Genomic DNA, 72,089 nt, shown 5'->3' with positions numbered 1-72,089 from the left:
TAGGGTGTGGTTTCGGGATGTGACAAGCTTGGTATCAGATAATATGTTATGGAAGTAGTCCTAGGAAATAGATGATCTCATCAAGTCACGTCTAGTAGAGTCTTGACCATCGGCGTGAGTCGCGACACATCTATAGGCGAGAGGCTATATGACGATAGAGTTCCCTTCTATTTTACTCCTATGTCATGCTGTAGAGTTAAAGTTATGAGTACTCTTTTCTTATGGTTTTCCTTGTGTTTCTAGGAAGATGAATATGAGGAGGACACCGTCTAGGAGGGTTGAGGAGAAAGATGTGCAAGAGGAGATTCTTCTTCAAGTTGAGCAAGTTCCTCAACGTGATCAATTCCCTATTGTGGAAGGAGGTAATGATGGTCTAGTGGTTCGCCAGAGTTGAGTAATAGTGATATTAGAGAGGCTTTGCTTGCTTTAGCCCGAGCCTTGACTACTCAAGCGAATTTGAGTATGGTGCCTAAACTTAATATTGTGGAGAGCGCTATGACATCTAGGTTAGGAGGCCTTTTGAGGATTTCTCTAAGGTGGGAGAGGATCCCCAAGATTTTCTAGATGGTGTGTAAAAGATGTTGAGTGTGATGGGGGTTACATATAGGGAGAAGGAGGAGTTAGCTTTATATCAATTGAGTGTTGTTTCCCAAGTGTGGTACACTCAATGGAAGAATAACAGGCCGGTGGAGTAGGTTCCTATTGAGTGGGAAGAATTTAAGGAAGCTTTTCTTGGAAAGTACTTTCCTTATGAGAGGAGGGACGTTAAGGTAGAGAATTTTAGCAATCTTAGCAAGGCAATATGAGTGTTGAGGAATACTATTTGAAATTCTTAATGTTCTCTAGATATGCCCCATCCCTTGTGTCTAATCCAAGGGATGAGATGAGTATATTTGTGACTGGGGTCGCCAATCTAGTGAGGGAGGAATGTCGTACGACAATTTAACATAATGATATGACCCTAGCTAGACTTATGGTGTATGCCCAATAAATTGAAGAGTCCAAACTTAAGAGAGTATCTATAAACTTGAAAAGGAGTGGTTATAGTGACCAATAGTAAACTAGGTTCAAAAAGAGGGCTCAAACTCAACAAGAACTTAGGCATGCTAAGGTGAAAATGGAGAAAGGAGGCTATTCTCAAAATGTAAAACCTACGTGTGTCACTTGTTGAAAGAGGCACTATGGGGAATACCTAAAGGGTACCGGGAGTTGCTTTGGTTGTGGTAAAGAAGGACACAAGGTGAGAGATTGTCCTACCATAGCTTTTATATAAAGAACAGATAAGCAAGTTGCTCCTAACGTTCCAAAGGATGACATTCCATATAAGAGGCATTTCTATGCACTCCGGACTAGAGGAGCAAAGTCGGATGATAATGATGATGGTAAGTCCTTATATCTCTTTACTGTTACGAGTTCCTCTAAGTGGGGTAGTACGGTGAGTTTTCATCGATTATTTTATCTTTTAATTTAACTTAAGCTTGAGAGTAGAAAGTCATAGAAGTATGTTGCATGTGCATTGTGTTTAGGGGTCTTGTTGAAATTGAATTTCATTGATTCCTTGCATTGTGCATTTTATGATTTTATGAATATGTTTTTAGATGTGTTTATGTGGTTTTATATTGCATAGTAGCATGTTTCTATCATGAATTCCTAAAAGTTGCGTTGTTGAAGAATGTTAAAAAATTCTCTGTAATGCATACCTGCTCAGTCTAAAAATTTTGGGAAAATGACTAATTCATTCTTTTGTCTAAAATTGTTGTAATGTGGTTATAACTGATGTATATGAGCATGAAATTGAATATAAAATTAGTTTATTCTATTTAGAATGAAGCATGTGAGTTTTATAGCGTGATTAGTTTTATGATTTATTATAGTTTCTTGTTACATTGTGAGTTTCTTGATAATGTGAAATTGATGTTCTCTTAGATGTTTGTATTTTATGAGATTTTATATGGTATGTTCATGAGTTGCAAATTGAATCTCTATTCTTGAAAGTGCTTTGAGAGTGGCAAGTGTCATTCGAAGACGAATGTTGTCCAAGTGGGGAGATTGTTATACCTCAAAATTGACTTAGGTGAAGCTAGAGCATAACATATATGTCATGATGGTATAAGGTCCTAAAATGGTCTATAATGTTGTATTGAGGCAGTGTCTAGAGTTTTATGTGAATCAGAAGTGAAACTTCTAGGGACGACTAAGACGTTCGACGACTAAGTCACCTATGTGCATTATATGTGATTTTATGTTTTTATATGTGATTGATGAGGCTATAACGCCACTATATGAGTTATTATAGTGTATATATAGAGTGTGTCAAGTTTCGTGAATTTTGGAGGTCAAACGTCAAAGAATGTTCATGACGTTCGAAAAGTTTGCATTGAAACAACCTTTTGTTTCTATGCGTTTTTTGTTGAGTTTTACGTATTTCTTTGTGATGAAATTAATGTGGCAGGTCTCAAACTCGCATACAAACATATTTGGGTTGAAAACGTTTGGTCAAACATCCCCAAGGACCATCCAAGGGTCTTTGAGGAAGGACCCATGTTGGTAGCAAAAACTGCCTATGACAGTCCCACCTACGGATGGCAAACGATTGCCGGCGGCCTGGTCGACGTCTCGTAGGTGGAGTTCATTGTTTGGTACTTATACTAGGGATATAATCTCCTATTTTCAAGCCTCTAAACCCATCGATGGAGGATAGGATGGTTCGTGGGTGGACAGACGTCCTGTCGATGGGCAACCGTGGACTGGGTCTGTGTTCAGCGCACCTTACTGTTAAGTTCAAGGGGTGAAGTTGTAAATTTACCGTACGTCCAAATAAGTGAAAGGGAGGTTAATTAGGTGTCTTTTGAGTATTTTAAACATGTTTACAAGCCTAAAACACTCAGAAGATTTCATTATTCCAAATCAAAACCCAAATTCCCTTAGAAATTCTGTAGAACTCCATTGGAGCCAAAACTCAAGGAAGGGCTTGGATTGGAGAATTGAGCTGGATATTCTTCATCAAATTGGAGTATTATATTTATTAAGGTATGGTTTTTTATCCTTGAAACTCTATTCATCAAGGAGCCCATCTTTCAAAGAAGTTTTCTAAAATTTTATAAGATAAATTGACCAATTTCATGATCCATCCATGGGTTCTTGCAAGAAAGGTTTTAAAACATTGTATATTTATTGAATTGTTGTTAATTAGATGATTTTAACTCAATTAACCTATGAACCCATGAAATTGATAAATCCTAGTTTTTGACTACTTTATGGGGTAAGCGATTTGGACTTAGTGATTATGAATTCTAGTGTAATTTTCTATGGGCTATTGATTGATGTAATAATTGTATTAAATTTATATCTAGGTTGTCTTAGATTTATGAATCTATATTGAATTGAACTATTTTAATTGAATATCATAGTTTTTTTTATTTAATTGATGTTCTTGACCATGGGTAAGGGGCATATGGTATTGAATTGGTTGATTTAGCATTACATTGAAGTTTTGAGGACAGAGTGGTGGTACGCTGCCCTAATTCTCTTTATTTTATATTCATTAGACTTAAATTATCTTGTTATTGTTATGGTCAACTTATGGTGGCGGTGTTATGTGCTTTATTTGAAATTGATGAGGCCTTGTCGACGTTACATTATGTAATATGATGATCATGGCCTTGGTGGCACTACTTGAAGTATTTTGATGATTTGGGTAGTTTATTATGTAAAGTTGGATAATATCTATATACATAATATATAGTGTGTAAGTATATGTGTTCTTTATTGATGCTATTTAGGTGGTTATGTTAGACTATGACTATGTCTTTATGTGTATAGTCTTAGGGTCGATTCATGTTTATTCCTACTTGAATTTATGAGTATATGATGGTCATATTGATGATGATATGTTTGTGCATAGGATGACTCAAAGATTATAATGCTTATTTTAATGTACTTCTAGAATTACATGTAATGTATGTTAAAGTCAAGTATGTTATGTGTTGTCTTGGTTGATTTGTGTGCCTTACTTCATGCATGTTCGAATGTGAATATAAGATGTCTTGACTTAGGATGCTAAATCGTCTTAGTCTTTTATGTATGAATGACATAAAACCTTAAATAATGTTAAGAGGGTCCTTATTGTGAAACCTTAAACCTAGTGGTAAGGTTTTGAATGTTGGAGTGCAAAGCGGTAATGGTATCGTTTAAGTAAAGGAATTAAGGACTTAAGGTTGGTTGGATGGAACAAAATCATATCAATCCTTAGGAAAGTCATTATGATCTTCTTGTCGCCATTGTAAGGTAGCCCTAGTGGACCTCTTCGGTAGGGTGAATATGATTGGGTTATGAACTTGATATGGAACCCTTTTATATAAACTTTTGATGAAAGTTACTCTATGAGAACAAAGGCTAGCACCGAGTGAGTATGTTAAGGGAAGTATCTCTAGTTAAAGGATGAGACAGAGGACAAAGCACACTCTTCTTATTCCTTAACCATGTGCCTACATGGGATGTATCCTACTTCTACCAATGGCTAGTAGAACACCTTCATCAGAGAAGGTTAGAACTCCGAATTCCATGTCTATCTAACATGGTCTATGTCGGTTATTGTCAATTATCATCATATAGGATACGTATTAACATTAGAGAAGTTCTATAAAGTTTAGGTGGTGGTATGGGACACTATCTAGACATGACACAATAGGCTTTGAAGGTGTTAGTTAGAGACCCTACGTCTTGTCCAAGACCATTACTTGAATGTATTTATTTGATGAAAGAGTCTTAAACGAACTAATGAATGTAAAGATTCAAGTTAAGAAAGTATTAAATGAATAAGTACTTACCTAGAGTAGTTAAGGTGTGAAGGGGGCATATGAATGGTCACTTCGTATCTTACCTAGATAATTCTTAAGAATGACTCTAGTTATAGAATATGTTTATTATCTGGTCATGATCTAAGCCTTAGGTAGTATTAAGGATTATTTAGGTAGTCTTGAAGAGGTCAATTATGGACGTTATCTTCTTCATTTACTTAAGTAAGTCTTTTGATAGCCTTTGGAAGGAGAATGTCATATTATCTATATGTTGATGTATTAAGTGAGAATGATTCTATCTTAGGTAGTCTATAGTATCTCTTAAGTGTGTGTGTAAGGGATTGTATGGTGCTCGCTTCATAACTCACTCAAGTGAGACTTAGAATCACCTTTGGTAGAAGGATCTCATGTTCAAGTGTATGATGTCTCGTAAGTGTGTGTTGGTCTCATTATAGGTGATATTAAGGATCATTTCGGTGTGCCTAGAGAGATTGTATGGGCGGTATCTCTTTGTCTTACTTACGTGAATCTTAGGATAACTTTTAGTGAGGGAACTACATGCTAGGAAGTGTCTAAATTAAAGGTAAGACACTTCACTGTAATAGTATAGTGACCTTAAAAATGTGTTAAATTGCTTAAATGTTAAACTTCAATGTGCCTATTTCTAATAAATGTTCGTTTTCATGATTTTATGTATTATGTCATACTTAGTACATGTGTTTTTACTAATTCAATGGATTTATCTATCTCTATAGTGGTATGTAGGTGAGGAGAATTTGAGAAGCAAGACTTGGATTGTAGCATCATGTAAGTGAAATTGAAATATGTCCTCATTGACTCGAGGGCATAAGGTGCCTTTTATTTTCTTTATCGAAGTATTGTAATAGACTAAGTATTTCTATATTTTGAAGTATAGGTCGTGTCCCACGTATTCTTATGTCTATGTTTTGATGAGATTGATACTTAGTATTTCCTATGATTTCTAATGAAAGATGTTATTAAAGATATTCTAATGTTTTGTGAAAAGGTTTAATTCCATACTACTTTTCATTATGTATATGCGATGAAAAATACGGAAAGGGCTTGTACAAGACCTCCGAGTGGTCAAGTATGCCAATTGCGATCCGAGATTGGCCCTATCTTCTAGGGTGTGATTTCGGGATGTGACACAATCCTAGTGTATAAACACATGAGACAATTCATCCTTATCAAAGGGATTAAGAACTCATCCTTTATGAAGGGATTAGCAATTCATCTTTCACCGGAGGGATCAATAATTCATTCTTCATCGAAGAGATCAACAATTTATCCTTCATCGAATGGATCAACACTTCCTCCTTTATTGAAGGGATCAATAATTCGTCCTTTATCGAAGGGATCAATAATTTTTCCTTCATCGAAGGGATCAATAATTTGTCCTTCATCGAAGGGATCAATAATTCTTCCTTCATCGAAGGGATCAATAATTCATCCTTTATTGAAGGGATCAATAATCCGTCCTTCGTATCAAAGGGATTAGCTGACAATTCATACTTTATTAAAGGGATGTTCGCTAAAAATTTTCTTAGCCATTTAGCCTCAGACCATATAGCTCAAGAGCTACAAACTCTGTCTCCACAATTGATCTAGCAATGATTGTATGTTTAACTAATTTTCAAGATATTGCACCACCACATAAGGTGAACACATGTCCACTAGTAGATTTTGTCTCATCTGAATCAGAGATCCATACTGCATGACAATACCCTTCTAAAGTATAAGGAAATCCACTATACACAATACCATAATTCATGGTTCAACTCAAATATTTCTTCATGATATTCAACACAAATCAATGCTCATATTGAGATCATGAGTATATTTACTCAATCTGCAAACAATATAGGCAATATCAAGCCTAGTAAAATTTATCAAAGACAATAGACTTTCAATAATTTGAGCATATTTAGATAGAGCATCTAGGTCAACATAAATTTAGAGTTAGCATCATAAGGAGTGACTACATGTGTCACCAACCATTAAAAAAAATGTTTCCACATAATGTTCTTATCACAACATTATATCTTCTTTATTCTTTATTACCTTAACTCCCAAAATTATATTTACTTCACCCAGATTTTCATCAAAGTTAGTAGACAAAAATAATTTGGTACTATTAACAATATTTAGACTTGTACCAAATATAAGTATGTCATCAACATATAAACATGTTATCACATAATTATTGTCTACCATTTTAGTATGCAAATTTAACCACTTCAAGAAAGGTAAAATTATCTTTTAATGAGACTTGATCTAATTTTTCATGCCACTATTTAGGAGCTTGTTTAGGCCATAAAGAGATTTGATTAATTTATAGACTTTATTTTCTTGTTAGGAATAACACATCCTTCATGTTGAACCATATAAATTTCTTCTTTAAAATCACACTTTTAGAATGCTGCTTTTACATCCATTTGATGAATAAAAAACCTGTAAATTTATGTTAAGGCAATTAACATTCAAATAGAAGAAATTTAAAACTACTGGTGCAAATGTATCAAAATAATAAATATTTCAATTTTGAGAAAATCCTTTAGCAACTAATCTAGCTTTATATTTATCTATAGATCTATCAGGATTAATTTCTTTTTGAAAATCCACTTACAACAAATAGATTTTGCACCAGGAGGTAAGTCAGTCAAAATTCATCTTTATTTTACATAATAGAGTCAATTTCAATTTTTATTTCCTCTTTTCAAAAGTTAGCATCTGAAAAAGATATAGCTTCAGAATAATTTAATGGTTCATTATCAGCAAGAAAAGTTTGAAAATTATTTTCTAAGAAAAATAATATTTTCTTGGCCTTTTACTCCTTCACAGTTCCTTAATATAAAAGGTATTTCCATTAATTCTTTAACAAGTGCATGAGAAGTTTGATCGCAAAGTGAAAAATTATGTTAAAAAGAATTCAACATTCTTTGTCTCAATAATAGTATTGCAACCAACATCATCATTTTTTAAAACAAGAAATCTACATGCAACACTATGTTCAGCATATCGAATAAGCAAGAAATTAATCAACAGTTTTAAGACCTATTTGATTGCATGCTTTAGAATAATTTTTATTCACTTACGAGATTCAGGCAAAAGAACTCTAGCAAGTGATACGCTCAATCAAATAAGAAGTAAATCTCAAATAAGAAGTAAAGAGGTCGTATTAAGTAAAGAACCCAACTAATGAGGTTGGGATCGTTCCCACGAGGAAAATAGTTCAAACTTAACTTTATTCTATTGTTACTATTATTTAGACAATTATTTCCTTAAAAAATAAGAGACTGTAAAGGGGGGATTTCTATTTCTAAATCAATGAAAATAATTAACTAGATTAAAGCAAACAACTAACAAATTGAAATCTTGGAGTTTAATCAATTAATAAAAGTAACTAGGGCTTAGTGTTCCCCACAGGTTCCTAACTTGATAATCCTAACTATAACAATTCTTCTTTCCTAGTATCTTGCATGTAAAGTGATAAGTTATGTATCTCTAAATCCTTGGTCCGGCATCTAGAAAATTTCAACCGCACCTTGGTCCGGCTACGTGTGTTGCTATACTAACTCTTACCTTTACCTCATATTAAGTATTGTATTCGATATTTGACTAAATTATTACCTCGTACCAATTAACACTAGACTGTAAGATAGTATACACCAAATGTATGTTGATAATTCTTTTCCTATTATATACCTCCTTGGTCCGGCAAGTAGCATTAAGGCGAGTTTTAATGTTGGCCATCCGTTAAAAAGACTTTACACGAAAGAATTATCAATACATGCAAGACACTATTCTAGAATTGCTATTTTAGTTAGATTTTACCTCATTATTTACCCATGATTCCTACAACCGTAGTTATGGAGTTTAGTTACCCATAGTCATAATCACAATATTCATATATGTAATATAAGAATTCATGCACTTACATTAATGAGAAAGAATAAAATCTAGAAATTAACTTGATTAATCAACAAACGCACCGACAATCAATTCGACAAAAAGTGTATCAATTACTGAAATTAATCCTTCAATACTTGAACAAGAGAACTAAAGATTCTCCAAATGTCTAACAATAAAAAAGTCTAATATCAAAGAGTCTAACATAAAAAATCTAACATAAAAGAGTCTAACATAAAATATTCTAACTTAAAAGAGTCTAACCCCGAAAACGAGATTTTTCGAACTATTTATAAAAAAATAAAAACCTAATAAAAGAAGGACTCTAATTACTAAAAATCTGTAAAAATGCGGCTGGGTCGACGGACCTTGTGACGGACCTTCATGGTTATGACGGGCCTCATGGCCTCCGTCGTCCCCTACTTCACAAATTCTTCTGCTGCTCTCTTCATTACCCTCGACGAAAAGGAATGACGGACCGTTTCAAGCACGACGGTCCGTCGAGGGTCTCCATTCCATAAGACTCAAACTTCATGGAATTTGGGTACTGGGACTACTCTCTGATCATCACGACGAACCAGTAGGACAGACCGTCGTGGCTAGGACAGTCCATCATGGACTTCCGTAATCCCACACTTGGGTCAGACTTCCCCATCTTCCTTCAGCAGCTTCACTATGATGCCACCTACGGACCGTCACTATCTCGATGGAACATCATAATATCTGTAGGTGGTCTCTTCTGCATTTATCGCTCAAAAACTTCCGCGTTCGTCTTTGGATAGATTTCCTACAAATAAAGAGAAACTTACATAAAAATCAATACAAAATGGCTTTTGGACACACACTAAACTTAAGTAAAAAGCATTAAAAATACCGTGAAACCACGGTATATCAACACCCTCAACTTAAATTTGTTTTTTGTCCTCAAGCGACGCACTATGACTCACTACAAAATCTTTGTATAATAGTATCCATATTTTAGCTTTTGCAATCATTTGGCTATCAATCCCGATCTGTCTCATCATATTTATGCATGTTATCACTATCAAGCTTGAATTATGTGGAGTCAGACCATGACACAGACTCACCACGCACTGACACCTATCCTCTTCAATTTCTCACTGATGTGCTAATATTTTCGGTATTGCAATTAGTGTTCTCACTTCAAAACAACATCCTCATTTTTCACACAATGATTTCAGTTTGAGTAGAAGAATTACTTTTCAACACGCAGTCTCAGAATAAATTCACAACTCATTCATACATAATGCCATATCTTTCCTTCTTTTCACTACTTTAAGTTTGCCATAAAAATCTTAGGATCACGATAGAACTTTCTTAGCTTGTAACATAGGATCAGGGTTAGGTAGGGTATATATAAGTATACTTTAGTGACTTTTTTCCCTCCTTGACCTATCTGCTAAACACACCACTTTTTATCATTTTATTTCGCCCAACTTCTCATATTACTTCAACTTGCTATTTTCCCTTCTTTCTTCATTTGTGTAAGTGACTCTCTTGTTTTCTTGCTTGTATATAGTACATTTTTTTATTTCACTTTTCTTTCAACTGGTTCTTGAGTCACTTTACTTTTGTTCTTTCTCTCTCTTTGTTCTTTCAATCCCACTTTCCAGAGTATCCCTCATAATAGTTACCCTCAACTCATGGCTTTGCCATGAGTCAAAGTACACAATACCCAAAGTTGGGTCAGGGCCACGAAACAGTTTTTTACTGCATTAGACACCCTCAACTTATGCTTTTGGCATAAGCTGAGGTGCAGATGTCCAAGGAGGGACCAGGGCCAACACATTATTCACAGAAAAGATTAGTTGGGGTGAAAAAGAAAGGTCTATTTTAAGCTCAAATCATTTGGATCGAACAGGGATTAATTTCATTCATTTTTTTATTTAGGATAAAAATTGGTTATATTGAACAAGGGCCTATGATCCTTTCCTAATTGTCTATTACAACTTAATTTTAGCAGGACTAACCAGAATAGTTCTAGCTCAGTACAAATAGTGGACTATTAAAATCTTCCTCACACTCACTTGACATCCCATTAGTCTACCAGATTATCAGACACCTAGTTCGAATTTTAGACTTAGGGTCATGCAGTGGTGTATCTCTATGTCATGCTTAGAGCCACACATTTATCAATTACTATGCCTAGTCATGCATCATTTTCATCACATCATATCATTTTTGTTTTAGCCATCATGCTTCAGAGTTATACTATGTACACAACATATAGACATGTTGGTTCAACAATAAAAATAATCAGTCTCTTGGGGAAAAAGAACACAGGCAAGAAAACCCAAAAGAGGATCATCAATTGAGCTACTCAGACTTCACCCTAGGACTCACTTTCCATTTACCCCACCCTAACAAAAAGATATGCAATTTTCCCCAACACATAAAAAAATTGAAATACAAGAGTGGTAGGTGAAGCAAACCTGGGGCGCAAATCGTCGGTAATCAACAAGCGGTGGGTCTGGTTTCGCGGAACCCACTGCCTATGTAGTCTGGACACACTCAGTAGTGTCCGCATCAACAACAACACTATCAGTAGTGCCTCCCGCTGTCTCCACATCTCTGGAGCTAGGTGCCCCAACATCTGACTCTACAACCCTGATCCGTCGCGCCTCCTCATCAGCAAGCGAGGCTCTCCTTGCAGCCTGCATCTCACGATGCTCCTTCTTCCGTGCTCTAGCCTCATCCTAATCTCAACCCTTGTGCCTCATAGCATGCTCTCGAGGGGGAGGTGGTGGAATCTCAGAAGTGGCGAATAAGGCAGCCATCACTGTGTCCTCAGCAAGCTCTGTAGAAGGGGCCTCAGACTTAAGCACCCTAGCCTCTAGGATTATATCAATATCGGCTCGCAGACTCTCAACCGCACCCTGAAGGGTCGACACATCCACCTAAAGGGATGGTCGGGCTAGCACCCGCAGCTCGAAAGCATCTAAGTGTTGATGAACCTCAGCGATCTTTCGTCCTGTGTGCTGGGCTATCTTACACTCCAAGCGCTCCTCCACCTCAGCAATAGACCTCTGCATCCAATGCTAGATGTGATTCAGAAGTGTGGCCATCTGAGCCTATAGTTTCTAGACCCTAGAAAGCGGGATCAGAGCAGGGAAAGAGGCTGAGCGAGAGGAGCTAGGGGCAGTGCTACTACCCGGGATAGACTTGACCGGGGTAGTGTCGATGGTTTCGGAAGCAGCCTGCGTAGCTGTTCGAGCATGTGCTATCGTATCAACTAGATTTTCACCAAGTAGAGGCACCTCTGGACGGGGCCCTCTGCGTGGAGCCAACTCATTGGCTTCATCCCTGATGAGCCCGATATCAACAGTGCCCAGCAGAGTCTTGAGTTGATCAATGTGCTAGATGGGCACACCTGCGGACCTGAATAAGTAAAATATCACGCATGGAAAAGGGTAAGTAGTTGTGTCCTTGAAAGCCCTCTCATGCATGACCGCCTGTAGCAGCCAAGCGAAGTCCACCTCAAACCCGACTATCATCGCCGCCATCAGAACTGCGCGATCCCATGTGAATATATTATTAGCAGTCGTGGGGAAAAGGCAGTGGCGGACAATCAACCATAAGAACTTAGCCGTGAAGGTCAACTTAGCCTTCTTGATGGCTCTTTTCGACTTCGTTACCCAGTCGGCACCCTCTCCATAAATAGACAAGTGCAGGGCCATCCACCTCTTGGTGGTCTCTCTCAGCGATGGCTCACGCAATAATTGTCCATCTCTTACAATTTTCCACCGGTAGTCAAACTAGGCGATGAGAGGGGTCCTGTTAGCATCAACATCCTGGCCATATAGATACATCCAGATGGCGGGCAGGGAGATGTCGACCTGTATGCCGCATACTCGGACATGCTCAAGAGGGGTATGTTTGGCGGGGACAGCCCGCCTATCTATTTGTGATCGGAGAGTAGCCACACAAGAGGCGTAAAACTCTCGGACCAACGCCTCACTGTAGCCGCCTAAAAAATGAGTTGTCCACTCTAGCCGGTGTCTTGTGAAAAGATTATGGATATCTTGCATGGTGGGAGAATTCCCGTAAGAACTCGCCTCTCCAATGTAAGGGTCCGTGTCATGACTCCTTTATCATTTAGAAACATGGCATCTGAATACACTTGGTATTGCCCGTTGACACACCACCAGTTTGGCTGATCAGCAACCGGGTACGAGTACCAGACGGTGATCCTGGAGTGGAATCAGGATTGTCAGCTTTATCAGAGGAGGCAGACTGTGCAGCTGTGGCGGGTGTAGGGACTTCTGTAGAACTGGAGGCTTCTCCGACCACGAAACTCCTAAGGAACCATGCTCTCCTTCTTAATGTGTAGCTGACCCAAAAGGTGTGCTGCTCAGTATGCGCTCCTCATCAGACTGGGAGGCAATGACTACGCTGGATGCCACCTTTTTGGGCGTAGCTCTTGTTGCATGTGCAGCTCATGATGGAGTGGTAGTTCCCGGGGGCACGTACTCGGGATCTTGATCATCATCATAGCCTATAACCATCAGGCAGACGGGGCTACAGACTTTGAACGCCCACGTGCATAAACTCGATCTTGTTTTGGTTCCATTATAGTTAGTACCTGTAAAGAATCAATATTAGCACTAGAAGGAGCAAACAAGACAAGAAAAAACGACACAAAATAAATATAAGAGCAAAGCTACAATGACATTTCTGTAGTAGCAGTGAAACACGATGGGCTAGGTGATGGCTCGTTGTGAGTATGATGGACCGTCATAGGGTCCGTCATGTCTTACTTCAACTATGTTTATGTAGTGACCCTTGAAGGAAAGTCTCTGACAGTTATGATGGATCAGCAGGACGGACCGTTATGATGATGACGGTTGTGTAGGACAGACCGTCGAGGGAATGACTATCCGTCGTAGATGTCTATCATAGGACACTTGGAAAAAAAATGGAGACCCTTAGGACAAGGGTCTCTGACAACCATGATGGTTGTGTAGGACAGACCGTCATGTTAATGACGATCCATCTTAGATGTCCATCAGAGGACACTTAGAAAAAGTTAGAGATCCTTAGGAATAGGGTCTCTTACAACCAAAACGGTTGTGCAGGATGGACCGTCAAGGTTATGACAGTCTGTCGTAGATGTCCGTCAGAGGACACTTTGAAAAATTTTGAGACCCTTCGGAATAGGGTCTTTGACAACCAGAACGGTTGTGCAGGTCGAACCATCGTGGGAACGACAGTCTGTCGCATGTGTTTGTTGGTGGAAACTTAGAGAAAATAAATAGTAGGGTGTTGTAACAGACCCTATGACGGTCCATCGTGGGTATGATTGTCCGTGGGTACGATGGTCCATCATCAGGGTCTCCATCTGTCATTCAGTGATAGAACTGAGGATGTCACAATCATCCCCTATGACTCATATGGAATACTTAGTTTTAACCTACATGTTTCTAACCCAAATACCTAGCAAACTAGCAATGCTAAATCACTAATTTCTCATGTTTTAACAAGGCAATTCGAGGATTCTCAACCTAGGTCAGACAAAATTGGATCAAAGAAGGAAGACCCACCAAGAAGAAATAGGCTAATACTAATTGAAAAACAAAAATGCAATGTAGATGGGTAAAGATCATAGACACATACTTGAGAAGAGAAGAAAAACAAGCAAATGAGACACTTGGTTATAAAGAGCAGAACCACAACAATTGACTACGACCTGCAGAAAGGAGATTTCTGGAATTGGGGATTTGGGGAAGTAATCAGTTGATAGAGAAGAGAGGTAGGATGTTGGAAGTTGGAAAGGGAGGGAAATGGAATTAAGAGGGAAGGAAATGGTTGAAATGAAGGGGTGGGGTTTTTTAAATGTTAATAATTTTTAAAATACCCCAGCCGGGTCGGGTCGGGTGTGCTGGTTAATAACGCAACGAGTCCCCGACGATGGTCCATCGCAGATACGACGATCAGTCATGGGTTCCGTTGCGTGTGCCCTAATTTTTAAAATAAATGAAAGACGTACCTGGCACGACGAATTCATGCGATGGTCCATCGCATGCATGACGGTCCGTCGATGTATCCGTCAATGAATGCTGTAGAGGGAATTTTTGCAGAATTTTCTGGTGATGTGCCTTCAAATTTAAAACCCATTAGTAGAAAATTCTAATATTACTAGAAAGAAAACTATAAGTATTGGGTTGCCTCCCAACCAGCATGTAATTTAACGTCGCGGCAAGACTGAAGACACTTGATTACTCAGACTTCATCAAGATGGTATGCCTCGATCACTCCACTCGCCGATTCAGCATGCTCGAAGTAGATTTTTATTCGTTGTCCATTCACCTTAAACCACACACCCTCCTTGGTTTCCAACTCAACTGTTCCATGAGGGAATAGTTGGGTAATCAAGTAAGGTTCAGTCCATTTGGACTTGAGCTTGCCCGCAAACAAACTCAACCTAGAATTGTATAAATTCACCAAATCTCCAACCATAAATTCTCTTCTTTCAATCTTTAGGTCATGGTGATTCTTCATATTTTCTTTGTAGGATATAGCAGATACCGATTGGAACTCACCACTCTACCTCATGGACCTACAAATGTTGAAGGTCACTTCTTCATTGTTCAGCCAAAATTTCATCTGCCCCTTTTCCATATCGACTAAGGCTCTACCCGTAGCTAGGAATGACCTTCCAAGAATAATAGGCACTTCAAAATCGACTTCACAATCAAGAATAACAAAATCTGCTGGAAATATGAACGACTCCACTTTTACTAGCACATCGTGCAGTATCCCTATAGGCCTTTTTACTGTTCGATCGACCATCAGTAGCCGCATCGCAGTGGGCTTTGGATCACCCAAACCCAACTTCTTGTAAATCGAGATGGGCATGAGATTTATGCTTGCCCCCAGATCACATAATGCTCTCACAAAATGTAATGACCCGACTGTACAAGGAATAGTGAACGCACCCGAATCTTCTTTCTTTTGTACTAGAGATCTTGTAGCAATAGCACTACAATGTTGTATTCTATCATCTTCGAAAGTGATCGATCTTTTCTTTGTAACCAGATCTTTCATAAACTTGGCATAACCGGGCATTTGTTCTAGAGCTTCTATCAAAGGGACATTGATAGAAAGTTGCTTCAACATTATTATAAAATGCCGATATTTACCATCCTCGGTCTTTTTCACCAATATTTGAGGAAAGGGGGGGGGGGGTCTAGGAATGAGAGTTACCTTTGTAGGCACTTCAACATTTTTTCCCTTGTTATCTTCTACTTCACCACTAATCACTACCACCTTATCATTATCTTTTTTCACCTTTTCCTCATTAGACGACATAGGTGGGTCAATGATTTGCTTACCACCCCGAGTAGTGATTTCCATACAGTGTCCATCATTTTTTAGATTTTGGACAGTATTTCTTGGAAGAGTGCCCGGTTGCCGTGTGTTCACAGTCGCAGATATTTGGACCATTTGCAACTCAATCTGCTTAATCGATATTGCATGTGTATCGAATTTCTGCCCAATACCCGCTAAATCAGTACTTAACTCTTTAATATGATCATCACTAGCATCGAACCTCCTCATCATTTTGTGCAACATATCCTCAACTCGCGCCATACTATCTCCACCATCCCTAGGAGTAACTTCACGATTTTGAGGAGGGACATAGGGCTCATTCCTATCATTTCTGTTACCATAGTTACCCCTGTTGAAGTTGTTGTCGCGGTTTTAGTTTCCATATCGGATATAATGACCCTCACGGTTATAGTTACCATAGATCGGCCTTGGTTTCCTAGACCTTGGAGCCATTTCTCCTGATTTGAGCCTTGGGCACTCGGTCAGAAACCCGCCCGTCTGCTAATTTACCGCATAGGAATTCTCCTCAGAATAGCATTCATCATTTGATTGTGGTGGTTTAGACAAGTAGTTAACTGTATTTATCTTTTCTACACCCCCAGTAACATGTTTTAATACCAACCCAAGCTCAGTTCTCATCTGATCCATCACTTCACAAATCTCATCTGTGGCTGGGTTGTGAGTGGATAGCACTACGAAGGTATTTCTCCCAGTATCTGACTTCTTAGTACTCCAAGCTTTATTATTTCAGGAGATTTTCTCTATCTTTTTGGCAATCTCGGCATAAGGACACTCCCCATAAGAAACACCCGCTATAGTATCCAATACCGCCTTATTATTATCATCGTGTCCCTGATAGAAGTATTCCTTCACTAATTTATCATCTATGCGGTGATTGGGGAAGCTTCTAAAAAATAAGGTGAATCTAGCCCAAGAACTACTAAATGACTCTCCTAGTAGTGCCACAAAGTTGTGCACTCTGTCTTTGTGGGTTAGTTTCTTGGAGACCGGTAGTAACGTGCTAAGAAAACGTCCCTTAGTTGATTCCAAGTGAAAATTGAGTTATAAGGGAGCTTAGTGAACCAAATAGAAGCCTCTCCCATCAGTGAGAGAGGAAATACTCTTAGCCCTATTACATCTAAATCCAAATCAGGCCTCCCTACACAACTTTTACACACTGCCCTTACCTTAGCTATATGGGCATGTGGGTCCTAAGAAGGTAGCCCTGAAAAAAAACCTTTAACAGTGAGCATTTGCATCAGACTACTATTTACCACAAAGGTGTGACCTTGTGGTAGAGGGGGCAAGACAAGTGGTCCATCAGAGTTTGCAATATTATCATAACCTCTGTAGTATTCTTAAGGGTGTGGAGCGGGATTTTGTCCCCTTTGTTGATTTTTACCCGGATCATTGGGTAATAACTGAACATGAACATGAATAGGAGCTGGGATGTTCTGGTTTGGATCATCATCGTTAATACCCAAGTTTCGATTCATATTGCATAGTGTACGCTCTAATTCATGATAGTAGGGAAACAAGGGTTGTCTTCCTCTCCGTGTATTTGGCATACAAGCAAGATAGTTCTAGAAGAATAAAAAACAGTAGAAAAGTAAATTCAAGAAAATATTGACTAAACTTTAATAATAAGTTTAAGTTAATCTAAAAGCTACTTTCCCCGGCAGCGACGCCAAAATTTGATACGCTCAAACTTACTTATTTAATAAGAAGTAAAGCGGTCGTATCAAGTAAAGAACCCAACTAATGAGGTTGGGATCGTTCCCACGAGGAAAATAGTTCAGACATAACTTTATTCTATTATTACTATTATTTAGTCAATTATTTCATTATAAAACAAAAGACAGTAAAGGGGGGATTTTTATATCTAAATTAATGAAAATAATTGACTAGATTAAAGTAAACAACTAATAGATTCAAATCTTGGAGTTTAATCAGTTGATAAAAATAACTAGGGCTTAAGTGTTCCCCACAGGTTCCTAACTTGAGAATCCTAGCTATAACAATTCTTTCCTAGTATCTTGCATGTAAAGTGATAAGTTATGTATCTCTAAATCCTAGGTCCGGCATCTAGAAAATTTCAATCCGCACCTTGGTCTGGCTACGTGTGTTGCTATACTTACCCATACCTTTACCTCATATTAAGCATTGTATTCGATATTTGACTAAGTTATTACCTCGTACCAATCGACACCAGCCTATTAGATAGTATACTCTAAATCTATGTTGATAATTCTTTTCCTATTATCTACATCCTTGGTCCGGCAAGTAGCATTGAGGCGAGTTTTAACGTTAGTCATCCTTTAAAAAGACTTCTAAACGAAAGAATTATCAAAACATGCAAGACACTATTCTAGAATTGGTATTTTAGTTAGATTTTACCTCATAATTCACCCATGGTTCCCACAACCCTAGTTATGGAGTTTACTTACCCATACTCATAATCACAATATTCATATATGTAATAAAAGAATTCATGCACTTACTTTAATGAGAAAGAATAAAATAGAGAATTTCACTTAATTAATCAACAAAAGCACCAACAATCAATTCCAGAAAAAGTGTATCAATTACTGAAATTAATCCTTCAATACATGAACAAGAGAACTAAAGATTCTCCAAAATTCTAACAATCAAAAATTCTGATATCAAAGAGTTTAACATAAAAAAATCTTATATAAAAGAGTCCAACATAAAATAGTCTAACCTAAAAGAGTATAACCCAAAAAATGAGGTTTTTGAACTATTTATAAAAAACAAAAACCTAAAAAAAAGAAGGACTCTAATTACTGAAAATCTGTCAAAACGCGGCTGGATCGACGGACCTCGTGATGGACCGTCGTGGTTATGACGGGCCGTCATGGCCTTCGTCGTCCCATACTTCACAAATTCTTCTGCGGCTCTCTTCATTACCCTCGACGAATAGGTATGACGAACCGTTCCAAGCACGACGGTCCGTCGAAGGTCTATGTTCCATAATACTTAAATTTCTTGGAATTTGGGTACTGGACTACTCTCTAATCATCACGACGAACCAGCAGGACGGATCGTCGTGACTATGACGGTCCGTTATGGATTTCCGTAATCTAACACTTGGGTCAGACTTTCCCATCTTCCTTCAGCAGCTTTACTACGATGCCACCTACGGACCGTCACAAGCTCGACGGACCGTCATAAGCTCCGTAGGTGGTCTCTTCTGCATTTCTCGCTCAAAAACTTTCACGTTTGTCTTTGGACAGATTTCCTGCAAATAAAGAGAAACTTACAAAAAAATCAATACAAAAAGGCTTTTGGACACACACTAAACTTAAGAAAAAATATTAAAAATACTGTTAAACCACGACATATCAGCAAGACACCCCTACGTTTTTCAATATTTCAAATTAGGTATATAACCTTTCCACAATTTCTAAGGAGTTTTGCTAGCTCTTTTATGAGAAATTCTATTTTGTAAGTGACATGCTAATAATACAGACTCACATCAATAATTATCAGAGCATTAGAACCAATTAACATAGAATTCGTCATTTCTTTTAAAGTTATATTTTTTCTTTCATCTACTCTATCAGACTCAGTTGAATAAGGCGAGGTGACTACATGAATAATGTCTTCTTTTTCACACAAAACATTTAGAGATACATATTCTCCAACTCTATCAGATCAATTTTTTTTTGATTTTTTGCCAAGTTTATTTTCAACTTCAGACTCAAATTCATCATCTTTATTTCTGAGCAAATGTAATTTAGTAAATCTTGAAAAATCATCAAGAAAAGTCACATAATATCTTTTACCACCTCTATTCATGGTATATTTCAAATCATCCAAATCAATGTGGATCAAAGACAATAATTCAGTTTCTCTACTTACTGAAAAATATGAATTTTTAATAATTTTAGCTTCAACACATATTTCACGTTTATCAAAATTAATATCTAAATTAAGTATTAAACCAAGAGACTGCAGGTTCTAAATAGATGAGACATTAACATGTTATAATGTAGTTTGTTATAAAGAAACATGAAAAAATAAATACAACTTTTATGTAATCATCAAAATTATATAAATTTAAATCATGTAGTAAATCGTGAGATCACATATTTTAATATATGACACATTAATGTATTCTAATCTGGTATGCCATAATGAAATAAACTCAATCGTGTAAGCAGTAAAATTATCACAAATATTAAGCATAAATAAACCATACTTACAAAATTCATTGCCCACAAAAATATCATTTTTAATCAATATGACTTCATTATTTTCAAAGAAATCTTCATTCCACATTTTTCTAATAATTTCACAGAAATCAAATTAATTTGAATTTTAGGAACATACAATACATCACTCTAGGCCAAAGTTTTATTAGATGTGAGCATGAGAACTTTTTCTTTTCGAAGAACTTTAGTTGTCTTGAGTCACAAAAATAAATAATATCTTCTCTTTTCTCAACATGGGTGTTGAGAAAAAATCATTTTTGTGTATACGCTAGTAGCACGAAGATCTATTACCCAATTTCTCACATTGGCCACAACATTTATTTCTAAAATGATCGCAATAATCAGATCATCCATTTCAACCAAAATTATTTTTAGCTTAGCGGGATTGTTATTTCTTTTCAACATTTTTTTGCATTGTGGTGTATTTTTCACGAAGGTTATTTTATTAGCATTGGATTTTTAACCATGCCTATTTACATACCTATAATTTTCTTTAGCGTAATCCTTCGACAGAATGACTTGTAAGTACCAGTCAGGGTAGCAACAACATTATTATTCTCAATACCATCAGTATCATCAATAGTTTCCGAACACATGTCATCATAAGTTATGGAGCACATATTATACGCACTAGTTTCTTAGATTGTTGGGGATATATTATAAATTTCACAATAATAATAATAATAATAATAATAATAATAATAATAATAATAATAATAATAATAATAATAATAATAATAATTAACTTTATTATTTATCAAAAATTAGTCTTGAAAATAAGATAAAAATTACTGTAAATATATATATAAATATTAGTATAGAAAATAGATAAATACTTTAGTCATGCAGGTCAATGTCTTAAGAAACTATTTCAACACTAATATATTTTCTCCAAGACTAAACAAGCACTTCCCTATCTTAAATACATAGAGGTAACATAAATCACAAATTAATTATCAACAAGTTATTAGGAAAATATAAAATAACAAAGCCAACATCATTAATTAAATAAGCATAAGAAATGAAAGATGAAAACTAAAACATGAGGCAGAATGTTTTTCACTTTTTGTATATCTTTGAAAGAATAAAATGAGTAGTATTTATAGAGTTAAAGAAAGAAATGATATCATGACAAGTGGCATGAACACTAGTCGAAAGTCTTGCATGCAAGAAGACACATGGAGGAAGAGGTGTAAGATGGACAAAAAATTGTCTTAATTAATTACCATTTCTCGAAGTAATAATTTCAAAATAATTTAATTATTTAGATTTCTAAATATATTTAATAAATTAATTTTTTGAAATAAAACAGTTTTTCCTACAATCCCCCCACTTACTCAAAAGATTTTTATAAAATCATAACTTGCTTGATTTTCAGGAAAAAATGCAAAAGATTTAGTGTCTTTTAGACTATGATCCAAACTTAAATTGATAAAATTTAATTTATAGAATTACCGGTGAAATATAATATTTTTATGATAATTTTAGTTGTAAATCAGTGACTTACCAATCACATTTTGATCACAATAATTTTTCTGTTCAACGCAGTTTTGTGCGTATAGGTCACGCACGTACCTGGTATTCATGAGAGCTTTATAGACTAGGCCAAAAGTCTCATAGGAGCAGCCACACCCCTACTATCATATAGGTGAATTCATCAAGTATACACTACTTTAAATATTCTTTTCTTAATTAAGGACTATGAATGCATTAAGAGTTAATAACTAATCTCTCATTTTTAGTAGCAGTATCAAACACTGTCAGTTAGTGCACAGAGCCAACATCGACTTGTTATTACCCCGTACTTCATGGGATCTCCAATCACATATGTTGGGTTCCCATCTCTATTGGCTAACAATTGGTCTTAAACCCATTTTTATTGAGGTCTGAAGAGTTAATTTTCTTCCCACGAATTTGGTCAGTGAATCGGCCGAATTCAATTCTGACTTCACATAATCAATTGCATTATTCGATCTTTCAGCAGCTGCTTAACGACATCATGCCTCAATCCATGTGTTTGATTTTACAATTATAAGTTTCATTCTTCGAAATATAGATTGCGGCTTCACAATTCTAGTGTATAAACACATGAGACAATTCATCTTATCAAAGGGATCAACAATTCATCTTTATCAAAAGTATCAACAACTCATCCTTTATCAAGGGATGAACAATTCATCTTCACCGAAGGGATCAATAATTTATCCTTCATTGAAGAGATGAACAATTTATCGTTCATCGAATGGATCAACAATTCGTCCTTTATTGAAGGAATCGATAATTCGTCCTTCATCGAAGGAATCAACAATTTACCTTCATTGAAGGGATCAATAATTCGTCCTTCATCGAAGAGATCAATAATTTATCTTTCATGTCAAAGCGATTAGCTGATAATTCATCCTTTATTAAAGGGATGTTCGATACCTTAAATAAATAGAGGTGAAATCACAAATTAATTACTATCAACAAGTTAATAGGGGGATATAAATAACAAGTCAACATCATTAATTAAATAATGATAAGAAGTGAAAATTGAAAACTAAAAAATGAGGCAGAATGTTTCACTTTTTGTATATCTTTGATGGAATAAAATGAGTAGTATTTATAGAGTTAAGAAATAAATGGTAGCATGACAAGTGGCCATGCCGCTTGTTCAAAGTCTTGCATGCAAGAAGACACATGGAGGAAGAGGTGTAAGATGGACAAAAAATTACCTTAATTAATTACCATTTCTTCAAGTAACAATTTCAAAATAATTTTGATTATTTGGCTTTGTGAATATATTTAAAAAAATAATCTTTTATAAAATATTTTTTCCTATAATCCCCACTTAATTAAAAGAATATTATAAAACTATAACTTGTTGGATTTTTAGGACAAAATGCAATAGGTTTGATGTCTTTCAGACTATGATCCAAACTTAGATCGATAAAATTTATTTTACAAAATTATTAATGAAATATAATATTTTTATGATAATTCTTGTTAACGTCAAAGCTCTAGTTTACTGCTCAACACAATATAAAATTCTTTTTCTTATTTTTTTAATCCGCTTGATGTTATCTAGTTTGGTCCTGTGAAGAAATGTTGAGTGTGCCCTGTTTCTCGTATTCATGTCTTATTTCTTCGAGAGTTTGAAATTATGAATAATATGTTCCCATCTTATTCATTTCTTATTTCTTCGAGACTTTGAAATTAAGATTAATATATTCCTATCTTGATTGGGGAAGGTCTATTAATAGGGACAAATTAGTTAATTAATTAGGTAGGAGTCCTTCAAGTCTTAAAAATTGGATAGAAATGACAAATATTATTAATTAGATTAAAAGATGTTTTTCAATAGTCACAAATTTTTAACTTTTATACTTTACTTCAATAATTATCGTAATTGTGGAAACAACTTCTTTAGTTGTCCAAAAAAATTTAATGATTATTTTGACAACTACAAAAGATATTATTAATTTACTCCTTTTATTAATATTAAAAATAAAAAAGCAGAGAACAATAAAGGAAACCACTTGTTCTTTTTTAAAATTGAAAATCTATAAGACATTTTTAGCTAATGTTTTCAATGTAATAATCATGAGACTAAGTTTGTAGTTTTCTTGAAAATAAGATTTGTCATATTAGGAATGACGGATATAATATCTAGAATATTGTTAAAATATTGTAAAAAATGGTTGAACTATTTTTTCAAATAATTAGCTGCTTCCATGGATTTTCAATTGAAGATTTACTCTAACACTTTCTAGGTTGTTAATCAATGAGGTATACTAGATTATTTAAATGGTACTGCTAGTCCTTGGTTGCTTTTCTGTTGAGTATAGTGTTATTGTTTTTCATTAACCTGCAATGGTGAGATTATAGTGTCATGGTGTACCTTAGCATAGGCATATATTGGGTAGAAATAACATTTAGTTTGAGTTTCATGTATAAGTTAAAACACAATCATTGTTTTGCGGTTGTTACTTCTTGGAGAAGTCTTGAGAAGATAATCTGCAATTTAGCAGTTTTTATAATGAATTGTGTTATAAATTTTTAAATGCTAACCTGATCTATGTTGTCATTGATACAGAATTTCCGGGTAGTGCTACAACCAACTAACAAAAGTAGAAAATTGTAAATCACTTTCGTGAGAGGAAAATCTCCTAGCCTTTTTAATTAAGTTTAAGATCATTAAATCTCATACTAGAATTGATAGTTATTTTTTGCCAAGTACCTTTGCTTTTGATCACTTAATTCTCATTGTTTCTATTAAGGCATATATTTTTATCTGATCTTCTCATATCACTATTGGTTACTCCATTAGTTCCTTATCTCTTTTCCTCTATATATGTTTCATGTACAATCGAAGAGCTGAACATTCTACTTTGAGACTCGTTATTGACCTAAAATATTAGGTCAATAACAATTAGGATTATCGCTAAGTTTGGAGTCTCATAAATAGGAGTCTAAAGTTCTTTAGCCTCGCTTTTTTTTACGGTATTGATTATATTATTTTGATATGTTGGGTAATATTTATTTATGTCTATATAACTCTTAAGTTTTTTATATGTTGAATTGATTATCTTTTATTTTTGAAGCTTATTTAAGCGACTTAATGTCATTTGTTAACAAGATTAAAGTTGTATTGAAAACCCTTGGGAAAACTTTTAGAAAAAATGATAAGAAAAAAAATATTTTTGGAAATGGGTTAAGATTTTTTTGATTTTTTAAGACCATCACCTCGGGTTGTGATTCCTTTGGTGTGGGGGATTAGGCTTGACCTCTACTATGTTGATTAATTCAAAAAGTTACAAAATGTTAAAGGGGACATGAACCATACCCCTAACCAGGAGATTACAGCTTCACAAAAACGAGAGGGGAAGGAGTATGATAGAAAGTGATAGAATCGTTAATTCGTTTTGATGATAGACAAAAAGCGCAAAGAACAGTAGCAAATGTACGCATCAAAGAAGTCAAGCTAGAGTCCAAGATCAAGTACAATAGAGTTATTCGTCAAAGCCAAAATAATATATTAAAGGTACAAGTTAATACAAATAAGAAAAACCTTGAATATATTATTAAGGAAGGAAGTTATGTATAATAAGGATTCTAAATTAAAAAAGAATCCTTGTTTAAATATAACTTTCTTACCTTATTAGTAAGGATTGTACAAGGCAACAACTATATAAGAAGGATACGAGGCAGAGGGAGAAACTAACGACTTCACGCAGAGAACAAGAGAGAATTATTCACCAAATTGAGGTCTTCAAGATTGATATGATTGCCACGGTCAAAACATTCTTGAGTGAGAAGGTTTTTATCGTGTAGAACTATTTGTCTTGTTTTTGTTCTTAATTGTAATTTACAGTTTATTGTACAAAGGGTGGGTTTGGCTCTTTGTAGGGTTGATTGTTAGCAAGAGTTGTAACAAAAGGTGGGTTTGGCCTTTTGGAGAGATCGATTGGACCTAATCGAGGGAGTAGTAGAGATAAGACTTTTGATTATTGAGTTGTAATCACAAAATCTTATAGTTGAATTAATAAAACGAGGTTTTTCCTTCCCTGAGAGAGGAAGGTTTTAATTCAATAAGTGTTTGTGTTTTTACTCTGTCTTTACTTAAAAGCAACTTACACGAACCTGGTTTGTGTTATGGGGTAAGGTTTCTTCAATTGGTATCAGAGCAGGTCTTTTCGTTAAAAGATTCACACCTTGAAAAGACTCAATGGCAGCACCACCTACCCCACAAGAGGGAGCTTCACAAACACGACCACCACTGTTCAATGGCAAATATTATGGATGGTGGAAAAATCGTATGATGGACCATCTTATTGGCAAAAACCCTGATCTATGGGGAGTAATTCTAGATGGTCCAACCATACCTATGAAAACAGCAATTGATGGAATCACCAAAATTCCAAAAGAAAGAAAGGAATGGAATGTTGAAGACAAGCTTGCAATTCAAAACAATGCCAAAGCCAAGAAAATTCTGATATGTGGCATAGGACCAGACGAATATAATCGAATCTCGTCATGTCAAGATGCCAAACCCATATGGGAAACACTGCAAACAGCTCATGAGGGAACAACGCAAGTCAAGAAGTCTAAAATTGATAACTTGAACAGGCAATATGAGTTGTTCAGGATGGCAGAAGGAGAGACTATTCAAGACATGCACACCAGGTTCACCTCCATCATCAATGAGATGTACTCTTTAGGAGAGATAGTGCCTAACAGAAAAGCAGTAAGGAAACTCGTGAGTGTCCTTCCTGAAACTTGGGAAAGCAAACTCAAAGCTATCACTGAAGCCCGTGACCTGGACTCACTGGGAATGGATGAGTTAATTGGTAATCTCATCACATACGAACTTAAGAAAAACCAAGAAAAGGAAATTGGAGGAAAAAGAAAGAAAAGGAACCTGGTTCTAAAGGCTACTGCATCAGATGATTTTGAAGATGAAAATATCGCCCTCATAACGAAAAGGTTCACTAGAATGCTAAAGAGAGGGCAGACCTTTCAAAAGAAAGCTTTTCAAAAACCATCTGAAAACACTAAAGACCAGGTTTGTCATAAGTGTGGGAGTCCAGATCACTTCATAAAATTCTGTCCACTTTGGGCTGTAGAGCAAAAAAAGGTAAACTTTGAGAAAGGTAAAGACATCAAAAAGGATAAGTTTGTTCCCTCAAACAGAAGAATGACAACTCAAGAGGCAGACATGTCAATGAAGAGGGCTTTTGCAGCAATGGGGAATTCATCTGATGAAGAGTTTGAGGGTGATGAGACAGAAAACCAGTCTCTTCTTGCACTAGAACAAGAAGATGATTATGAATTTCTTGCCCTTGTAGCAGTGGAAACCAAGGAAGAAAGGGAAACTTGCAGATCACAAGAAACCATACTAGCACTCATGGCTGGATCAGATTCTGAAGAGGAAAAAGAAGAAGAAGATACAAATGAAAAGGTTAGTCTTCATCACTTACAAGACAATCTAGGTTCATACTCAAAAAGAGAGCTAGAATCCTTACTCTACACTCTCATTGATGCATATAAAAGCATAGACTCATAAAGGGAACTGATAATGGAAGACTATGCATCACTAAGAGAAGAAAACAAGAGTCTTGAAAAACAGAATCTTCATCTTTTATCTAAGAATACCAAACTAAGTAAAAATCTAGAATTGGTAACTAAAAGGAATGAAACACTCTCCAAAGAGCTTCTTGTGACTAAAACTGAAGCAGAAAATGGAATGAGATGGACCAGGTCCTCCATACTGCTTGACAGCATTCACAAGAATCGCACAATTGAGAAACATGAGATAGGTTTTGATAGAACCAGCTCTCAAGTAAAAAATCCCAACATAGACTGTTTATGCATGCACTGTGGACTGGTAGGACATAAAAGCCATGATTGTCAAAAGAAACAAACAGCTCATAACAAAAACTTGAAATCCTTGAGAAAACCTCATCATGATAAACCCAATGAGCAAAAACAAATCCCTACAGACAAATCTCTTTCTATCTGGGCCAGAAGAAATCTTATCCACTCATTCCCTAAGCTTAAATCAAAGTGGATTTGGGTACCAAAATCTAAAATTCAACAATAAATTGCAGGGATCAGTGAAGAGGAAGCAGCAACAATGGTACTTGGATAGTGCATGCTCAAGACACATGATTGGAGATAAAAGAAGCTTCCTCTCACTCAAGAACATCAAAGGCGGAAACGTTGCCTTTGGTAATGGTAAAAGTGGTGAAATTTAGGGAATTGGAAAGGTTGGATCAATGGATACTCATGCAATTGAGAATGTATATTATGTGAATGGTCTACAACATAACCTTTTGAGCGTATCTCAAATATGTGATAAAGGAAACAACGTTCTCTTTACAGAAAAAGAATGCAGAGTAACAAACTCAGTGACTGGAAACCTCGTTCTACTAGGAAAGAGACACAAGAATGTGTACAAAGTCAAGACTGTTGACTCCAAGGAAGATAATCTTAAATGTCTAAGTGCAGTCTCAGATTGCTCCATGCTATGGCACAAAAGAATGGGATACATTAGCATGACAACTATAAACAAGCTCATATCTAAAGACCTGGTTAGGGGATTGCCAACCAAAAGTTTCAAGGACAACCAAGTATGTGGAACCTGCATTCAAGGAAAACAGGTTAGGTCATCCTTCAAACCAAAGTTGACAGTAAGTACTACTAAGCCACTCGAACTGCTTCACATGGATTTATGTGGACCAATGCGTATACAAAGCAGGGGTCGAAAAAGAAATGTGTTTGTAATAGTTGATGACTACTCAAGATTCACTTGGACATTGTTTCTTGCAACAAAGTATGAGACATTCACTATGTTTGAAGTTTTTGCAAAGCTGGTTCAGAAGAAATTCAACAAAGAAATAATCAGCATCAGATCTGATCATGGACTAGAGTTTGAGAACTCACAATTCCTACAATTTTGTACTACAAATGGGATTGAGCATAACTTCTCAGCACCTAGAACACCACAACAAAATGGTGTTGTTGAGAGGAAAAATAGAACAGTGGAAGATATTGCAAGAACAATGTTAATCTCAAGCAAACTTCTAAAATTCTATTGGGCTGAAGCAGTAAATACAGGATGCTATTTAATAAATAGATGTATGATCAGATCAGTGTTAAACAAAACACCATATGAGCTACTAAAAGGAAGAAAACCAAATCTAGCACATCTTAGGGCCTTTGAATGTGTATGTTTTATACACAATAATGACAAAGACAATTTGGAAAAATTTGATGCCAAGAGTGATGAAGGAATTTTTCTAGGCTACTCATCACAAAGCAAGGCCTACAAGGTACTGAATAAAAGAACAAACCGTGTAGAAGAAAGTGTCCATGTTGTTTTTAATGAACATACTAGTGAAATTGAAGGAAATTCAGAGGATGAACAAAATGAGGAAACCTGCTCCAAGCGATCAGACCCAAAAACATGGGAAAAAGAAACCATACCATCTGAAATAGGAGATAAGTCTGCTGACGAAACTAGTTCATCTGCACCTCAAGAACTAGTGAGTATTCCCACTCATAATTGGAAACATCAAAGCTCTCCCTCTCTGCAAAGTCTTCTTACTCCTCTTAACTCAGGCATATCTACAAGATCCAAATTACGTGGTATGTGTGCATTCTCTGCCTATGTGTCCCTGATTGAGCCTAAAAATATAAAGGAAGCGTTGCTAGACTCTGAATGGATTGGTGCTATGCAAGAAGAACTCAACCAATTTGAAAGAAGCAAAGTGTGGAACCTGGTTCTAAAGCCCCAAAACAGAACAGTAATAGGAACTAGGTGGGTGTTTAGAAACAAGCTCGATGAGCAAGGTCAAATAGTGCGCAACAAAGCTAGGCTAGTTGTACAGGGATATAACCAACAAGAAGGTATATACTATGATGAAACCTTCGCACCAGTAGCAAGAATTGAGGCCATTAGAATACTGGTTGCATGTGCTGCTCACATGGAGTTTAAACTCTACCAAATGGATGTCAAAAGTGCCTTTCTAAATGGTTACCTACAAGAAGAGGTGTATGTAAAACAACCTCCAGGTTTCGAAAATACCATATATCCTGATCATGTATATAAATTGGACAAAGCACTCTATGGGTTAAAATAAGCACCAAGAGCATGATATGATCGATTGTCTACTTTTCTTCTCACACATGGATATACAAGAGGCAAAATTGACAATACTTTGTTTCTTCGAAAACAAGGTAAAGATCTGTTCATAGTCCAAGTATATGTAGATGACATCATATTTGGAGGAACCAATGACTCACTAGGAGTAGAATTTGCTCAACTAATGGATAGTGAGTTTGAGATAAGTATGATGGGAGAATTGAACTTCTTCTTGGGACTTCAAATTAAGCAAACTCTGGTTGGAACATCAATTCATTAACAAAAGTACATCAAGGAATTACTGAAGAAGTATGATATGAATGAAGCTAAGACAAATGATACTCCCATTGGGACAACAACAAAGCTTGATAAAGATGAACCAGGTTCACCAGTCAATGACACTAGATATAGAGGTATGATTGGATCACTCCTGTATCTCACTGCTAGAAGACCTGATATAGTGTTTAGTGTTGGTCTATGTGCAAGATTTCAGTCTTGCCCAAAGGAATCACATCTAAAAGTTGTCAATAGAATCCTGAGATATTTGAAAGGTACAATAAACCTGGTTCTCTGGCATCCAACTGGTGACTCTTTTTATCTAAAGGGATTTGCTGACGCTGATTATGCAGGACACATGGTTGATAGAAAAAGTACTTTTGGGATGGCACACTTTTTAGGACCATGTTTAATATCCTGGGCAACAAGAAAACAAAATTCATTGGCTCTATCTACTGCAGAGGCTGAGTATGTTGCAGCTGCTTCATGTTGTGCCAAACTTCTTTGGATAAAACAACAGCTTAAAGACTTTGGTATAGGAACAGGTTGTATTCCTATTCTATGTGATAACACAAGTGCTATAAACATGGACAAAAACCCAGTTCAACACAAGCGCACCAAACACATAGATGTTAGGCATCACTTTCTTCGTGATAATGTTGAAAAGGGAAACATAATAATGGAGTTCTGTAAAACTGAGAATCAAGTTGCTGATATTTTCACGAAGGCACTAGGAAGAGAGTCATTTCAGAAAAATAGACTTGAGTTAGGGCTCATCTACTTAGAATGAACTATGCCCAACCAAGTTCTAATATGGTATAAACCAGGTTCAGTCAAGATGGTTCTACATAATCATTGCATTAAAAAAAAAAGGGAAAAAAATTTTAAATTAATAAAAAAAAAATAAAAAAAAATAAAAAAAAAATTATTGGGGGAAAACACTCTCATCTTCTCTCTCCCATGCCCCATCTCTGACAAGCAGGTGCAACCGTCACGGCACACGTCTCCTCGATGTCAATCCCCCATAATTACTCCAATACCTTGATTACAACACCAAAACCGTTCCCAATAAAGCACTCTCTCTAAACTAGCAACCAACTTTCTCTCATCTTCATTCTTCAGAAAACCCAGAAACCAAAATCCCTTCCATAACCATGACTAATCCACTTGTTGCTTACTCCGATGACGAAAGCTCGTCTGATAGTGCATATTCTCAGGGGGAAGAAAACCAAGTTGTTGATGGTGTGCCCGATCTTGGGGAGGAAAGCCAACTCCCAATCACACCTCCATCACCACCACCAAAAGCTCCATCACCACCACCAAAAGCTCCATCACCACCACAAAAAACTCCATCTCCACCACCAAAAGCTACATCCCCACCACCACAAGTAACCCCTTCACCATCACCAGTCCAAGGAGCATCTTCACCTGTCGTTACTGACTCCCCACCACCACCCATCATCAAATCTCCCCCATCACCAGTCCAAGAAACTCTAACATCACCGGTCCACGAAACCCCACTTTCACCAAACCCAACATCTCCCACAGCCGCTGTCCCACCCATCCCCCCTTCTTCACCATCTCACCACACATTCTCAAAACCCACCACTCTCTCCAATCCATGATGATATTCTTTTGAATTCTCCTCACCCTAAAAAACCAAGGTGTCCAAGAAAGCACATTGCAGTCAAACAGGTTCGTCCACACAGGCCAGTCACAAGGAGTGCACATGTGGTAAAACCAGCTGATGATGCAACATCTGGGGTGAAGCGTCGCCGATTGGGTAAGTCTCATGTTCCTTCATCAGTCTCCCCATTGGATCTTGCTTCTAATACTGATGCTATGTCTGAGGGTAAACAATCAGCTACTCCTCCATCCAAATCAAAATCTGCAAAAAGCAATGCAGATAAATTTCTAAAAGTGGGAAGGAAAAAGTACTTCCAAACCAAATCAGTGCTTAGGGGTAGAACTTTTCACCCTGATATACTTTCAATGGATCTAGTGAAGCAGGTTTGCGAACTCCTAAGGTTTCAAGGGTGGGAGGATTTATTTGTAGAACCCAGTTTGATTTATGAAAAGGAAGTGGTCGAATTTTATACGAACTTGGTCATCCTAGAAGGAGATGTGGTGTCGTCTAGTGTTAAGGGAGTTGACATTGCGTTTGATGCAACCAAGCTTGGGGAAATCTTGCATATACCATCTGTGGGTATAAATGAGTACAATTGGGGTTTTGATAAGTATTCTAGTCTGCCAGCTTGATTCTCTCAAGGTAGAGTCAATTCTAGGGCTCAAACTGTTTTAAAGGGAATAATGCGATTGTTGCATAAGCTTCTTTTTGAGATAGTTCATAAGGTGATACTGCCTAGAGGTCATCAACGTCACATTGCCTCCATAAGAGACATGGGACTTATGAACGCACTTGAGTGCAAAGAGCGCATTGATTGGCCTACACAGATTATCAAACATCTTGCTAGAATTGTGGATCCTAAGTTAGGCTCTCATCAGTTAGCTTTTGGAAATCTATTGACTAGGGTGTTTGATGCTTTTGAAGTACCTTTGGGAGAAGGCAGGATTTTAACTCGTGCAGATATGTTCACTCAAACTATCCTTGCTGATTGTGGCATTTCTAAGTCGGAGCAGGTTGCAACTGCGTCTCCACGTACATCTGGTCCTGTTGCTCAGTTACTTAGGGAACTTAAAGTAGCTGAAGAAAAGAACGCTTCTCTTGAATCAGACAACCAGAAGTTACGTGCTGAGCTCGATTCCTCAAATGCTTAAATACACAAGTTGAAGGATCAGTTGGTGCAGCAACAACTTGCTAACAATGCAAGAGTTGACAGAGTTTTGGATATGCTGGCTTCTGCTTCAACTAAGCCTGGTCAACCTCCACAGTGATAAAACATGTTGTCTGAACCTGGTTCTCTTAGTTGGTTTCACTCTGTATTGTTGCTCCTTGTTCACTCTATTTTGTTGCCAGAACACTTTACATTGCTCAACTGGCTGGGCGTATTTTGTTGCTATGGATATTGATTAGTGTTGATTAGCCGCTGTTGTTGTCTTTTTGATTCGTCAAAAGGCGGAAGAGTTATTTGCGCATACATCACACGCTACATGTTTGTCTTCATCAAAAAGGGGGAATATGATAGAATGTGATAGAATCGTTAATTCGTTTTGATGATAGACAAAAAGCGCAAAGAACAGTAGCAAATGTACGCAGCAAAGAAGTCAAGCTAGAGTTCAAGATCAAGTACAATAGAGTTATTTGTCAAAGCCAAAATAATATATTAAAGGTACAAGTTAATACAAATAAGGAAAACCTTAAATATATTATTAAGGAAGGAAGTTGTGTATAATAAGGATTTTAAATTAAAAAAGAATCCTTGTTTAAATATAACTTTCTTACCTTATTAGTAAGGATTGTACAAGGCAACAACTATATAAGAAGGATACGAGGCAGAGGGAGAAACTAACGACTTCACGCAGAGAACAAGAGAGAATTATTCACCAAATTGAGGTCTTCAAGATTGATAGGATTGCCACGGTCAAAACATTCTTGAGTGAGAAGGTTTTTATCGTGTAGAACTATTTGTCTTGTTTTTGTTCTTAATTGTAGTTTACAGTTTATTGTACAAAGGGTGGGTTTGGCTCTTTGTAGGGTTGATTGTTAGCAAGAGTTGTAACAAAAGGTGGGTTTGGCCTTTTGGAGAGATCGATTGGACCTAATCGAGGGAGTAGTAGAGATAAGACTTTTGATTATTGAGTTGTAATCACAAAATCTTATAGTTGAATTAATAAAACGAGGTTTTTCCTTCCTTGAGTGAGGAAGGTTTTAATTCAATAAGTGTTTGTGTCTTTACTCTGTCTTTACTTAAAAGCAACTTACACGAACCTGGTTTGTGTTCTGGGGTAAGGTTTCTTCAGAGTAGCCTATATAATCTCCTTCTTTATGTAAAAACAAAATTGTTATTAGCTTACGAAAAAATTACATTTTTCATATTTTTTTCCTCATGAAAGGTACTTTCCATTTATCGAGTTGAATTATGCCTTTAACCTCTTGATTAAGATATTGCCAAGAAAAGATATAGGTTTTATTTCCACTAGTAAAGGCCATCTTCGCAAAGTAATCAACAACCGTATTAGCTTCTCGATAACAATAAATGAAGTTGACATTAACATTGCTAACACTTTTGTGAGTTCATATATGATCTTTTTCAACTTTAGATTAGTAGTGCTCATGTTTTTTGACATGATAGTAATTACCAAAGAATCCATTTAGGTGGTGAAATATTTAATTCCTTTCTCACACCAATTAGCACCAAATCTGACACAGTAGCTTCTGTTTGGTTGTTGTTGGTGAACTATACTGCCTTAAAGAAGGCCATATAAAAATTTACCATCTTTGTCTCTAACTATGCCCCCAATACCCGTTTGTCCTGTATCCTTGATGAAATTCCATCAACGTTGACTTTGAATTACCTTGCTTTTGGTTTTTGCCAGACGACTTGTATGACATTCCTCCTGCGTTGCAGTCTTTCAATATTCTCACACATGCTAGGCCAGCTGCCCATTTTATTAATAGTGGGGAAAATGATCTTGAGTGCTGTAGTGATATTCCATAATACCTGATACTCCATTTTCTTGTGGTACATTTTGTTTTGAACCCCAAACTTACAAGCTGCCCATTCTTTCTAGATTTCCCATATAATTATCGGAGCAGTTTGAATTATCAAATCGTGTACGTTATTTTTCATTTCAACACTCCATCATTTATTGAATATTCTTATGGTAGAAACATATTGATGAATAATGCGTAAGGAGGCACCAATACAATTTCATATATGAGTTGCAGCCTTCCCTCGTGTAAACCTGTGTTGAATTAAATCTATTACAAGGTCATTGCAACAATAACATTCAACATTTGAATGATTATCAAATCTATGTGCCACTTAATTAAAAGACAATTTTTCTTTGCATAATCTCCAAGAAAGAAATGAGATCTTAAAAGGAATAGATTTATGCTACAAATATTGCAGAAACTCATCTTTTTGCTTGATATTTCTCACCAGATTTGTTAGAATAGTGACCATCTTCAGTACAAGTCCAAATGGGATCGTCATCTTGATCATTATGGCCAATGTCCATGTTCATAATGCTTTGAACAATATTTGCAGGAAGTACACAAGACAGGGTTCTTTCGTCCCATCTTCCATCTAGCATAAAGTCTTTAACACATAGTTTGTCAAGGAGCTTATCACTATATAGAAAAGGAATAAGGGCTAAAGGGACAAAAATTGTCCATCTATCCCACCAAAAATTGATATTACCATTGTTAATGTTCCATTTGATTTGATGTTTTGCTATATTTGTTGACCAAACAAGACTTTTCCATCCGTAAGAGTTACCAGAGCTCCATATCTTTTGAGCGTTATGTTTATAAGCACGATACTGATTCTTCAAAAAAATCAGCCCCTTAGTCTCCACCACCTTTTGATAGCAAGGGTGATAGAGATATCAACTAAACTTTTAATACCTATACCCCCTTTCTCTTTAGGACAACATAAGTTAGTTCAAGAGCTCCACTGATATTTCCTTATTTCATTTGAAGACCCCCAATAAAACCTCACTATGTGTTTCTCAATGGTGTTTAGAGTACCTGTAAGAGGGTTAAGCACAAATATAATATAAAGGTGAAGAGACTGAAGGAGTCTCTTTATGAGTGCTGCTCTTCCCTTAACAATGAGCATCTTTCCTTGCCAACCATTCAACCTTAGCTTTTGACCACTTTTGAAATTATGATATCAAAATACTTCACTTTCTTTCTTCCAGAATATAGTGTACAACCCAAATAAGTGAAAGGAAAACACTTGTCCATAAATCCTGTACGTTGCCTCAACCTATTGATTTTGTAGGGACTAGCTTTGGTGTCTGTAAGAAAGAAGCTCTTATCTTCATTAACTTTTTGACCTGAAGTCTTTTCATATCTTTTGATTTTCTTCATAACCGTCTTGACAGTTCTATTTTTAACGTTCCTTTAAGCCTTTAAGTTGAAGAGAAAGGAGGCTTACATTTTAGAATTTCCAATGAAGTTTCAAAAGGCTAAACCGATCTTCATTAAGACCTACTCATCGCTTTGAATTACCAAATAAATCTAAAACTAGTTCAAAATCTAGAATAATCACTTTTAGAGACATATAAGGCCAAAATAATTAACTTGTGGAATTATACCTTTTTAATAGACAAGCATGGAAGTAGGCTTATATATTTTATTAATTAAAAATAAATATAATTATTTAATAAGTGTCAATAGTTAGTGGCCTATTTTAAAGAAATTATATTTAATATTATCACTATCTTTATTTTTAAAAATCAAATACTGCGAAAAGTATTTTAAAATATGCCAATACGTTCATACATAAATATGTCATGCACATAAAAATATAAATTCATTATTTTGTCTTTAGTTTTCTCTACACATAACCTTTTATTTTGGTTTCTCATATCCACTATCCTTTTTGCGAATACTATTTATTTTTATAATATATAATTTATCATCAACTTATCCTATAATAAAGTTTATAAGTTTTAAATAACATACATATATAATACTATACTTTATAATAAATGATTTTAGATCACAAACATTATATAATATTTTAACATTTAGTCTCATTTATTATTTATTTTTATTTTTTGGAAACTCCATTTATGTATTTACATTCAAATTACAAATCACATATTACTATATAATTACACCCGACTACTACAAAACGTCATATTTTCATAAATTCAACATTTATATATTTTTAGGATAAGTTCTATGGTATACCTATATTTTTCGGCATATAAAAAAGAAAAACTTACATAAATCGATAACATTAAAAAAATATTTTACCATTAATAGCAATACCATTTTTTTTCTCATTTGATCACTTTTAATGTATTTATAATGCATAGACAATTTATTATTCACATATGATACAAGTTTTATTGATGGATAATACATTTATTACATATTTTAATACAATTATAATACAATGTGTCAATTTCTTACCAAACAAGCATAATATATAAAAAAAATAATGATAATACATATATATTGCATACATAATTCACTTTTAATACGTATTACAAATTTAATATATTATTGCTAAAAATCATAATTGTTTATTAAAATGTACTCATTCAAGTATTTTTTTCCTATAAAAATTGTCGTACATTTGAAATGCATTATTTTACTATATGATAAACATACTACTACTAATTTTATATAATACACATATACATGCTATTAATTGTTTTTGCTCTTTTTCTTAAACTAATTTACTTATCATTGATTTCAAAATAAAAATAAATAAATAAGGTTTCCTAATTATTTTTCCTAAATTGAGTTTAGGGACTATGTTTGGATAGGCTCTGAGGGATGCGTAAAATCATTCCCTCGAGAAAAAAAACCCTTATTCAGAATCAACGTGATTTCACAAATTAAAACAGAATTTATATTTACATATTTAATAAAAAATGAATTTTTCTAATATTAAATTAGGCGGCGACTCAAAAAACAATTTTTTTAAAAAAAATCAAAGTGATAACCATATTATGTTGTGAACTGTTTTGCCTAGTTCGACCACTAGATTGTGAGGTCTAACATTACCCCCATTATGAACATTTATCCTCGACTAGGACTTTAGACACCTTTTAACATAAAAGACTCAAAACTAGTAGCCAATCATGCATTCAAACTCATGTAAATTCACAAAACCGAGGAGTCCAAGCTAAACATACTCAATACATGATAAGGAAGGTAGGAACTAGGCCTAGCAATCCAATATACATGAAATTTAAACTACGCATGTCAGAGGAGGAACTACCATGTCCAAACAAAAAGCGTGCTCCACTCGGTTAAGTTAAAGACATTTTCTTTTAAGTTCTTTTATTTATTAATTTTTTTTCTTTCAAATTATACGGATTGGGATTATGCAAGGTGAACTTATGTGGTTTGGGACGAACCACGTCTTCATAAATTGATCATGTGAATTTGCCTCCCATCAACCCCACTCCATCTGACTTGTCATCCCAATTTAGAAGCCCTCCTCAGAACCACAAAATGCAAGTAAGATGCATAGTTCGTTATATCTGAATGGGCATTAAATAAGGTTCTGCAATATTCTAAACATCATTCTCCAAAATTCTTTCACCATCATTGTGTAAAACATGGTTGTAATGATGAAACTGCTGCAAGATGTGGTTATTAATATACTTTTGATGCTTCCAGTCAAATCTCTCATGAGACTCAAATGTCTTTCAAAATCTTGTTACACTCTCGTGCAATCCTCTACTTTTGTGAATCATCATCTTAACCGTCCCACAACATTCAAAGATGACTTAATTCATTTTAAACGGTCAATCAAACAAGATGATGACCTACATAAAACTATCTTGTCTTTTCTTTCAGGTGATGATGAGAATTATCTCAGCCCCATTAATCCAGATCTAGATGTGCCTTGTATGACCTCTAATTATAGCAATGACTTTGATCAATTTATTGGTCCTTGCCAAGGTATAATTGCTTTGATGGATAACCTTACAACTGTATTATTTAATCCATCCACTAGAAATTATAGGCTGCTTCCACCCAGTCCTTTCAATATACCACCGCCTTTCAGTTATGCTATTGAATGCGTAGGGTTTGGCTTTGACAATATAGCAAATGATTAAAAAGTTATTAGAATTCTGGACGTTTATCTGGAAGACCATGGGTACCCTCAAGATTTTGAGAAAAAAATTGAGGTTTATGATGTGGATATTGATTTTTGGAGAGAATTGGATCACGCCGATCAAAATTTCGCCACTATATATTGGTTGCCTAGTTCTCAGATGTTTTACCAGGGGTCTTGTCATTGGATTTGAATCTCGATAGAAGAAGCACTGGTAATTCTTTCTTTTGATTTGAGTACTAAGACGTTTCACACAGCAAAAACGCCCGACAATTGTTATTTTATGAATGGTCCGTCTTGTGGCCTAGCTGTCTTGAATGATACTTTTACATTAATTTGTTATCCATGAACAGAAAGATCTAAGAATAAAAATGAATTTACATACATATGGCTTAGGAAGGATTACAGTGGATGTGATTCCTGGATTAAGAAATATACAATTAAAGGTCTTCCTATTCAATCTCCATTGGCAATTTATAGAGAATGTTTATTACTCTTTCAATGCAGTAATGGATTTTTGATGTCTTGCAATATTCGTTCAAATGAAGTCAGTGAGTACAATTTACACGGTTCTCCTATAAGCCTAAGAGTTATAATTTACAAGGAAAGCTTAACTCTAATTCCAAGAGGATACGGGAGTAGCACACAAATTGAAACATTTTAGGAAAGGTTTCACTCTCAACTTATCATCATTCAGAAATGAAATATTATTTTTTTGGATATTAACTGTTCAAAAGAGGACACGGCAGTTTATACAGGAAGAGTAGTGTCTTAGAGAACGTAGCTATGCTATGAGCCACTAGGTTTCACTTTTCAAGTATATTATACAATAATTTTACCTTGTTTATTACAGTCATGACCTATCAATCTATACTCATAGCCTATATCGAAGGAGGAATTCTCAACTCCAAGCTAAAGAATGTTCATCAATTCATCTTATGAAGTTTATAGGCAACATATACTCAAATTCACTACAACATGAGGAAATTCAAGCATGTAAACTCTTTTCTTTCAAAACACAAGTTTCACATGAACATGCATAGTGTAAGGAAATAATGGGAATATCTAAAACACACATGATATCACAACAAGAATAAACCATGAGGAACTTTTTATCTAAAGCCAATGGAAGAGTAAAAGGAAAAAGATGAGGATATTGGGACTTCATACGGCTTCAGCCTCCCAAGTAGCACCATCAACTAAATGATTCCTTCATAACACTTTCACGAAAGCAACTTCTTTGTTCCACAACTTCTTGACTTGCCAGTTCAAAATCTCATCTGGGACTTCCTCATAAGAAATACGTTCATCAAATCCCAAAACTTCTAATGGAACTATAGATGTGGGATCTCCAACACACTTCTTTAACATAGAGACGAGGAAAACAGGATGTACCGATGCCAACTCAATTGGCAAACAAAGATCATAAGCAACCTTAACACATTTAAAAATTTGATATGGGCCAACGGAATGGGGACTTAGCTTCCTTTTCTTACAAAACCTCATTACACTCTTCATGGTTGAGTTTTCAAGTGATCCAATCATGAACATCAAATTCAAGATCTTTTCTTCTATATGGGTTGTTTTCAACCTATCTCTTATAAGTCAAACTTTTTCCATAGCCTCATGAACTAACTCGGGTCCTATCAAGGGGACTTCACCCACCTCAAACCAACTTATGGGAGATCTACACCTCCTACCTCCTACCATATGGAGCCACAAATAGAGACATACCAATAATAGAGTCATAACTATTATATAAGCAAACTCAATCAATGGCAAATGATCGTCCTAATTTCCCTTGATACGATGAAACACAATCTTAACATATCTTCCAAATTTTGGATAGTACGCTCTGCTTGATCGTCAATTTGTGGATGAAAAGTCATTCTAAAATTAACTTTAGTGACAAGAACCTTTTGGAAAGACTTCCAAAACTGAGAATTAAAGTGAGTACCTCTATCAGAGATAATGGACAATGGTAGTGCATGCAACCTTGCCATTTCACTCTAATATGTCTTAGAAAAGTCCTCCACAGAATAACGAACCTTGAAAGGAATGAAATGGTTTTATTTCATCATTCAATATACTATAACCCAAATCAAGTCATGTTGTCACCGAGTACGTGACAGCGTACTATGAAGTTCAGATTTAAATCTTGTCACTTCCAAGTAGGTATACTAATATTTTGAGATGAACCTTCCGATATCTGATGCTAAACTTTCACTTGTTGGAAATTAGGACATCTAGCCACAAATCTCGTAATATCTTTCTTCGTCCCATTCCACCAATATGTCTCTTGCAAATCACTGTGCATCTTGGTGGCTCCCGGGTGAACGGAATACCGAGAACTCTGGGCTTTCGACAAGTTTTGTTCCCTCATGTCATAAATATTAGGAGCACACAAACAACCTTGATATCTAAGGACATCATCTTCCCATTGGGAGAAAGCCTCTATGGACTTTTTAAGCAATACTTTTTTCAATTCTACCAAAATTAGATCAAGACCTTGCTTGGGCTTTACATTTCCCCTATAAGATAATTATGATCCGATGTGAACCAGAACACCACCTTTTGTAGAGTCTACTAACTGAACACCTAACCAGGTCAATCTATGAAAATCCCAAACCAAATCTTTTTTATCAGCATCAACGTGAGGAACGCTACCCATAGATAAATGACTAAGAGCATCCGTACAACATTCTCCTCACGGGGGTGATAGAAACACTCATATCATAATCTTTTAATAACTCAAGGCACCTTTTTTGGTGAAGATTAAAATGATTTTGATTAAACATATATTGAAAACTCTTATCGTCAATGAAAACATCAATCTGAACCCATACAAATAATGCTTCCAAATCCTTAAGGCAAAAATGACTATCGCTCATTCAAGATTGTGGATAGGGTAGTTCTAGGTGAACCTTAAATTGCCTTGGATCATAGGCAATAACTTTTCCATTTTGCACAAGTAGACATCCCATCCAAATTTTATAGGTATCACATTACACAACAAAGCCATATGTACCTTATGGTAGAGTAAACACTGGAGCGGAAGTAAGTCTATCATCTTTAATTTCTCAAAAACTCTTCTCAAAAAGCTTTGGACCATATAACTTAGCTTTCTTTTGAGTCAATGTCGTCAATAGAGAGGCAATCGTAGAAAAATCCTCAACATACCTTTTATAATAAGATGATATAGGTCTAGGCCAACTTTTGACCGCATCTGTCTTAATAGGATCCACCTCAATACTGTTACTTGAAATAATATGACCTAAGAAATCCACAGAACTTCGCCAAAACTCACATTTGCTAAACTTTTTAAAGAGTTGTTGTTCCTTAATAATTTGCAACACAACCCTTAAATAACTAATGTGATCATCCTCACTTTTTGAATAAATCAATATATCATAAATAAACATAATTACGAATATATGAAGGTGTCGTCTAAACATTATATTCATCAAATCCATAAATACTACTAGAGCTCTAGTCAAACCAAGTGACATGACCAAATATTCAAATGACCATATCGGGTTCTTAAGCCCGTTTTCTGAATATCTTCTTCTTTCACCCTCAATTGGTGAAAATCGACTAGAGATCAATCTTAAAAAATTAGCTTACCCCTAAAAGGTTTTCAAGTGATGAGTCCTCAAAATGGACTCATTTTTGACCTTATTTTGCTGAAAATAATTTCCTCAAATGCTCATTCTATCTCAATAACTGATTAAAACTCTTAAGCTTCAGGTATTTGAAGTTTTGCGTAAGCATGGACACTTAGGTACAGAACTGGAACAAAAAGGATAAGAAGAGCTGAATATTAAAGCCTTAGCATCACCAATGTAATGACCCAAGAGCACCCCCTAGTCGTTACAGGCGTATTCAACCTCGAAGAGTTCTTATACAAGCCCTAAGAATACGTAATAGCATGTATCATAGAGTAAAAATACGAAAATTTAGAAGTTTTACTTTGGAAGTTCAACTTTATTTCATATATGAAAATAGAATCTATCTTTTTCATAATGTACCATCTAGACATAAAGGACTAGAAACTTGGGACATAACCCATACATCAATGAGAAAGTCTCGAAATAGGAAATACAATAATGTCTTTCAATCATAAGCAAAGAACTACAAGCTAGAATATAAGGGTCTTTTCCTCGGACTTGAGGACTAACCAACTTGGAGAAGCAAATCCAAGTGTCTTGAGAAATAGCCTTGAAATCTTCTCTAAAGACTCGTACCTACATTGTCTGGGAAAAGGGAAGAGAATATGGGTTAGTACATCACACGTACTATGTATGACTTCTATGCATAAAAATCATCAATGCATGTATAAAAGGACATTTTAGTAAAAAATATGTATGATACCAAGTAAATCCAATATGCACATAAAGTAAGCATCATAAGCAAATCCAACATAATATCTACCCAACATGTAGACAACCCAAGCAATACTTGTACAATGCAAAGAATAGAATCCCATAATCCTATCCAAATCTAAGTATCACATTAAGCAACCTACATTATACATACATTCATAATCTCATATTTCATCATGACATGATTTATTCATAACAATCATACATAACTTAACATATACAAGTCATAATCAACATAATCATAAAATAACACTACTAGAACCATCTCTTAGGATCCCACAAGTGCAATGTGTAATAGAAGTCCCATATCCTCCCTCATACTATGTATAAACACCTCAACAAAATCCCTAGTGAGAGCCCATACATTTCCTTTATTCATTTACTTTTACATCAGGGAAAAATTTGTAATTACCGACTTGAGACCATGAGAGCTACATGAAATTCGGTGTTCTACTCCCACATCAAAAAGAGAGGGTTAACACTTGCCTAAAGTGTAAACTTTCGTACATAGCTATCTAGGTGGATCCACTAAGCAAGAGCCCTATGTGGGCACATTGTTAAGAGATAAGGAGAATGTTACTAGAAACCCTAACTTGCTAAACGTGGTGTTTCCATTTCATGAGACAACACATATCTTTGAGAATTCGGACTTGCTAAACGTGAGGAAACCCATGCGCATAGTCGGACTTACTAAATGTCAGACCTCCATATCATTTACATGACCTTTCGGTGCTAAGAATTTGTTCCCTTTAGTAATCATATTTAGTCATCACATAAGTTCACATAAGCCTTTACAATACCCTTTATGTAAACATAGTATCATAATAGCTCATAAGTGTTCATAAGTGATAACAATCATTTCACTTTAGAAACACTAGCAAGTGAGTAAACCTTTCACTTTAACAATTCATTATAATCATGAGAACTACCTTTAAATCATATAACAATTATACCATAACATACATACATGCTTCATAGATAATTCAACTTTATAGGGGTAAGAATGGGAGAACCTGTCCGTCCACACCACAACAACACATTAGCTATAAGATCATTACTATCTAAGTAATTTACCTTTCATAATTGAGTTCAAATAAGAACTAACATTCATGCCTTTATCCCTTCATGAGACTTTATACTTCAATCACCCAAAATTGTATAACCAATAGATAACACAAAGTAATTCATGAAGTAACAACTTAGCTAACATCAATACAAACACTTGATATATTCATCATCTTCAACCAATTCACCATATCAAATCCAAGATTTATGAAATTGGATAAGAACATGGGTATAAGAGAATTTTAAGTGAACAAAAACAATTAACCACAATTATTCACTTAAGAAACCCAATGTAATCATAATTCATCATAATTGATTCACAAATTTAATTTTTGAAGAAGAATCATGTGTAGAGAAAAACCCTGGATTTTGGGGGTTTTAAAATCATCACTGAAGGAACCTCTTGGGGAAAGAAATCCCAAGAGTTAAAAGAAACAATAACTTATTGTAGTCTTAGACATAAATTGAGTTGAAATCTTTGAGAATTGGTCTTATTCTTGAAGCTCCAAGGTCCTTCAATGGATGTTTTGGGAAGAGAAAGAAACTAGAGAGAAGGAAGAGCTTTTGAGTTTTTGATTTGGGGATTTATTTTGGTGTGGGAATGAGTTTAAAATGACTTAAATTCAATATAATAAATTCCTAAAATACCCAAAATACCCCTCACTTGGATGGACCTTTTAATGAAGTCAAACTTGACTTTAATTTTCAGCATTTTTGTCGCAATGTTTTTCAGTGAAGTATTCTAGAAATAAATTTTGAGACAGAAGAGTCTGTGCAATGTCCGCAACGTGGACAAACATTTTGGACCTTGGTGGAGCTAGTCCTCGACGCGGACATGCTCCCTCCAAGCACAATGCTTGCTGCCTTGGGCAACTTGTTGGCCAAAGGTTTGGGTCCTTCTCAAGGACCCCTAGGGTGGTCCTTGGGAGGGGGGTAATATCTTGAAGTTTTGATCCTAAAAACATTATTTTACCTAATTAAAGTGTTTTTACAAATTTTACCCTTCATATGACATTCCCAAACCTTCACAAGACCTAAGGATATCTACTAGTTCAATTTCAATAGTTTCCAAACCTCATGGTTGTTTATTGATGTTTAGTCTCTAATACTTCCAAATCAAGTTAATTACACTTATTTTGGTCTAGAATCATCATATTTCATTATGTTAGGCTCTAATTTAGGTCATAGAACTTCTGGGTGTTACAATATCCCACCAGGAACATTCTTCCCCGAATGACACCTTAAACCATTCGTAGGAAAAAAAGAGACTTATGTCCAACAACAAGCAATATCATTATTAGTCACAGCTCATAGATGAATTCTTAACTTCATTCAACAGATAGTAATATCATTAAAACATAGGAACTTAATCCACAACTCATCACATATAAAATCTCACCATTTCCTATCACATCAGGAGGAACTACCTTGTCCATTTCAATATGAACATTAAAGGGTTGATATGCTAATTTTTTCTCAAAACAACATCAAGCATGTTTAATAACTCTCAGGAAGAAAATATATTCCACTACATATAGATGCAAGTTAAACATGAGAAACATATTTCGTGAAATCTCAATTGAAGCATGAATTTGTACAAGAATATGCACATATTAGAAAACCATGCAAAGTTCAATTATTATTCATAACTCCCGTTTAAAAGGAAATACTAACCTCAACTTTAGCTAGGAATAAGAGGGAAAATATGAGGATAGCCGGACTTCATGTCGGCCTCGGCCTCCCCTATTACACCCTCAACTAGATGGTTTATCCATATGACCTTTACAGAGGAAACCTCTTTATTCCTCAATTTCTTAACTTGGTGATCCATGATCTTAACCGGAACATCTTCATAAGAAAGGTTCTCATTTACCCCTAAAACTTCTAGAAGGAGAATAGACACCAGATCACCTACACATTTATTTTGCATAGATCCATGGAACACCGATGAATCGGCTAATTCAATTGGAAATTTTAACTCATATGCCACTTTCCCCACTCACTTCAAAATTTCATAAGGGACCACATGCCAGGTACTATGTTTCCCCTTATTACAAAACCTCATCACCCCTTTCATGGGTGAAATTTTCAAGTAGACCTAATCACCTACTTCAAACTCAAGGTCCCTCTTTCTATTGTCAGCATATGACTTTTGCCAACTATAAGCCGTCTTCAACCTATCTCTTATACATCAAACATTCTCTGTGGACTCAGACTACCTCATGACCAAGAAGAGAAAATTCACCCACTTCAAACCACCTAAGTGGAGACCGTCACCTCTTACCATAGAGTGATTCAAATGGTGCCATAGCAATACTCGAAGGTAGCTATTTATATAGGAAAATTCTATCAAAGGTAGGTGGTCATCCTAATTACCTTCGAAGTCACAGACATACACTCTGAACATGTCTGTCAGGGATTCGGTGGTGCGCTCTCCTTGGCCATCCGTTTAAGGATGAAATGCAGTACTAAGTTTCACTTTAGTACCAAGCCCACTTTGGAAAGACCTCCAAAAGTAGTAAATTGGGAACTTCTATCCGAAATGATTGAAAAAGGGGCCCATGCAACTTTACGATATCTTTAATGTAAAGATCTAGCATAATCTTCCACCGAATCAGAAACCTTGACGGGAAGGAAATGGGCTGATTTATTCAACCTATCCACAATGACCCAAATGGAATCATGTTGCCTATGGGTACGAGGAAAACCTACAACGAAGTCCATGTTGACATCCTTACACTTCAAAGTGGGGATATCAAAATATTGATTAAGACCTCCAGTTCATTGATGCTCCGCCTTGGCTTGTTCGAAATTTGAGCATCTAGCCACAAAGTTCACTATGTCCCCTTTCATTCCATTCCACCAATATCTATCGCTCAAGTCATGATACATTTTGGTGGCCCCGGATGGATGGAATATCAGGCCCCATTGGCCTCCTCAAAGATTGTTTCCATCAAGCTATCCACATCTAGTCATCTAGTACATATAACCTTCCTTGGTTCCTGAGAACCTCATCTTCTCTTTGAGAAAAAGTTTTTATAGATTTATGAAGAACCGATTCTTTCAAATCCATTAATAGAGGATCAAGATGTTGCAAATTTCACCTCAACCACTAATTACGACTCAGAGTTATGATGAACCATGAAATCACTTTGGAGATTCTTCTAGTCGAACACCCAACCGAGCCAACCTATGTACCTCTTTACTAGCTCTTTCTTATCATCCGTTGCATGAGTCACACTATCTATAGAAACTTGACTTAAAGCATCAACAACCACATTGACTTTGTTGGGGTGGTAAAGGACACTCATATCATAATCTTGTAAAAGCTCTAACCACCCTCTTTGCCGTAGATTCAAGTATTTTTTAGTGAAAATATATTGGAGACTCTTGTGATCTGTGAATACATCTACATGTACCCCCATAGAGATAGTGTCTCCAAAATTTTTAAAGCAAACACTATGGACGCTACTTCAAGGTCATGAGTTGGGTAGTTCTTCACATGAACCTTGAGTTGCCTAGAGGTATATGATATCACCTTACCATGTTGCATGATGACACAACCCAAACCCACTCGGGAAGCATCACAATAATCCACAACCCTTCGGTACCCTCCGACAAGGTCAATAGTTGAGCAGAGGTGCGTTTATCTTTCAATAATTAGAATCACTTTTCACATGATTCTGACTATTCGAACTTGGTATTTTTTTTAATTCAAGGTCATTAATGGAGATGTGATAGATGAAAATTAGGGGTGGGCATTCGGTATTTTGGTTCGGTTTTTTTTTGGTTTTTTTTGTTTTCGGTTTGTGTAAATTGTGTACCGAATACCAAACCGAAATATTTTTGTTCGGTTCGGTTTTTGTTAATTCAGTTTGGTTCTTATTAATTGGGTTCGGTTTTTATTTCGGTTTTTTATTTGGCCTGAGACGGACGCGGCTGCTGGCTGTCTGATGGCGGATGGCACGGCTGCTGCTGGCTGCTTGACGGCGCGGCTGCTACTGCTTCTGCTTCAAGCGTCTAGCGCAGCTGCTGCTGGCTGCTTGACGGCGCGGCTGCTGCTGCTGCTGCTTCTGGCGGACAGCGCGGCTACTGCTGCTGCTTCTGGCGGACGATCGGTGCTGCTGCTGATTCTGGATGGCGAAACTCGGAAGAGGAGAAGAGGAAGAGGAAGAAGAGGAAGAGGAAAGATCCAAGAAGAAGATGAAAGACCAAGAGAAAAAGAAAATCAGTAGAAAGATGAAAGAGAGAGGAATAGGGCCATAAGGTTTCTTTTTTTAAAAAAAATTATTTAATATTAATTATTATTATTTAATATAATATAAATTATAGTATTATATTTCGGTTTAAATCGAAACACCGAAAATCAAAATAATAGGTACCGAAAATCAAACCAAAATAACAAAAAATACAAAAAAATAAACCGAACACCGAACCAAAAACTGAAATACTGAAACCAAAATTCTAAGGTGTTTCGGTTTTCTGGTAATTATGCCCACTCCTAATGAAAATCCCTTAACAAGCCTCCTATAGTACCCGACCAAACTCAAAAAGCTTCGGATGTCGGCAGGGACAAGGTCTAGGAATATTTTGAACCACATCTGTCTTTCTCAGATTGACCTCTACCCCTTTAGTAGAGACAATGTGACCAAGAAAAACAACCGATATCAACCAAAATTCACATTTACTATATTTAGCAAAAAAGTTAGTTATCCTGGAGTACTTGCAAAACCATCCTCAAATAGTTCATATGATCATTATGACTCTTAGAGTATATCAAGATATCATCAGTGAAGTAAATCACAAGAAAATCAAGTAACTTTTAAAAACTCTTATAATAAGGTTCATAAAAGCAGCTGAAGCATTTGTAGGACCAAAGGACATCACTAAGAAATCAAAATGACCATACCTTGTTTGAAATGTCGTTTTATCAATACCTCTCACTCTAAGTTGGTGATAACCCGACCTCTAGTCAATGTTTGAGAAGTAACTCTCTCCTTGGAGTTGGTTAAAAAAATCATGAATCCTAGGGATTGGATTTTTATTCTTTATAGTGACCTTATTCAATTGACAATAATCAATATACATTATTAAGGACCCATCCTTCTTCTTCACAAATAATGCCGGTGTCACGACCGTGGAGCACCCTAGAACTAACATGACGTACTTGAACTTTAAGAGGTGTTATACAAGCCCATAGTCACCATTCATTGCATTGTCATAGGTAAATTTAACGGACAATTTAAAACTTTTCATAGCACACTATATGCTAGAACATCACTTCCATTATATATGAAATATCATAATACATAGTTAGAATATAAGTCTCTTTGCCACCTTAGACTCAACATTATTAGAGTATAATAGGGATACGACCCTTATCAACATAGAATCATAACTAAACTATTACATAACTTCAAATAAGAACTTTCACATAGGCAATCCTTGAATCTTAAGGACTCCTTTTCTTGAGCTTGGGAAACACATATCAAGACCTTCACCTTAGAGACATCCTTTAAGCCTACGTAACCTTAATTTGTGTAAAAAGGTGAAGAATTATGGTATTAGTACAAGAATGTACTAAGTATGACAAACATGCAAAAACATGCATTTAAAGAGGACATCTGGTTGGAAAACCATGCATCATGACTTTTAGTAAAAACATCATAAAACATGATACAACAATCATCATTCAACTCACACACTTCATATGGACATTTACAATGGTTATAACATCACATAGCCATATATTGCATTTAAGCCACACTTAGCATTTCATTCACAATATCCTTCTTTTACCTTAACTCCTTAACTTTCCAAGTAACCCTCTAGTGAAACTTGGTGCAATTTATGAATAATGTTCCATTCAACTATCCACACTCAAGCATCACCTTAAAGACACAAGGTAAACATACATACAACCTTCATTAACCGAACACATATTTTCATAGAAGCATAACATATCTAAGACACATACTTCACATTTGACCCAACATACTTTATGAACCACATAGTGGAACTCATTACAAGACCACATACAATTCAAGAATTCCAATATCATCATAGTAAGATAATAGTCAATATCAACATCCTTTAACTTCATTTCATATAAAACATCATAGAACTCCTCTCACAATCCCAATTTAAGCTTACTAGTGCAATGTATATGTGAAGCCCCATAACCTCACACATACTAAGTAAACCTATAAAGAGACTACGAGCATCATATACTCCATATATCATCAAGACAAGTATAGACAACTTCATACATGTCAAGTAAGTCCTCATCACACAATCAACAAGAGCAATATTATGCATCTAGAGTAAGACTTCATCATATAGACACTATAAGACTCATACCATGCATATCATCATGTAATTATATCATAATGTCATGCTTATAAGACATATACAAATAGAACACCTTCCTAGAACTACCTTATAGAGCTACTTGTGCAATGTATAGGTAAAGTCCCATACCCTCACCTACACTAAGCAACTTCTTTTAGGTTATCCTAGTTAGGGTTCATTACATTACTTACATTATCCATTTTAATTTACGGAAATCCTAGCCTTAACCGACAATAAGACCATGTAAGCAAAACATGGAATCCAGTTTGATGGAACCCCACACCGAAATGAGATCATCTTCTTGCCAAAGAAGAAAATTAACATCATACTAGCATTTAGATGGATCCACTTACTAGGTCCTATGGGGGAAACATAGTTATGGAACTAGGAGATATATATTGAAGCCCTCTTTATTCCAATAGACATTGGAACCTCCATATCATGTGAAACATAAGGTGAATCTCCCTCCAAGGGAAGTCAACACCTCATATAGGACCATTAATTAACAAGCCTTCCTCATTAGGAAGGGGCACCTCCCTCTCATTTGTCAAGTTCACTCAGTGCTAAGCTAAGTTCTGTTTATTGAAAAGTCTTCATTAACTTTACTTCATAAAAATGGATTTAAGAGAATTAACTCCTCATATCCTAGCTCATAGGTTATAAATGAGAGTGTCCTTTTATCAACCTAATTTATGTGAGAAAAACTTTCACGTGGACATAGCACATTCAAGGATAATCTAGTTTAGAGTACAATTGAGAATACCTTTCAAGAGACTTCCTCTTTACTAGCTTATCATACATGCTTCATAATATGTCTTCATGTGTGTATGTGTACTTACATGAGAAAACCTTTCATATAAACACATTTAGATACTGAGAAAACCTTTCATATAAATACATTTAGATAAAACACATATGTATACTTCATAATATCATATATTTATGTTCATAGCTTAATCATGCATTCATATTCATGTATACAGAGTAATCGCTCTAGGAACTATCCTATCAAGATACACATGTGCAATGTATATGCAATGTCACATACCATTGTCTACACTAGTACACCTATCAAGTCATCCTAGTTAAGATACATTTCATACCTTCATCTTCATGAACATATTCTTCAATATATAGTATACATTAGGTGCATATGAGATCTATCCTTTCATTAGTTACCTTGAGTCTATCCTACTTAAATTTATGGATGAGGTGTGTGTGCACATTGAACAACATTATTCAATAATGGCAACAATCCTAATATTGAGACAACCACCTTACAAAGGTCACAATACACATTCAAGTCCCTTACACGATATACAACTCACATATAAAGTAATAGGAACTATAGGCCATACACAACAACATTATAACATATGATACGAGACATATTCATCATCGAATCTTCATTCACATATAAAAAGCATCATCAATATACCTATATCATGGATTAGCATTGATACTAGTCATAATACCTCACGTTGTGAGATTATCAGAGCCAGACCTTCATAAAATAATTTCTTTCAAGCCATGATCACATCACATATAGAATGGCAAGAATGTAAACACTGTCAGCATAAGTGGATAATGCCACACAATGCCATTCAAGGCCAGTTCAACTTCCAATTTTATACAAAATATAAGGAATAGGGAAATCTTACCAATTCTCCATGCTTTGATCATCATTGATCAATTCTCAACAATTCATCATCAATTGACATAAAGGAATATATAACTATGAAATTCATTACAATCTAAATATAACTCGATCATCATCTAATTAGGATTAAAAGAACCACATATCATAATTTAAGAATTTGAAAGAATTACTAGTTCCTCATGAAATTGGATTAAAATTCATATTAAAATAAGTAATTAATTATGTATTCATCACTACAATGGTTTTGAAATCAATTTGACAATGAACCTATGGCTAGATTGAAAATTTAGAATTTTTGTCTTTGAATCACTTTTGAAATTCGTCGATTGAATTCCTTAGATGAATGGATAACTAAGTATGAAGTATCACCATACCTTATTGATTGAAGTCCCATGAAAAATTGGAGAAAAAAGCATGAAAATCCATCCCCTATCTTGAAGCTTGAGTTTTCCCTCCAATGGAGGTTAAAGAGAATTTGGAAGAGAATAAGAGCTTTTGGGACTTATATTTCTTATTAGGTATTGGGGTTTTAGCTTGGTAAATGGATTTAATAATTCCTATAAACTGTTTATAACTGAATCTTAATTACCCAAAATACCCTCACACTTATTTTGACTTTTAGACATGCCAAACTTAACTTTCATTTTTGAAATCATCGTCGGCAAGCAAGTTCACGTCGGGGCGCTATTCCCACATGATATTTGGAATTAAATTTTGATACAGTAGAGTCCCTAGACTGTCCGCAACGTGGGCCAAACTTTTGGTCTACAGACACCCTAGTCCGTGATGCGGACCTATTTCACCAAGGAACAAAAAGTTGTCTGCTTGGGCAGCTTCTTATCCCAAGGTTGGGTCCTCCTCAAGGACCCCTAGGGCGGTCCTTGGGGAGTCGTGCCCTGACATTTTGAACCTAAATACACTTGTATACATGTTAGGGTCCTATACTATCAATATGAGCACAGAAAATACATAAAATATACAAAGGCACACTAGAACGCAGTAACACATTTCAAGGCTAACTTTCGAACATTTTGGAAGTTCTTGGACGTTTGACGTCCAAACCTCTTCAAATAAAGTATATATACTGAGAAACACTTGATTAACATATTATTAACCTTTTTAGGCACATGTGAGGTTCTATGTAACTTAATTAATTTTAAGGGACCTTACAATATCCTTCACTTGGGAACATTTGTCCTCGAATAACACGTCGAACATTTTAAAACACTTTCAAGGACACAATGACCGATAGAGAAGCTCAAAACATTAAACATATCATCACATAGTATTCAATGAACCAAACTTACAATGAACATCAACTTCAAATCATTTTGATATCAATGCAACACAAGCATCAAAAACCTTTATTCGCTCACTCTTTAATGCATCAAGTACAAAGGCACTTCTTATGTTTATAGGAGGAACATCCTTCTCGTATTCATAACGTGGTCTTTACATCTCATTTCATTAAGAGATAAATATGTATAATCATTTAAATCACATAAAGACAGATTCCTCACCATCTCTCACGAAGCAAATATGCAACTCATACTTAAAGCACATAGACTTGAGTCAAGTAGATCAACAAAGATCCTTATGATCAAGACGTAGTATCATTAAGGTTATACTTAAAATCTGCATGTTTCTTTATGTGTAAGGAGGAATATCCTTCTCCTAAACATACTCACCTGTTATGACAAGGTTCACATACAAGCAATGCACAACAGTCAATTCTCTTTAATAAGAACTTCTCAATTTTTTTTCCCAAAGCATGCTCATACTTTCTTCCTAATCAAGTCAACATGGTAATTCACACCACACACATCACAACAATAGGATATCACTTACATGTAGTTTCAAGTCCTAGCATGATACTAGTCCATAAGCATGCATCAATTAGGGAAATTCTTGAAATTTATAGGTACACATCAAGAGCACTGGCTAAACACACCAACACATTTTAAGAGTGAGCCTACATTAATACTTCCCAAGTCATAAAAGTCACATATCTTTCAGAGACTCATCATCTTTAATTTAAAAAAGACTCAAATTCTCATTGTGGTATAAAACGCCACACCTCAAAAGTGACATCAATCATGATTCTTACATCATCTCATAAAAAAGCACAATTATCATATCAAGATGCACAAGCAATATGAGAATGCATGAATTTGAGCAAATTCCATTTGCATGAAACTAAGAGTATTCAAAACATGCACAACATAGGTTCAATTTAGACATACATAACATATGGAGAACATGCAATTTATACTTTTATGCGAGACTCCTATCATGAAAAAGCTACTAGGAACTCTTTGGTTTCAAGATCAAGTAAGAATAGAAGGACAAGATAGGGTTATTTACAACCTTACTTCGCACATCATCATCCCCCACTTAGGGTAAAACCATTTAAGAGCAAATTAACTCAACCTTAAGAGAACCTTAGTTTACAAACCTTAGCAACTAAGCACATCATCCCTTAATTGTGATCCAAGCTCATGCTCAACCTTCATTAACATTGCCTATAAATGATTCTCAACTTAAAGAAGATCAAGGGGACTCAACATGGAAACATCAAGGGTACTCAAAATCTTACCATCTAGGCACATTATCCCCTACTTGAAGTGAGCCTAATCACATCATGCCCTTAAACACGAAGGTCAAGGCAAGTCAAGACCATACTTACATACTCTTCACACAAGAAGGATTAACATCCTTGAGGGTTTTGATTCCTATTCTCATATCAAGGAGTCTATTAACTAATTATCCAGAGGTACTACTCATGCATCATCCTTTCTTTAAGTCTAACACCTAAAGAAAACTCATAACATTCAAGTTAGATCATACTACCCAACCCTTATAAGGCCTCAACTTTACCATGAATATCAAGGGTCATGAAAACCTTAAGGGCATTAATAAAAGAGACTTATCCATAAGGCCTCTTTGGTTTCATTCAACACTAGGGCACAGTAACTTCTAGGTCATCTCAACCCACATCATCACTTTTAGAGGCACATTTTCAACCACACCTATGCACAACCTAAACACTTCCTCGTTTGCTCATACTTAATATTAATTCTTAAAAGTCAACCTTAAGGAAAAAGATAATTCCAACCCATTGAACAAAACTCTTTTCTTCCCTTTTTTCCCCACTCTTAGAATAGGTTCATAAGGGAACTAATCAACTAATCATAAGGGTTCCCCCATTAACTAGGATAGTCTACAATCACCTTACAAGGTAATCACACTACCTTCTCTTCTAGACTCATGACTATATAAAAGAATCCAATCCATACAAGGCAACTATGAATAATCATACACAAAAGGGCAATATTTGAACCATTACATATATACAAAGGCAACATGCATCTTTAGATATTTCCCACACTTCTTCAAAATATTTGAAGCCTAAACCATATCATTAGATTATCATCATACAAAACCATATAGCAAGTTATCATCCCAAAAAGGTAACCCATTTTAACCATAACAACTTTTAGCAAGTTATAACCATGTCATATAATAACTTCTCACATAACAAATGATTACTGATAAACCACATATATAACCATAAATGGCATCACATCAAACAACCCAATATTCACATTCATACATACTCATCAATCCATAAATCAAGTAAGCATCAAAACACACCTTTTTCTCCCTCAAGCATAGAGAAACCATCTCATCCAAGCAATCATATCTAAAAGACCACCAAACAAGAAAACATAAGAGAGAGATCATATAGATTTAAGTTCCATGGAACAACGTGATAATAACAAAGAAGGGAAACTCTAATGTCATATGGCCTCTCTCTCATAGATGTGTCTCGAATCACTACCGATGCACGATACTTCACTAGACGAGGCAATATGAGATTTTGGACCCTATATCCACCTTTATATGCTCATGCTCTAATTCCACGTTTTTCACGAGTGGGGAGCACCCCCTAGAAGTAACATGGTGTACTTGAGTATACAAGCCCATAATCATCATTCATCGCATTGTTATAGGTAAATTTGGCGGAAAATTTAAAACTTCTCATAGCACATCGTATGCTAGAATCGTCATTTCAATGTCATAATACATGTTTAGATTCTAAGTTTCTTTTCCCACCTTAGACTCAACATCAATAGATTAGAATAGGGACACATACCATTGAAATCATAACATAATATCTAAGCCAATACATATACTTCAAATGAAGCATGATATAGGAAATCCTTGAAACTTAACGATCCCTTTCCTTGAGCTTGGAAAACACATATCAAGAAGCCCTTCACCTTAGGTACATCCTTTAAGCATCCATAACTTACACTTTGTGTAAAAAGGTGAAGAAAAATAGAGTTAGTGCAAGAATGCACTAAATATGACAACCATGTAAAACATGCATTTAAAGAGGATATTTTCTACAACTGTGCATCATGTCTTTTATTAAAACTTTATAAAAACCTTGAAATAATAAGTAAGACATAGCTCATATACTTCACATAAGCATGAACACTATTCATAACATCACCTAACCACATTATTCATTTAAAGCTCATTGAGCGCTTCATAATATTATCTTATCTTTTACCTTAAGTCTTTAACCCCAAGTAACCCTCTAGTAACACTTGGTGCAATGTACAAATAGTATCCCATTACACAAACTCAAGCATCACCTTTGGGCCTCCAAGGTGATATTCATATACTTCACAGATGACCCAACATAATGTATGAACCACATATTAAATTCATTCCAAGAAAACATACAAGTCAAACTACCAATAATATCATAATAGACTATAGTCAACAAATGCATACATGGACTTCATTTCATTAAACATCATGATACCTTACTCATAATCCTAATCTAAGCCTAGTAGTGTAATGTACATGTGAAACTCCATAACCTCACACGTACTAAATAAACTCACAAAATAGACCACAAGCATCATCGTTACTTCATACATCAACATGAAAACTTTAGTCAACTACATGAATAACAAGTAAGACCTTCATCATATAGTCAACAATACCAACATTATGTATATAAAGTGAGACCATATCATATGGACACCATAGGACTCATACTATGCATACTATCATCCAAGTAGGTCAATACCATAATATCATGCATATAAGACACATACATAGTCATATAATTATAGAACACCTTCCTAGAACTCCCTTCATGAGCTACTTATGATATTCGTAGGTAAAGTCCCATACCCTCAACTACACTAAGCAACATCCCTTAGGTTATCCTAGTTAGGGTCCATTACTTTACTTCCATTGTCCATTTTACTTTAGGAAAATCCTAGCCTTAACCGATAATAAGACCATGTAAGCCAAACATGGAATTTAGTGTCCTCCCCTCACAACAAATGAGGGTATCTTAACTGCAAAGTAAGAGATGAGTATCATACTAGCATATTAGGTGGATCCACTGCCCAGGTTCTGTGGGGAAACATAGTTATGGAAACTTAGAGGTATATATGGAAACTCTATTTATGCCTATTGGGAATGTTAGTTATCCACCTCATGAGGACTATGGAGAACAAGCTTTCCCACATTATCAAGTTCACTCGGTGCAAAACTAACTTCACTTTATTGTAAAGTCTTTTTTAAATTTACTTCATAAAAATAAGTTTAGGAGGTTTAAATACTCATATGCTTAGCTCAATGGTTATAGATGAGAGTGTCCATTCATCAATCTAAATCATGTGAGAAAACCTTTCACATGGACATAACATATTCAACCAATATCTAGTTTAGAGTACAAATGAGAATACATTTCAAAGATTCCCTCTATACTAGATTATCATACATGCTTCATTATATGCATTCATGTGTATATGTGTACTTACATGAGAAGACCTTTAAAATAAACACATGTAAATACTAAACATATGTGTACTTCATCATATCATATACTTTCATGTTCATATCTTTATCATGCATTCACATTCATGTACATAGATTATTCACCCTAGGAACTATCCTATCATGATACACATGTGCAATGTATAAGCAATGTCCCATACCATTGCCTACACTAGTACACCTATCAAGTAATCTTAGTTAAGATACCTTTCATATCTTTATGAACATATTCTTCACATACATAGTAGTAGATATTAGGTGCATATGAGAGTTGTCTTTTCATTATCTACCTTGAATCTATCATACTTATAGTTATGCATGAGGTGTGTATGTACATTGAACAATATAATTGCATAATGGCAACAATCCTAACATTGAGACTGCCACGTTACAAAGGTCACAATACACATTCCAGTCCCTTAAACCATAGACAACTCAACATATAGAGTAATAGGAACCATAGACCACACACAACAACATTATAACATAGGAGACAAGGCATCTTCATTATTGAATCTAGAATCCTAATCATATTGAAGACCACACGTTCATGTAGGGGTTCATAGGTAGGGGTCATGCTACACAAGAATATTTAATCATCAATAGACTTCAACAAGGTCAAACGTATTGAACCGTAAACCTAACATCGTCATTCAAATATAGAAAGCATCATCAATATACCTATATCATGTATTAGCATTGGAGACTAGACATAATACTTGTAATAATTACACCTGGATTATTCAATTGACATCAAGGCCATGATCACATCACATATATAATGACAAGAATTGTAAACACTGCCACCATAAGTGGACCATACCATACAATGCAATTCAAGGCCAATTCAACTTCCAATTCTATACAAAATAGAAGGAATAGGGCAATCTTACCAATTCTCCATGCTCTGATCATCATTGATCAATTCTCAACAATTAATCATCATTTGACATAAAGGAATAAAGAAATAATAAATTCATTACAATCTAATCATAACTTGATCATCATCTAATCAAGATCAAAACACCCACATTATATCATAATTTGAGAATTTGGGAGGATCATGAGTTCTTCATGAAATTGGTTTGATATTCATGTTAACATCAATAATTAAAAATGTATTCATGATTAGAGTGCTTTTGAAATCAACTTGACAACGAACTCTTGTCTAGATTAAAATTTGGGAATTTTGATCTTTGAATCACTTTTGAATTTTTTTTATTGAACTCCTTAGATGAATGGATAACTAAGAATATAGGATCACCATACCTTATTGATTGAATTTACATTAAAATTTGGAGAATAAATCATGAAAATCTAGCCCCTAACTTTAACCTTGAGTTTTTCCCTCCAATGGAGGTTTGAGAGAATTTGAAAGAGAAGAGAGCTTTTGGGATTTTGATTTCTTATTGGGTATTGGGAATTTTTCTTGGGAAAGGGGTTAAATAAGTCCTAGAAAGTATTTATAATTGGCTCCCATTTACCCCGAAAACCCTCTTACTTCTTTGGAATTTTAGACATGTCAAACTTAACTTTCATTTTTGAAATCTTCGTCTGGGAGCAAGTCCGCGTCCCGGTCCAAGTCCACACCGCAGATCTTTTTCCACATGATTTATTTAATTAAATTTTGATAAAGTAGAGTCTTCTGCAGGTCCACGAGGGGACAAAACTTTTACCTTATGGATACCCTAGTCCGCGGCACAGACCTATTTCACCAACGAACAAAAAGTTGTTGCCTTGTCAGCTTGTTAGCCATAGGTTGGGTTCTCCTCAAGGACCCCTAGGCTGGTCTTTGGGGAATCATTCCCAGTTGTTTTGACCCTAAATACACTCGTATACGTGTAAGGATACTATACTATCAGTTTGAGCACAAAAAAAACAAACATAAAACATACCAAGACACACTAGAACGCACTAACATGCTTCAAGCCTAACTTTCTATTGTCTTGGGCGTTTTTGGACATTTGACCTCCAAACCACTTCAAATAAAGTATACATACTGAAAATCATTTTATTAAAATAATATTAACCATTTTAGGCACTATTGAGGCTCTATGTACTTTAGTTCATTTTGAGGGACCTTACAAATTTCCTAAGCATCTCATAGCCTTTAATTCATGAGTATAGCTCTTCACACCTATGAACAAGACTCTACTTTCTGTGGTATGTTTTGATGTCAATACTACATTATTCTCAATCTTATGCTCTGATACCAAGTTTGTAACGACCAGAGAGCACCCCATAGTCGTTATCAGCATATCGACCTCGAAGAGGTGTTATACAAGACCTTAGCATACGTCATAACGTATATCATAGAATAAAAATATGGAAAAATTAAAACTTTTTTCTTTGGAAGTTCAACTTCACTTCATATATGAAAATATAATCTAACTCTGTTACAATATAGCATCTAGACATAAAGGAATTGAAACTCGGGACTTAGCCCATACATCAATGAGAACATCTTGAAATAGGAAATACAATAACGTCTTTCAATCCTATGCGAAGAACTGAAAATGTAAAATATAAAGATCTTCTCCTCGAACATGAGGACTCACTAACTTGGAGAAGCAAATCAAAATGTCATGAGAAATAGCCTTGAGATCTCCTTTTAAGGCCCGAACCTACATTATTTGGGAAAACAGAAGAAAATATGGGTTAGTACATCACACGTATTAAGTATGGATTCAATGTATAAAAAGCATCAATGTATGTATGAAAGGATATTTTAGTCAAATGCTTCTTACCTAGTGATGTTGCATTGTTTCACGGTTTTCTCAATGCTTTTTCCTTAAGTTTAGTGTGTGTCTAAGGTCATTTTATATTGGTTTTAATGTAGCTTGTTCTTTATTTGCAAGAAATCTGTACAGAAGGAGAACGTGAGAGAATTATGCTGAATATTGTAGAAGTGATGACCTATGGAGCCCTCGACTGTCTGTCCTGACCTCGACGGTTCGTAGGTGGCCACCGTCGTACGAAGAAAAAGGCTGCTAAAGAAAGTTGGGGAATTCTGACCAACTATAGGGCTACGGAGGCGACCATGGACCTTCATAGCCACGACGGACCGTCATAGGCACGACGGACAATTCCCTCACATCCGTCAATGTTAACAAAAAGTAGTACCAATACCCATCTCCAAGAGATTCTAAGTATAGAAGAACGGAAAATATGGACGAACCGCTGTGCATGCAACGAATCATAATCCATGTCCATCGATGGTAACATAAAGTTAGTGAAGAGAGAAGCAAAAAAAGGAGTTAAGTATGGAATGACGGAGGGCCTTGGCGGTCCGTCATGATCTTGATGGTCTGTCGCTCCAGTCGTCGACTCAGACACATTTTTTGGGCAGATTTTCCTTAAATAGATTTCCCTCTTTTGTTAGGGCTCTATTATTATAAATACTTGTAAAAACATCATTTTTGGGTTAGACTCTTGGATATTTCTAGTTTTATTGTTCTATATGTTGAATTTTGGGATTTTGTGAAAATTACTTTATTTTCCAAAATCGTTTGTTGCAAGTTTTTGTATAGTTCAAGTAATCTTCTAAATTTTCTTTAATCTCATCAAATTAAGTGCATTAATTCTTATCTAATTAATATGAATTTTGTGATTATTAACATGGGTAACTAAACTCCATAACTAGGGTTGTTGGAACCATGGATAAATAACAAGGTAAAACCTAGCTAAAATAACAATTCTCAAATAGTGTCTTGCATGTATTGATAATTATTTCATTTAGAAGTCTTTTTAACGAGGGCACGCACCTTGTTGCTACTTTCCGGACCAAGGTGCGGAGTGAAATTTCTGAGTTGCCGGACCAAGGAAGTAGGAATATACATAACTTACCACTTGTCATGGAAGATACTAGGAAAGGATTATTTTAGCTAGAATTACTGTGTTATGAACCTGGCGGGAACACTTAAGCCCTAGTTACTCTCATTACTTGATAAAAATCGAATCTTTGAACCTATTACTTATTTACTTAGAAATAGTTAATTACAGTTATTGCTTAAAATCAACCTTTTTGTTATTTGTTTCTTCGGAAGGACTTGACTATATAGAAGTAATAGTAGGTTAAAGTTAAGTCTAAATGATTTTCCTCGTGGGACCCCAAACTCATAGTTGAGTTCTTTACTTGATATGACCCCTTATACTTATTTTAGAGAAGTAAATTTGAGCTTATCAAATTTTGGCGCTGCTGCCGGGGAAAGTGGCACTTAAATTAACTTTAAGTTTATTACCAAAGTTTAGTCAACATTTTCCTGATTTTACTTTTTCTTTTTTCTTTTTTTCTCTTGCAGATCTAACTTCCGTGTATGGCAAGTACGCGGAGTACAGCAGAACCATAATCTCACCCAACCCTGATCTAGAGCGTACATTGTGTAGAATGAATCGAAAGTTGGGTATTCTCAATGAAGATCACAACCCAGAACTTCCACCAACGGGAGATGCTCATGACAAACTATTACCTGAAAATTGTGGAGAAGGTGAAATACGGGGAAACCTCTCGCTCCATGCCGTCAAGAGTATTATAAGGGATTTGATAGTATTACTGACTTTGACCGGGCACTTGTCTTGCCTCCCCTACCACATGGACATACATTCGTGGTAACTAGTAGTCTGATGCAAATGCTCACCGCTAGAGGTTTGTTTTCTGGGCTACCTTCTGGGATCCACATGCTCACATCACCAAGGTGAGGTCGGTGTGAAAGAGTTGGGCAGGGAGGCCTGACTTGAATATGTACGTAATTGGCTTGAGAGTGTTTCCTCTCTTAATGACGGTAGAGGCCTCTATATGATTTATCAAACTCCCCTATAACTTAATCTACACATGGAATCAACTGAGGGATATATTCTTAGCACGTTACTAGCCGGTGTCTAAGAAGCTAAACAACAAAGATAGGGTGAACAACTTTGTGGAACTACGAGGAGAATCAGTCAGTAGTTCTTGCATAGGTTCATCTCATTCTTGACAAGTGTCCCCAATCACCGCATCGATGATGAGTCACTGAAAGAATACTTCTATCAGGGATAAGATGATAACAATAAAGTAGTACTGGATACGATAGCAGCTGGTTTTTATGGGGAGTGTCCCTATGCTGAGATTGCTGAAAAGTTGGAGAAAATCTCTATAAATAATAAAGCTTAGAGCACTAGGAAGTCAGATACTGGGAGAAACACTTTTGTAGTGCAATTTGTACACAACCCAGCCACAGAAGAGATTCGTGAGGAAATTTCTCAAATGAGAACTAAGCTTGGGTTGGTGTTGAAACATGTCACTGGAGGTGAAGAAAATGTAAATGCGGTGAACTACTTGTCTAAACCACAACCACCAACTGATGAGTATTACTATGAGAAGGACTCTTATGTGGTAAATGATCAGACGGTGGGTTTCCGATCAAACGCCCAAGGTCCCAATCAATAAATTTGCACCAAGGCCAAGGAACCAAGGTCGGAATTGTGGCAATGACAACCGGGATAGGAATTACAACCACGATAAAAACTTCAACCAGGGTAATCATGGTAACAATAATGATATAAGTGGGCCGTATGTTCCACCTCAAAATCGTGAAGTTTCTCCTAGGGATGGTGAAGGTAGTATGGCACGAGTTGAGGATATCTTACAGAAAATGAGGAGAAGGTTTGATATTAGTGATGAGCACACTAAAGAGTTGAGGAGTGAATTAGCATGTTTTGGGCAAACAGTTGATGCACATGCAATCTCAATCAAGCATCTTGAGTTGCAAATGGCCCAATTGTCTTTGACTGTGAACCCACACAAACCGGGCACTCTTCCTAGCAATACTGCCCAAGATCCTAAAAATGATGGACATTATATGACAGTCACAACTCGAGGTGGTAAGCAAATCATTGACCATAGATGCCTTCTGGTGTAGAAAATGTGATAAGAGGTGATGATGATGTAGTGGAGGTTAGTGGTGAGTTAGAAGACAAAATGTGGAATGAAGTTGAGGTATACCAAAAGGTGACCCCCATGCCTAGACCACCACCTCCATTTCCACAGATGTTAGTGAAAAAGAATGAGGATGGTAAATATTGATGTTTTATTACTAAGTTGAAATAGCTTTCCGTCAATGTCTCTTTGATCGAAGCTCTCAAACAAATGCCAGTTATGCCAAGTTCATGAAGGATATGGTTACTAGGAAAAGATCGGTCAGGTTTGAGGATGATGATAGAATGTAGCATTGTAGTAATATTGCCACGAGGTCCCTAGTGCAAAAGAAAGAAGATCTGGATGCCTTCATATTCCATGTATAACTGGGTTATTACACTTAGCAAAAGCATTATGTGACCTTGGGGAAATCATAAATCTCATGCCTTTGTCTATTTATAAGAAGTTGGGTTTGGGTGACCCAAAACCCACTGCGATGTGGCTACTGATGGCCGATCGAACGGTAAAGAGTCATATAGGGATACTCCACGATATGTTAGTAAAGGTGGAGTAATTCATATTTCCAGCTGACTTTGTGATTCCTGATTGTGAGGTTGATTTTGAGGTGCCTATTATCCTTGGAAGGCCATTCCTTGCTACGGGTAGAGCCTTGGTTGATATGGAGAAAGGGCAAATGAAATTTCGATTGAATAATGAAGAAGTGACTTTCAATGTTTGTAGGTCCATGAGGCAGAGTGGTGAGATCTAATTGGTATCTGCCATATCTTACAAGTTGAAAAGTCATCTGAGGTACAAATAGAAGAGAGTTTGGGTGTAGAAGCACTAGAGGCAGTGATCATGAATTTTGATAGTGATTATATTGAGGAGAATAAGTCATTGGTGGCGGCACTTGATCGAGGTGATGTTCAATTTAAACCAAAAAAGTTGGAGTTAGATATGAAGCATCCCGAGTCTCCACCTGCGAAACCATCTATAGATGAGGCTTCAAAACTAGAACTTAAGGATCTACCACCTCATCTGAGGTATGTATTCTTGGGAAAAAGTGTCACTTTGCCAGTAATTATTGGATCAAATTTGAATGTGCATCAAGTTGAGAGTTTGGTGGAGGTGTTAAAAAGGTTCAAAAGAGCTATCGACTGGACTATTGAAGATATCATTGGGATCCCTCCCTATATTTGGTCACATAAAATTCAACTCATGCCAGATCATAAGCCAAGTATTGAGCACCAGAGACATTTAAATCCACCTATGCAAGAGGTGGTAAAGAAGGAAATCATTAAGTGGTTGGATGTTGGACTGATATATTCAATCGCTGATAGTAGTTGGGTATGCCCTGTTCAGTGTGTACCTAAGAAACAGGGAATGACTGTGGTCCCGAATGAGAAAAATGCATGGACTGAGAAGGACCATTTTCCTCTGACCTTCATGGATCAGATGTTAGATAGACTTGCAGGAAAGGGGTGGTACTGTTTTCTTGATGGATATTCGGGTTATAATCAGATTTCTATTGTACCAGAAGATCAAGAGAAAACCACCTTTACTTGTCCTTATGGGACCTTTGCATTCAAGAGAATGTCATTTGGGTTATGTAATACACCAGCCACATTTATGAGATGTATAATGTCAATATTCTACGATATAGTGGAGGACACTATTGAGGTATTTATGGATGATTTTTGAGTGGTTGGTGACTTCTTTGAGCGGTGTTTGAGTCATTTATTCGACGTTTATAAGAGGTGTGAAGATTGCAACCTTGTGCTAAATTGGGAAAAATGTCACTTCATGGTGAAAGAAGGTATTGTATTAGGTCATCGCATTTCAGAGAAGGGTATAGAGGTTGATCAAGCTAAAGTTGAGGTGATAGATAGACTTTCTCCACTTATCTCTATAAAAGGTGTGAGAAGTTTTCTTGGGCATGCAGACTTTTACTAGAGGTACATTAATAATTTTTCAAAGATTTCACATCTTGTGTGCAAGTTTCTAGAAAAGAGTGTAAGTTTCATTTTGATGAATCTTGTCTTAACTCATTTGGGAATTGAAGGAAAAGTTGGTGTCTACACCTATCATCATTTCTCCGGATTGGATCAAGCCCTTTGAGGTGATGTGTGATGCGAGTGGGGTTTTTCTTGGTGTGTTAATGGGACAAAGAAGGGATAAATCCTTCATCCCATTCACTGTTCTAGTAAAGCCCTTAATGAAGCCAAAAATAACTACACCGTGGCGAACAAGAGCACCTTGCAGTAGTCTTTGCTTTCAAAAAATTTTGCTCCTATTTGGTTGGCACTAGAGTTATAGTGCATACTTATCATTATGCTTTGAGATATTTGTGGCAAAAAAGGATACGAAACCGAGGTTGATTCGTTGGGTATTACTATTGCAAGTAGTCAACTTTGAGGTAAAAGATAGAAAAGGGACCGAAAATCAAGTTGCTGACCACTTGTCCCGATTAGAAGATGAAGAAATGAGAGAGTGCGTGAAAAGGCTGAGATTGATTATACTTTCCCTGATGAGCATGTATTGGCTTCCTCCCAAGACTTGATCCCATGGTTCGCAGATTTTGCGAATTATCTAGCTAGGGATATCGTCCCATCGAACTTGTCGTTTCATCAAAGGAAATAGTTCATGCATGATGTGAAAACTTTCTTTTGGGATTAGCCATACTTAATAGGAGTTGTGTTGATGGGATTATTCGGTGTTGTGTGCCAGAAGTTGAGATGTTGAGTATTTTGGAGGCATGTCATTCTTCGCGTGTAGGTGGGCATCATAGTGGTATTCGAACTTCTCACAAGATCTTACAATGTGGCTACTATTGGCAAAACATCCACCAAGATGCTTATGAGTTCGCCAAGACATGTGATAGATGCCAAAGATATGGTGGAATTTCTCGAAAGCAAAAGCTCCCTCTAAACCCCATTTTGGTGTTCGAGTTGTTTGATGTGTGGGGCATTGACTTTATGGGATCTTTTGTGAGTTCTCATGGGATGAAGTACATTCTTGTGGCAGTCGAATATGTGTCTAAATGGGTTGAAGCTATTGCACTCGTGAATAATGAAGGGAAGAGTGTCACCGCGTTCTTGAAAAAGCACAAATTTTCCAAATTTGACACCCTAAGGGCTATTATTAGTGATGGGGGATCTCTCTTTTGCAACAAGTTGTTTAAGGGATTATTGGAAAAATATGGGGTTCGCCATAATGTGACCACTCCTTACCATCCTCACACTAGTGAGCAAGTTGAGGTATGAAACAGGGAGATTAAGCAAATTTTGGCAAAAATGGTGAATGATAGTAGAACGGATTGGTCAAGGAAGCTTGATGATGCTCTTTGGGCCTACCGGACAGCATACCAGACTCCCATAGATATGTCCACATACAAACTTGTATATGGGAAGACTTGTCACTTACAGGTTGAATTAGAGCATAAGACCATATGGGCAATGAAGAAGTTGAAAATTGATTTGAATGAAGCTTCGGAACAGAGGTTAAATGGGTTGAATGAACTTGTTGAATTTGCTTGAAGGCATATTAAAGTTCAACCCTCTACAAAGAAAATATGAAGAAGTACGATGACCAAAAGATTGAGAAGCGCAAGTTTTTGGTCTGTGATTTGGTTCTTTTGTTTAATTCTAGGTTGCGTTTGTTTCTGGGCAAACTCAAGTCCAAATGGAATGGTCCCTATTTGATCACCCAACTATTCCCTCATGGTGAGGTTAAGTTGGAGAACAAGGAGGCTGTTAGGTTCAAGGTGAATAGGCAGCAAATCAAAATATATCTAGGGCATGCTGAAATGGCGAAGAAAGTGATTGAGGCGTATCATCATGATGAAGTCTGAGTAATCAAGAGCCCTCGGTTGTGGCACGACGTTAAAGCAAGCTCTGATTGGGAGGCAACCCAATATGTATCCTCTAGCCAACTATAGTTTTTTTTATGATTCTCTAAGCATAGTTGCATTATTTTTTGATTTTATTTAATGTTCCGTCTGACTGCTCTTTTCTTTTTATTACTAGTGTTGTCTAGAGCATAGATTAGGACTTGTGTCCAAAAAGTGTAAAAAAAATACAAAAATATTATCTTAATGGGCGTTCAATGTGCATGTATCAAATCACCAGACATCAGTAGAAAAATTGGTCTACTGCACCCATCGACGGAACCATCAACGGACCGTCGGTGGAATCTGTCATGCCCAGGTATGTCTTTCAAATATTCTAAGTAAGGGAACCCTCGACGGACCCCCATGACGGACCGTCAACCCTTTTACGGTTCGACGATGGGGAATTCGTGTCTTTACCCATCGACCTGACCCGACCTGTCCAACTGAATATTAAAAGTTTTAAAGTTTTAAAATTCCCACCTCTTCACATAACCCCTCATAACCTTTTCTCTCCTCATTTTCTACCATTTCCCCCCACTTCATCACCATTAACTCCCATTCCCTCTTCATCTTCTGATTTCCCACATTTACCCCAAATTCCCACAGTTCCTTTTCTCCCCAAAATTCTCCCAGTTTCTTCAGTACATTGTCGGTCAGTGTTCTTGGTGGTTGTTCCCGCTATTCAACTCCTAGAGTTCATACTCTTATTCCTCTACTACAGTTGTCATGAATGATGTTCTGATCCACTTAGATTAGCTTTTGTTAATATTCCTAATTGCTATGATGTCTAATTATTTGGTTACTAAATTTGGACCATGTTGCATGCTAAAACCTTCCACAAAAATGTCCCTAGTCCCTTAGAACACTGAAATTGAAAGGGATGGGGTGTATTGTAAAAAAAATAGAGTGTGTCTGCATGATTGTGATCCTGACCTAGGTTTGATAGGCTGTCGAAAATGCATGTTAAAACTAAGAAAGTTCATGCTCTACGGATAATGGGATGCTAGGTAAATGTTTAGTAAACTTAGGGTTCTAAGATTACTTTAAATTAGTACGATAGGGTATCTAAGTTTTGATGCAAAACTCTATTCCCTAAATGTCAATACGAGACCTCATCGTTGGACCGTCGGTCCATCGACGGGCCATCATTCAGGTCTGTCATCCCCACCTTCCGTAGTTTACTCTAAGTGTCCCTCGACGTACCACTTTGACGGACCGTATTTCCTTTGACGGTCCGTAGCACAACCGTCGACACTGTCAGAACCTTTGATTCTGACATTTTAAAAATTAATTCTAAGTGTGTGTCGATGGGCCCTTATGACGGACCGTCGTCCCTTCGACGGTCCGTCCTGCACAATCGTTGCCACTGTCAAAACCTTTATTTCTGATGATATTAAAATTAATTCTAAGTGCTCCTCGACGGACCCCCATGCCAGATCGTCGTGCCTACGACGGACCATCGATGGGTCCATCCGCCACTTTGTACTTCTGCACTATCTTTTTTTCCTATGCTTTGCTGCTTCCTCTGGTACTAACTACTTCTCTTTACAAGTACAAATGGCACCTAAAAAAGGACCATGTCTACTCACGAGGGCATTCCAAGTCCGTCTAAGCGGCTTATCATAGGCTCACATGATGAGCGTGACCCAAAGTACGTGCCACCAGGCAACCACACTCTTACTCCTGCTGCCCGCTCCACTAGAGCTACGCCCACGAGGGTGGCGCCCGACGTAGTCACTGCCTCCCAGTCTGAAGAGGAGTACATACTGATCGGCACACCTTCTGGGTCTGCTGCAAAGTCTGAGGGAGCATCTGGCTTCGATGATGCTTCCAATTCTGAGGAAGTTTCCGGTTTTTAGGAAGTCTCCGGGTCTGAGGAGGGGGCTCTGCTCCCGCCACCGCATCCCAGTTTGCCTCGTCTGATGAGGCTGCTAGTGCTGACTCTACTCCAGCACTACAGACTAGCGTCCCACCCTGGTTGCTGATCAGCCCAACTGGTGGTGTGTTGAGGGGAAATATCAGGTATACACCAATGTCACGTTGCCGAATGACAAGGTGGTCTTGACCCGGACCTAACACTAGAGCGGCGGGTCCTTGCGGGGATTCTCCCCACCATGCTGACTATTCATGAATTATTCACCAGGCATCATCTGGAGTAGATGGCTTGAGATGTAAGCCACTACAGTGATGAGATGGTTTGAGAGTTCTATGTATCCTATGTGGCGACTCTTGAATATTAGCTAAACAGGCGGGAGGCCCCGACCAAATATGCTCCTTTGGATTTCGTCCGAGTTCGCCGCAAGCGGGTTGATATTTCCTTGATGGCCATCCGCAGGTATATCTATGACGCAGATATTGATGCCACTCGGACAGCTCTCACCACCAAGTTTGACTATCGGTGGAAATTGATTAAAGATTGTTGATTCCAGCGTGAGCCAGAGTTGAGAGAGACTACCAAGCGGTGGATTGCACAATACCTATCTATCGATGGTGAGGCTACCGATTGGGTGCTGGAGCCTAAGGGAAGTATCAAGAAGGCAAACCTCACCTTCAAAGCATAGTTTTTGTGGCTATTGGTCCGACACTTACTTTCCCCCACTGCTGCTGATAATATTGTCACCTTGGGATCCTGTAATGCTGATGGCGATGATAATTTCGAGGTTCAAGATGGACTTTGCATGGCTACTGTAGGTGCTGATACACAAGAGAGTCTTCAATTTCACTATTACTTACCCTTTCCTGTGCATGGTTTTTGCTCTATGTAGGTTAGGAGGAGTGCCCGTGTGGCATATTGATGTGCTCAAGACCCCGTCGAGCACAGTAGATATTGGCTTCATTCGTAATGTGGGCAATGAGTTGGATCCCAACAGAGGGCTCCGTATAGAGGTGCAACCACTAGGTGAGAACCTAGCATTACCGCCAATTGAGGCCTATAGAGTTGGCTTCTAGGGAGTCTAGCTCCATAGTTGATGAGGCTGAGAGGAGCACTATTATTGGTGCTGTTGTTGCTGAGGACACTACTGAGGGTGTCCCGACTACAGATGGAGCGAGTTCCAAGCTACCGGACCTGCCATCTTGTTGATCACCGACGCTTTATGTCTCAGATTTGCTTCACCTACCACCTTATTTTATATACTTTTATTCAGTAAGGAAAATTGCATGTATTTTTGATGTGGTGGGGTAAATGGAAAGTGAGTGCTAAAGTGAAGTCTGAGTAGCCCAACTCACGATCCTATCTTGGGGTTTTCTTGCTTGTGTTCTTTTTCCCCAAAAGACTGGTTATTTTTATGGGTGAGTTGGCATGTTGGTATAATTTTAACATAGTATAAAAATGGAATCTAAAGCACGATGGCTAAACAAAATGATATCTTGATTTAAAGAAAATATTGCATAACTATGCACAGTAACTGATAAATATGTGGCTCTAAGCATGACATAGAGATACACCATTACATGACCCTAAATCTAAGACTCGAATTATATGTCTAATAATCTGGTAGGGTAATGAGATGTCAAGTGAGTGTGAGGAATATTTGAATAGTCCACTATTAGGAAAGGATCATAAGCTTTTGTTATATATAGCCAATATTTAGCCGAAATAATAGAAAAAAATGGATGAAATTAATACCTTCTTGATATAAATGATTTGATTACCCCAATTGATCTTTTCTGGGAACAACGTGTTGGACCTGGTCCCTCCACGGACATGTGCACCTCAGCTTATGCCCAAAGCATAAGTTTAGGGTGGCTAATGCAGAAAACAACCTTGTTGTGGCCTTGACCCAACTTTGTGTATTGTGTACCTTGACTCATGGAAAATCCATGAGTTGAGGGTGTCTATTATGAGGAATACTCCGGAAAGTGGGGTTGAAAGAATTAAGAGAGAGAAAGAACAAAAGAAAAGTTACTCAAGAAAAGTTGAAAGCAAAGAATGTATATATATATATAAGAAAAGAGAAGAGTCACTTATACAAAAGGAAAAATAAGGGAGAATAGCAAGGTTAATGAAAATTGAGAAAAAGGGCGGAATAAAACGATAAAAAGGTAGGATG

General features: G+C 36.3%; 5 protein-coding genes and 1 pseudogene across 5 annotated transcripts; 5 read left to right on the top strand and 1 right to left on the bottom strand.

Moving 5' to 3' along the window:
* The first annotated feature begins 26,021 nt into the window (after positions 1 to 26,021).
* On the top strand, positions 26,022 to 28,050 carry LOC138342233 (uncharacterized). The gene is made up of 2 exons (XM_069294502.1): positions 26,022 to 27,254; positions 27,904 to 28,050. Exons 1-2 carry the CDS (start codon positions 26,022 to 26,024, stop codon positions 28,048 to 28,050), a joined length of 1,380 nt encoding a protein of 459 aa, XP_069150603.1.
* A 2,205-nt stretch (positions 28,051 to 30,255) lies between these two features.
* LOC138342231 (secreted RxLR effector protein 161-like) lies at positions 30,256 to 31,005 on the top strand. The gene has a single exon (XM_069294499.1). It carries the CDS (start codon positions 30,256 to 30,258, stop codon positions 31,003 to 31,005), a length of 750 nt encoding a protein of 249 aa, XP_069150600.1.
* Positions 31,006 to 31,428: 423 nt separating this feature from the next.
* On the bottom strand, positions 31,429 to 31,779 carry LOC104647232 (uncharacterized). The gene has a single exon (XM_010322213.1). The coding sequence runs from the start codon at positions 31,777 to 31,779 to the stop codon at positions 31,429 to 31,431; it is 351 nt and encodes a 116-aa protein (XP_010320515.1).
* Positions 31,780 to 38,426: 6,647 nt separating this feature from the next.
* LOC104647236 (S-locus F-box protein type-4) lies at positions 38,427 to 39,973 on the top strand (annotated as a pseudogene).
* A 21,900-nt stretch (positions 39,974 to 61,873) lies between these two features.
* On the top strand, positions 61,874 to 67,411 carry LOC138342230 (uncharacterized). Its single transcript, XM_069294497.1, has 7 exons — positions 61,874 to 61,877; positions 62,557 to 62,742; positions 63,445 to 63,641; positions 63,769 to 64,111; positions 64,153 to 64,305; positions 64,942 to 65,757; positions 66,825 to 67,411. Exons 1-7 carry the CDS (start codon positions 61,874 to 61,876, stop codon positions 67,409 to 67,411), a joined length of 2,286 nt encoding a protein of 761 aa, XP_069150598.1.
* A 30-nt stretch (positions 67,412 to 67,441) lies between these two features.
* LOC138342229 (uncharacterized) lies at positions 67,442 to 67,998 on the top strand. The gene is made up of 2 exons (XM_069294491.1): positions 67,442 to 67,647; positions 67,797 to 67,998. The coding sequence occupies exons 1-2, from the start codon at positions 67,442 to 67,444 to the stop codon at positions 67,996 to 67,998; spliced, it is 408 nt and encodes a 135-aa protein (XP_069150592.1).
* Positions 67,999 to 72,089: the final 4,091 nt, after the last annotated feature.

Source organism: Solanum lycopersicum, chromosome 1, assembly GCF_036512215.1.
Source record: "Solanum lycopersicum chromosome 1, SLM_r2.1".
NCBI classification, from domain to species: Eukaryota; Viridiplantae; Streptophyta; class Magnoliopsida; order Solanales; family Solanaceae; genus Solanum; species Solanum lycopersicum.
The sequence above is the reverse complement of the archived record's forward strand: the minus strand, read 5'-3'. Positions and strand labels throughout refer to the sequence as shown.

Bases quoted from the DNA above. Each gene is read 5' to 3' on its own strand.
- LOC138342231 (XM_069294499.1), top strand. From the start codon at position 30,256: ATGAATGAAGCTAAGACAAATGATACTCCCATTGGGACAACAACAAAG.
- LOC104647232 (XM_010322213.1), bottom strand. From the start codon at position 31,779: ATGGGTGGGACAGCGGCTGTGGGAGATGTTGGGTTTGGTGAAAGTGGG.
- LOC138342229 (XM_069294491.1), top strand. From the start codon at position 67,442: ATGGTGAATGATAGTAGAACGGATTGGTCAAGGAAGCTTGATGATGCT. The intron at 67,648-67,796 runs GTTAAATGGGTT...GTTTAATTCTAG, and splicing joins AATGAAGCTTCGGAACAGAG to GTTGCGTTTGTTTCTGGGCA.
- LOC138342230 (XM_069294497.1), top strand. The intron at 62,743-63,444 runs GTGAAATACGGG...ACACTTTTGTAG, and splicing joins ACCTGAAAATTGTGGAGAAG to TGCAATTTGTACACAACCCA. The intron at 64,306-64,941 runs GTAAATATTGAT...ATATCTTACAAG, and splicing joins AGTGAAAAAGAATGAGGATG to TTGAAAAGTCATCTGAGGTA.
- LOC138342233 (XM_069294502.1), top strand. From the start codon at position 26,022: ATGGCAGCACCACCTACCCCACAAGAGGGAGCTTCACAAACACGACCA. The intron at 27,255-27,903 runs GTTAGTCTTCAT...AATAAATTGCAG, and splicing joins AAGAAGATACAAATGAAAAG to GGATCAGTGAAGAGGAAGCA.